Source organism: Spea bombifrons, chromosome 10 (assembly GCF_027358695.1).
Source record: "Spea bombifrons isolate aSpeBom1 chromosome 10, aSpeBom1.2.pri, whole genome shotgun sequence".
Classification (NCBI taxonomy): domain Eukaryota; kingdom Metazoa; phylum Chordata; class Amphibia; order Anura; family Pelobatidae; genus Spea; species Spea bombifrons.
The window spans coordinates 5706932-5776546 of NC_071096.1; the positions used below are offsets into that span (position 1 = coordinate 5706932).

General features: G+C 41.6%; 2 protein-coding genes and 1 long non-coding RNA gene across 4 annotated transcripts; all 3 read left to right on the forward strand.

Moving 5' to 3' along the window:
• Positions 1 to 15382: 15382 nt before the first annotated feature.
• LOC128467860 (uncharacterized) lies at positions 15383 to 19115 on the forward strand. 2 transcript variants are annotated; one of them, XR_008345764.1, is made up of 3 exons: positions 15383 to 16001; positions 16162 to 16249; positions 19066 to 19115. It is a non-coding gene; the product is annotated as an uncharacterized LOC128467860 (long non-coding RNA). The 2 variants fall into 2 exon arrangements; XR_008345765.1 differs by lacking the exon at positions 19066 to 19115 and adding an exon at positions 18301 to 18346.
• A 5-nt stretch (positions 19116 to 19120) lies between these two features.
• LOC128467859 (guanylyl cyclase-activating protein 2-like) lies at positions 19121 to 23942 on the forward strand. The gene is made up of 4 exons (XM_053449592.1): positions 19121 to 20664; positions 21291 to 21440; positions 22256 to 22364; positions 23233 to 23942. The coding sequence occupies exons 1-4, from the start codon at positions 20470 to 20472 to the stop codon at positions 23358 to 23360; spliced, it is 582 nt and encodes a 193-aa protein (XP_053305567.1). The 5' UTR covers positions 19121 to 20469; the 3' UTR covers positions 23361 to 23942.
• A 431-nt stretch (positions 23943 to 24373) lies between these two features.
• LOC128467858 (golgin subfamily B member 1-like) lies at positions 24374 to 60094 on the forward strand. The gene is made up of 29 exons (XM_053449591.1): positions 24374 to 24495; positions 28001 to 28060; positions 28560 to 28706; positions 31738 to 31884; positions 32748 to 32870; positions 33099 to 33263; positions 33622 to 33798; positions 34083 to 34205; positions 34369 to 34482; positions 34720 to 35029; positions 36016 to 36125; positions 36383 to 36500; positions 36876 to 36967; positions 39094 to 39244; positions 41484 to 41593; positions 41902 to 41986; positions 42668 to 42798; positions 43709 to 43818; positions 44047 to 44215; positions 44427 to 44531; positions 44854 to 54834; positions 55362 to 55498; positions 56547 to 56694; positions 57043 to 57195; positions 57431 to 57583; positions 57748 to 57836; positions 58162 to 58296; positions 58487 to 58598; positions 59016 to 60094. The coding sequence occupies exons 2-29, from the start codon at positions 28016 to 28018 to the stop codon at positions 59172 to 59174; spliced, it is 13599 nt and encodes a 4532-aa protein (XP_053305566.1). The 5' UTR covers positions 24374 to 24495; positions 28001 to 28015; the 3' UTR covers positions 59175 to 60094.
• Positions 60095 to 69615: the final 9521 nt, after the last annotated feature.

The following is a 69615-nucleotide window of genomic DNA, read 5'->3' on the forward strand; positions in this document are numbered from 1 at the left end:
TCCCAAAAAACATCCTAGTAAAAAGGAATAGTATTGGAGGCCTGTTTTGGAAGCTACATGGTACCCCAGATATGGCTGAAAATATGAAAAAACTTAGACCGCGGACCTTAAGTTTTTGCCAAAAGATGAAAAATTTTAAAAACACTCAAAACCTTTAGGAAATCATTCAATCTGAACCCCAAACATAATTCCTGTTAAAAGAAATGGTATTGGAGGCCTGCTTTGGAAGCTACATGGTACCCCAGATATGGCTGAAATTATGAAAAAACTTAGACCGCGGACCTTGAGTTTTTGCCAAAAAATGAAAAATTTTCAAAACACTCAAAACCTTTAGGAAATCATTCAATATGAACCCCAAACATAATTCCTGTTAAAAGAAATGGTATTGGAGGCCTGCTTTGGAAGCTACATGGTACCCCAGATATGGCTGAAAATATGAAAAAACTTAGACCGCAGACCTTAAGTTTTTGCCAAAAAATGAAAAATTTTAAAAACACTCAAAACCTTTAGGAAATCATTCAATCTGAACCCCAAACATAATTCCTGTTAAAAGAAATGGTATTGGAGGCCTGCTTTGGACGCTACATGGTACCCCAGATATGGCTGAAAATATGAAAAAACTTAGACCGCGGACCTTAAGTTTTTGCCAAAAAATGAAAAATTTTAAAAACACTCCAAACTGTTAGGAAATCATTCCTTTAGCATCCCAAATAACATCCTAGTTAAAAGAAATGGTACTGGAGGCCTGCTTTGGAAGCTACATGGTACCCCAGATATGGCTGAAAATATGAAAAAACTTAGACCGCGGACCTTAAGTTTTTGCCAAAAAATGAAAAATTTTAAAAACACTCCAAACTGTTAGGAAATCATTCCTTTAGCATCCCAAATAACATCCTAGTTAAAAGAAATGGTATTGGAGGCCTGCTTTGGAAACTACATGGTGGCCCAAATATGGCTGAAAATATGAAAAAACTTAGACCGCGGACCTTAAGTTTTTGCCAAAAAATGAAAAATTTTAAAACCACTCAAAATCTTTAGGAAATCATTCCTTTAGCATCCCAAATAACATCCTAGTTAAAAGAAATGGTATTGAGGCCTGTTTTGGAAGCTACATGGTACCCCAGATATGGCTGAAAATATGAAAAAACTTAGACCGCGGACCTTAAGTTTTTGCCAAAAAATGAAAAATTTTAAAACCACTCAAAACCTTTAGGAAATCATTCAATCTGAACCCCAAACATAATTCCTGTTAAAAGAAATGGTATTGGAGGCCTGCTTTGGAAGCTACATGGTACCCCAGATATGGCTGAAAATATGAAAAAACTTAGACCGCGGACCTTAAGTTTTTGCCAAAAAAATGAAAAATTTTAAAAACACTCAAAACCTTTAGGAAATCATTCAATATGAACCCCAAACATAATTCCTGTTAAAAGAAATGGTATTGGAGGCCTGCTTTGGAAGCTACATGGTACCCGAGATATGGCTGAAAATATGAAAAAACTTAGACCGCGGACCTTAAGTTTTTGCCAAAAAATGAAAAATTTTAAAAACACTCAAAACCTTTAGAAAATCATTCCTTTAGCATCCCAAAAAACATCCTAGTAAAAAGGAATGGTATTGTAGGCCTGTTTTGGAAGCTACATGGTACCCCAGATATGGCTGAAAATATGAAAAAACTTAGACCGCGGACCTTAAGTTTTTGCCAAAAAATGAAAAATTTTAAAAACACTCAAAACCTTTAGGAAATCATTCAATCTGAACCCCAAACATAATTCCAGTTAAAAGAAATGGTATTGGAGGCCTGCTTTGGAAGCTACATAGTACCCCAGATATGGCTGAAATATGAAAAAACTTAGACCGCGGACCTTAAGTTTTTGCCAAAAAATGAAAAATTTTAAAACCACTCAAAACCTTTAGGAAATCATTCAATCTGAACCCCAAACATAATTCCTGTTAAAAGAAATGGTATTGGAGGCCTGCTTTGGAAGCTACATGGTACCCCAGATATGGCTGAAAATATGAAAAAACTTAGACCACGGACCTTAAGTTTTTGCCAAAAAATGAAAAATTTTAAAACCACTCAAAACCTTTAGGAAATCATTCCTTTAGCATCCCAAATAACATCCTAGTTAAAAGAAATGGTATTGGAGGCCTGCTTTGGAAACTACATGGTACCCCAGATATGTCTGAAAATATGAAAAAACTTAGACCGCGGACCTTAAGTTTTTGCCAAAAAATGAAAAATTTTAAAAACACTCCAAACCGTTAGGAAATCATTCCTTTAGCATCCCAAATAACATCCTAGTTAAAAGAAATGGTATTGGAGGCCTGCTTTGGAAACTACATGGTGGCCCAAATATGGCTGAAAATATGAAAAAACTTAGACCGCGGACCTTAAGTTTTTGCCAAAAAATGAAAAATTTTAAAAACACTCAAAACCTTTAGGAAATCATTCCTTTAGCATCCCAAATAACATCCTAGTTAAAAGAAATGGTATTGGAGGCCTGCTTTGGAAACTACATGGTACCCCAGATATGGCTGAAAATATGAAAAAACTTAGACCGCGGACCTTAAGTTTTTGCAAAAAAATGAAAAATTTTAAAACCACTCAAAATCTTTAGGAAATCATTCCTTTAGCATCCCAAGTAACATCCTAGTTAAAAGAAATGGTATTGGAGGCCTATTTTGGAAGCTACATGGTACCCCAGATATGGCTGAAAATATGAAAAAACTTAGACCGCGGACCTTAAGTTTTTGCCAAAAAAATGAAAAATTTTAAAAACACTCAAAACCTTTAGGAAATCATTCCTTTAGCATCCCAAATAACATCCTAGTTAAAAGAAATGGTATTGGAGGCCTGCTTTGGAAACTACATGGTACCCCAGATATGGCTGAAAATATGAAAAAACTTAGACCGCGGACCTTAAGTTTTTGCCAAAAAATGAAAAATTTTAAAACCACTCAAAATCTTTAGGAAATCATTCCTTTAGCATCCCAAATAACATCCTAGTTAAAAGAAATGGTATTGGAGGCCTGTTTTGGAAGCTACATGGTACCCCAGATATGGCTGAAAATATGAAAAAACTTAGACCGCGGACCTTAAGTTTTTGCCAAAAAATGAAAAATTTTAAAACCACTCAAAACCTTTAGGAAATCATTCAATCTGAACCCCAAACATAATTCCTGTTAAAAGAAATGGTATTGGAGGTCTGCTTTGGAAGCTACATGGTACCCCAGATATGGCTGAAAATATGAAAAAACTTAGACCGCGGACCTTAAGTTTTTGCCAAAAAATGAAAAATTTTAAAACCACTCAAAATCTTTAGGAAATCATTCCTTTAGCATCCCAAATAACATCCTAGTTAAAAGAAATGGTATTGGAGGCCTGTTTTGGAAGCTACATGGTACCCCAGATATGGCTGAAAATATGAAAAAACTTAGACCGCGGACCTTAAGTTTTTGCCAAAAAATGAAAAATTTTAAAACCACGCAAAACCTTTAGGAAATCATTCAATCTGAACCCCAAACATAATTCCTGTTAAAAGAAATGGTATTGGAGGCCTGCTTTGGAAGCTACATGGTACCCCAGATATGGCTGAAAATATGAAAAAACTTAGACCGCGGACCTTAAGTTTTTGCCAAAAAATGAAAAATTTTAAAAACACTCAAAACCTTTAGGAAATCATTCAATCTGAACCCCAAACATAATTCCTGTTAAAAGAAATGGTATTGGAGGCCTGCTTTGGAAGCTACATGGTACCCCAGATATGGCTGAAATATGAAAAAACTTAGACCGCGGACCTTAAGTTTTTGCCAAAAAATGAAAAATTTTAAAACCACTCAAAATCTTTAGGAAATCATTCCTTTAGCATCCCAAATAACATCCTAGTTAAAAGAAATGGTATTGGAGGCCTGTTTTGGAAGCTACATGGTACCCCAGATATGGCTGAAAATATGAAAAAACTTAGACCGCGGACCTTAAGTTTTTGCCAAAAAATGAAAAATTTTAAAACCACTCAAAATCTTTAGGAAATCATTCCTTTAGCATCCCAAATAACATCCTAGTTAAAAGAAATGGTATTGAGGCCTGCTTTGGAAGCTACATGGTACCCCAGATATGGCTGAAAATATGAAAAAACTTAGACCGCGGACCTTAAGTTTTTGCCAAAAAATGAAAAATTTTAAAAACACTCAAAACCTTTAGGAAATCATTCAATCTGAACCCCAAACATAATTCCTGTTAAAAGAAATGGTATTGGAGGCCTGCTTTGGAAGCTACATGGTACCCCAGATATGGCTGAAATATGAAAAAACTTAGACCGCGCACCTTAAGTTTTTGCCAAAAAATGAAAAATTTTAAAACCACTCAAAACCTTTAGGAAATCATTCAATCTGAACCCCAAACATAATTCCTGTTAAAAGAAATGGTATTGGAGGCCTGCTTTGGAAGCTACATGGTACCCCAGATATGGCTGAAAATATGAAAAAACTTAGACCGTGGACCTTAAGTTTTTGCCAAAAAATGAAAAATTTTAAAAACACTCAAAACCTTTAGGAAATCATTCCTTTAGCATCCTAAATAACATCCTAGTAAAAAGGAATGGTATTGGAGGCCTGTTTTGGAAGCTACATGGTACCCCAGATATGGCTGAAAATATGAAAAAACTTAGACCGCGGACCTTAAGTTTTTGCCAAAAAATGAAAAATTTTAAAAACACTCAAAACCTTTAGGAAATCATTCAATCTGAACCCCAAACATAATTCCTGTTAAAAGAAATGGTATTGGAGGCCTGCTTTGGAAGCTACATGGTACCCCAGATATGGCTGAAATATGAAAAAACTTAGACCGCGGACCTTAAGTTTTTGCCAAAAAATGAAAAATTTTAAAAACACTCCAAACTGTTAGGAAATCATTCCTTTAGCATCCCAAATAACATCCTAGTTAAAAGAAATGGTATTGGAGGCCTGCTTTGGAAACTACATGGTGGCCCAAATATGGCTGAAAATATGAAAAAACTTAGACCGCGGACCTTAAGTTTTTGCCAAAAAATGAAAAATTTTAAAACCACTCAAAATCTTTAGGAAATCATTCCTTTAGCATCCCAAATAACATCCTAGTTAAAAGAAATGGTATTGAGGCCTGTTTTGGAAGCTACATGGTACCCCAGATATGGCTGAAAATATGAAAAAACTTAGACCGCGGACCTTAAGTTTTTGCCAAAAAATGAAAAATTTTAAAACCACTCAAAACCTTTAGGAAATCATTCAATCTGAACCCCAAACATAATTCCTGTTAAAAGAAATGGTATTGGAGGCCTGCTTTGGAAGCTACATGGTACCCCAGATATGGCTGAAAATATGAAAAAACTTAGACCGCGGACCTTAAGTTTTTGCCAAAAAAATGAAAAATTTTAAAAACACTCAAAACCTTTAGGAAATCATTCAATATGAACCCCAAACATAATTCCTGTTAAAAGAAATGGTATTGGAGGCCTGCTTTGGAAGCTACATGGTACCCGAGATATGGCTGAAAATATGAAAAAACTTAGACCGCGGACCTTAAGTTTTTGCCAAAAAATGAAAAATTTTAAAAACACTCAAAACCTTTAGAAAATCATTCCTTTAGCATCCCAAAAAACATCCTAGTAAAAAGGAATGGTATTGTAGGCCTGTTTTGGAAGCTACATGGTACCCCAGATATGGCTGAAAATATGAAAAAACTTAGACCGCGGACCTTAAGTTTTTGCCAAAAAATGAAAAATTTTAAAACCACTCAAAACCTTTAGGAAATCATTCAATCTGAACCCCAAACATAATTCCTGTTAAAAGAAATGGTATTGGAGGCCTGCTTTGGAAGCTACATGGTACCCCAGATATGGCTGAAAATATGAAAAAACTTAGACCGCGGACCTTAAGTTTTTGCCAAAAAATGAAAAATTTTAAAACCACTCAAAACCTTTAGGAAATCATTCCTTTAGCATCCCAAATAACATCCTAGTTAAAAGAAATGGTATTGGAGGCCTGCTTTGGAAACTACATGGTACCCCAGATATGTCTGAAAATATGAAAAAACTTAGACCGCGGACCTTAAGTTTTTGCCAAAAAATGAAAAATTTTAAAAACACTCCAAACCGTTAGGAAATCATTCCTTTAGCATCCCAAATAACATCCTAGTTAAAAGAAATGGTATTGGAGGCCTGCTTTGGAAACTACATGGTGGCCCAAATATGGCTGAAAATATGAAAAAACTTAGACCGCGGACCTTAAGTTTTTGCCAAAAAATGAAAAATTTTAAAAACACTCAAAACCTTTAGGAAATCATTCAATCTGAACCCCAAACATAATTCCTGTTAAAAGAAATGGTATTGGAGGCCTGCTTTGGAAGCTACATGGTACCCCAGATATGGCTGAAATATGAAAAAACTTAGACCGCGCACCTTAAGTTTTTGCCAAAAAATGAAAAATTTTAAAACCACTCAAAACCTTTAGGAAATCATTCAATCTGAACCCCAAACATAATTCCTGTTAAAAGAAATGGTATTGGAGGCCTGCTTTGGAAGCTACATGGTACCCCAGATATGGCTGAAAATATGAAAAAACTTAGACCGCGGACCTTAAGTTTTTGCCAAAAAATGAAAAATTTTAAAACCACTCAAAATCTTTAGGAAATCATTCCTTTAGCATCCCAAATAACATCCTAGTTAAAAGAAATGGTATTGAGGCCTGTTTTGGAAGCTACATGGTACCCCAGATATGGCTGAAAATATGAAAAAACTTAGACCGCGGACCTTAAGTTTTTGCCAAAAAATGAAAAATTTTAAAACCACTCAAAATCTTTAGGAAATCATTCCTTTAGCATCCCAAATAACATCCTAGTTAAAAGAAATGGTATTGAGGCCTGCTTTGGAAGCTACATGGTACCCCAGATATGGCTGAAATATGAAAAAACTTAGACCGCGCACCTTAAGTTTTTGCCAAAAAATGAAAAATTTTAAAACCACTCAAAACCTTTAGGAAATCATTCAATCTGAACCCCAAACATAATTCCTGTTAAAAGAAATGGTATTGGAGGCCTGCTTTGGAAGCTACATGGTACCCCAGATATGGCTGAAAATATGAAAAAACTTAGACCGCGGACCTTAAGTTTTTGCCAAAAAATGAAAAATTTTAAAAACACTCAAAACCTTTAGGAAATCATTCCTTTAGCATCCTAAATAACATCCTAGTAAAAAGGAATGGTATTGGAGGCCTGTTTTGGAAGCTACATGGTACCCCAGATATGGCTGAAAATATGAAAAAACTTAGACCGCGGACCTTAAGTTTTTGCCAAAAAATGAAAAATTTTAAAAACACTCAAAACCTTTAGGAAATCATTCAATCTGAACCCCAAACATAATTCCTGTTAAAAGAAATGGTATTGGAGGCCTGCTTTGGAAGCTACATGGTACCCCAGATATGGCTGAAAATATGAAAAAACTTAGACCGCGGACCTTAAGTTTTTGCCAAAAAATGAAAAATTTTAAAACCACTCAAAACCTTTAGGAAATCATTCAATCTGAACCCCAAACATAATTCCTGTTAAAAGAAATGGTATTGGAGGCCTGCTTTGGAAGCTACATGGTACCCCAGATATGGCTGAAAATATGAAAAAACTTAGACCGCGGACCTTAAGTTTTTGTCAAAAAAATGAAAAATTTTAAAAACACTCAAAACCTTTATGAAATCATTCAATCTGAACCCCAAACATAATTCCTGTTAAAAGTAATGGTATTGAAGGCCTGCTTTGGAAGCTACATGGTACCCCAGATATGGCTGAAAATATGAAAAAACTTAGACCGCGGACCTTAAGTTTTTGCCAAAAAATGAAAAATTTTAAAAACACTCAAAACCTTTAGGAAATCATTCCTTTAGCATCCCAAAAAACATCCTAGTAAAAAGGAATGGTATTGGAGGCCTGTTTTGGAAACTACATGGTGCAACAGATATGGCTAAAAATATGAAAAAACTTAGACCACGCACCTTAAGTTTTTGCCAAAAAATGAAAAATTTTAAAACCACTCAAAACCTTTAGGAAATCATTCCTTTAGCATCCCAAATAACATCCTAGTTAAAAGAAATGGTATTAGAGGCCTGCTTTGGAAGCTACATGGTACCCCAGATATGGCTGAAAATATGAAAAAACTTAGACCGCGGACCTTAAGTTTTTGCCAAAAAATGAAAAATTTTAAAACCACTCAAAACCTTTAGGAAATCATTCAATCTGAACCCCAAACATAATTCCTGTTAAAAGAAATGGTATTGGAGGCCTGCTTTGGAAGCTACATGGTACCCCAGATATGGCTGAAAATATGAAAAAACTTAGACCGTGGACCTTAAGTTTTTGCCAAAAAATGAAAAATTTTAAAAACACTCAAAACCTTTAGGAAATCATTCCTTTAGCATCCCAAATAACATCCTAGTTAAAAGAAATGGTATTGGAGGCCTGCTTTGGAAACTACATGGTACCCCAGATATGGCTGAAAATATGAAAAAACTTAGACCGCGGACCTTAAGTTTTTGCAAAAAAATGAAAAATTTTAAAACCACTCAAAATCTTTAGGAAATCATTCCTTTAGCATCCCAAGTAACATCCTAGTTAAAAGAAATGGTATTGGAGGCCTATTTTGGAAGCTACATGGTACCCCAGATATGGCTGAAAATATGAAAAAACTTAGACCGCGGACCTTAAGTTTTTGCCAAAAAAATGAAAAATTTTAAAAACACTCAAAACCTTTAGGAAATCATTCCTTTAGCATCCCAAATAACATCCTAGTTAAAAGAAATGGTATTGGAGGCCTGCTTTGGAAACTACATGGTACCCCAGATATGGCTGAAAATATGAAAAAACTTAGACCGCGGACCTTAAGTTTTTGCCAAAAAATGAAAAATTTTAAAACCACTCAAAATCTTTAGGAAATCATTCCTTTAGCATCCCAAATAACATCCTAGTTAAAAGAAATTGTATTAGAGGCCTGCTTTGGAAGCTACATGGTACCCCAGATATGGCTGAAAATATGAAAAAACTTAGACCGCGGACCTTAAGTTTTTGCCAAAAAATGAAAAATTTTAAAACCACTCAAAACCTTTAGGAAATCATTCAATCTGAACCCCAAACATAATTCCTGTTAAAAGAAATGGTATTGGAGGTCTGCTTTGGAAGCTACATGGTACCCCAGATATGGCTGAAAATATGAAAAAACTTAGACCGCGGACCTTAAGTTTTTGCCAAAAAATGAAAAATTTTAAAACCACTCAAAATCTTTAGGAAATCATTCCTTTAGCATCCCAAATAACATCCTAGTTAAAAGAAATGGTATTGGAGGCCTGTTTTGGAAGCTACATGGTACCCCAGATATGGCTGAAAATATGAAAAAACTTAGACCGCGGACCTTAAGTTTTTGCCAAAAAATGAAAAATTTTAAAACCACGCAAAACCTTTAGGAAATCATTCAATCTGAACCCCAAACATAATTCCTGTTAAAAGAAATGGTATTGGAGGCCTGCTTTGGAAGCTACATGGTACCCCAGATATGGCTGAAAATATGAAAAAACTTAGACCGCGGACCTTAAGTTTTTGCCAAAAAATGAAAAATTTTAAAAACACTCAAAACCTTTAGGAAATCATTCAATCTGAACCCCAAACATAATTCCTGTTAAAAGAAATGGTATTGGAGGCCTGCTTTGGAAGCTACATGGTACCCCAGATATGGCTGAAATATGAAAAAACTTAGACCGCGGACCTTAAGTTTTTGCCAAAAAATGAAAAATTTTAAAACCACTCAAAATCTTTAGGAAATCATTCCTTTAGCATCCCAAATAACATCCTAGTTAAAAGAAATGGTATTGGAGGCCTGTTTTGGAAGCTACATGGTACCCCAGATATGGCTGAAAATATGAAAAAACTTAGACCGCGGACCTTAAGTTTTTGCCAAAAAATGAAAAATTTTAAAACCACTCAAAACCTTTAGGAAATAATTCAATCTGAACCCCAAACATAATTCCTGTTAAAAGAAATGGTATTGGAGGCCTGCTTTGGAAGCTACATGGTACCCCAGATATGGCTGAAAATATGAAAAAACTTAGACTGCGGACCTTAAGTTTTTGCCAAAAAATGAAAAATTTTAAAAACACTCAAAACCTTTAGGAAATCATTCCTTTAGCATCCCAAATAACATCCTAGTTAAAAGAAATGGTATTGGAGGCCTGCTTTGGAAACTACATGGTACCCCAGATATGGCTGAAAATATGAAAAAACTTAGACCGCGGACCTTAAGTTTTTGCCAAAAAATGAAAAATTTTAAAACCACTCAAAACCTTTAGGAAATAATTCAATCTGAACCCCAAACATAATTCCTGTTAAAAGAAATGGTATTGGAGGCCTGCTTTGGAAGCTACATGGTACCCCAGATATGGCTGAAAATATGAAAAAACTTAGACTGCGGACCTTAAGTTTTTGCCAAAAAATGAAAAATTTTAAAAACACTCAAAACCTTTAGGAAATCATTCAATCTGAACCCCAAACATAATTCCTGTTAAAAGAAATGGTATTGGAGGCCTGCTTTGGAAGCTACATGGTACCCCAGATATGGCTGAAATATGAAAAAACTTAGACCGCGGACCTTAAGTTTTTGCCAAAAAATGAAAAATTTTAAAAACACTCAAAACCTTTAGGAAATCATTCCTTTAGCATCCCAAAAAACATCCTAGTAAAAAGGAATGGTATTGGAGGCCTGCTTTGGAAGCTACATGGTACCCCAGATATGGCTGAAAATATGAAAAAACTTAGACCGCGGACCTTAAGTTTTTGCCAAAAAATGAAAAATTTTAAAAACACTCAAAACCTTTAGGAAATCATTCAATCTGAACCCCAAACATAATTCCTGTTAAAAGAAATGGTATTGGAGGCCTGCTTTGGAAGCTACATGGTACCCCAGATATGGCTGAAATATGAAAAAACTTAGACCGCGGACCTTAAGTTTTTGCCAAAAAATGAAAAATTTTAAAAACACTCAAAACCTTTAGGAAATCATTCCTTTAGCATCCCAAATAACATCCTAGTTAAAAGGAATTGTATTGGAGGCCTGCTTTGGAAGCTACATGGTACCCCACATATGGCTGAAAATATGAAAAAACTTAGACCGCGGACCTTAAGTTTTTGCCAAAAAATGAAAAATTTTCAAAACACTCAAAACCTTTAGGAAATCATTCAATCTGAACCCCAAACATAATTCCTGTTAAAAGAAATGGTATTGGAGGCCTGTTTTGGAAGCTCCATGGTACCCCAGATATGGCTGAAAATATGAAAAAACTTAGACCGCGGACCTTAAGTTTTTGCCAAAAAATGAAAAATTTTCAAAACACTCAAAACCTTTATCAAATAATTCCTTTAGCATCCCAAATAACATCCTAGTAAAAAGGAATGGTATTGGAGGCCTGCTTTGGAAGCTACATGGAACCCCAGGTATGGCTGAAAATATGAAAAAACTTAGACCGCAGACCTTAAGTTTTTGCCAAAAAATGAAAAATTGTCAAAACACTCAAAACCTTTAGGAAATCATTCCTTTAGCATCCCAAATAACATCCTAGTAAAAAGGAGTGGTATTGGAAGTACGATGTGGGCGATACCTGGGAGAACCGATTTAGCAGAAAACCTGAAAAAATTTAGACCGCAGACCTTAAGTTTTTTCCAAAAAATGAAATTTTTTAAAACACACAATACCTGGGAGTGCTATCATTTTTTTAATGGCTATAATAATTACAAAGGCACGGACTGCATCACATTTTTTAACCCAAATGAGACTCTGAATCAATCAAAGAAGGCCTTATAGACAGTCTCATTTGGGTTAAAATGTGCTGCAGTCCCACTGATTCACCCACCAAACTTGGGATACTTTGACGCAGTGGCGGGGGAAGTGATATACGGCCATATAGTGTGACGGAATCCCCAATATTTATGCCTTTTTATGTTTTTTGAATGGTATTCGCTGAATTCTTACTTTGTTTTGTGTAATTCTAGGCATAGCCGGGCATTATTTCAACCAAGGGGCATAATGTAGACCCATGTGGGGCACACGGGGACCCCTGCATTGGCATTTCTACTTCTTTCTGTAACCAGACATGCTGATCATACCAATGCCTTATCTTTGGCCAAAGTTGGCACATTTATTCGCTCCAAAACATGGCTGCGTGTCGGAAGCGCTGATTTCACGCATGCGCAAGGAGTACATGTTGCTGATGGGACGCGGCCTGTACTTTTTTGTCATTGCACCCCACAATTCAGAAATGAATGTTAAGGGCTTTGTAGATAGGAGATGCTTGAAGCCCAATTCCACATGGATGGAGCCGGTATTGAGGTTTGCAGGTGAACGTGAAGGTATAGCACGGCCCTATACCGTAGCAAAGACAGAGCACAGGGAGGGGATAGCGGCGGCCGACACCTTCCATGCTTTATATGGCCGTATCAAGGAATATTTACTCAGGTTTGGCATTTTGAGATTAAAATTGAAAGTAAGTAGATTATTCCTGTTTGTTTTTTCCTTAATGAATGGATACAATGTACCAACAAGCAAAATGTTTCTAACAAAACAAATTAGCCAAAGTTCGTTACAATTTAGGACATGGTGGCTGATAAACGCAATACAGAATTCTCTCTGGCACTGTTGGGGGTTAATGTTTCGGTTCAGGCTATTGAGAGAATGAGCCTTTTAAACTTAAACTTGGATTAGCGAGTGATGGGAGTGATAAAGGGCCATTGGAACACAGGAGTGATGGGAGTGATAAAGGGCCATTGGAACACAGGAGTGATGGGAGTGATAAAGGGCCATTGGAACACAGGAGTGATGGGAGTGATAAAGGGCCATTGGAACACAGGAGAGATGGGAGTGATAAAGGGCCATTGGAACACAGGAGTGATGGGAGTGATAAAGGGCCATTGGAACACAGGAGTGATGGGAGTGATAAAGGGCCATTGGAACACAGGAGTGATGGGAGTGATAAAGGGCCATTGGAACACAGGAGAGATGGGAGTGATAAAGGGCCATTAGAACACAGGAGTGATGGGAGTGATAAAGGGCCATTAGAACACAGGAGTGATGGGAGTGATAAAGGGCCATTAGAACACAGGAGTGATGGGAGTGATAACGGGCCATTGGAACACAGGAGTGATGGGAGTGATAAAGGGCCATTGGAACACAGGAGTGATGGGAGTGATAAAGGGCCATTGGAACACAGGAGTGATGGGAGTGATAAAGGGCCATTGGAACACAGGAGTGATGGGAGTGAAAGGGCCTCTGTATGCCTATGAAGATATTCTATTCAAAATCAGCCATTTCCAGCTACAATAGTGATTTACAACATTAACCCCGTCTGCGCTGGATTTCTGATCCATTTCATGTTATTTTAATGGACAAAATGTGCTTTTCTTTAAGAAACACGGACTCCAAACCTTTGAATGAGAGTGTATTTACACATTTATCACATTTATCACCTAATACAAACAAATGTATTTCTTATCTGACCAATTTGTTGTAAAGGGTGGATTGTCTGGCTTTCACTCCTCTGTAGACATTATCCAATGTATATATTATCCTTGTCTTGACCTCTGACTTTTAAGTAAATATGCAGTTAAGATCAATCTGTAGTTCCCTCTTTAGGGAAGAAATAAGAGACGGTCCCCCATTTCCATTTTTAATGTAGATGTAAGTTAAAACATTATACATATATATATATATATATATATATATATATATATATATATATATACTGCATAACTAAAAGATAATATATATATATTTACTGTATAAATTAAAGATATTATATATATATTTACTCTATAAATTATATATATACCGGTATATATATATATATATATATATATATATATATATATATATATATATATAATTTTTATGGTGTACAAAATACATCATGAGAAAGAGTTTTATTAAGTAAATAAGACAACTCAGTCTGCTGACTTAAAGTTAAATTTTAACTTGAGGGGTAACTGTACATTAAGCTCACAGGGCAGAAGTACACCGGGGTATGGTTTCGAGACATCACATGCAAACTGAAATGTACACGTGGAAGTTAATTAGTAATTTATCTAGGTGGAGGAATGCGGCACTCCTCGGACTCTCTGACTCATGGGAATCTATGGAGCAAAGGACTTCATTTGAGAATCGGGACTTCATTAGCATTGCCGTAAAGAATCAGCTCAGTGTGGTGTTTCAGCAGGGCAGGGATTTTAAACATCACATGACTTTTAAAGGTGGCGGCCTTCAGATCTGTAGATAAAGGACATTTATTGGAACAGAATTATATAAAATCCACATTTTTCATTTCTAAGTTACACTACAAGCATTATATACTGTGCTTCAAGCATTACGGTATTTCTCCGGGGAACTTTCCCTTTCACCAATAGACAGCAGATTCAGGACTTCCACTCAATCCTTATTTATACACTTTGTCACATTTTTATTTATTAGACCATTCTTACCAACATGCCACCTAGAGAACTGGGATCATCTACCGGTCTGATTCACATGACTGATCTTCCAACTGCCCTCAAGATTGTTACGCCTGAGAGGAGACTAAATATTTAAGTTGGTGCATAAAATCAGGCTAATTGTAGGTCAGACGGGAGGTCACTATCAGCCCTGAGAACTGCCCCATGTTCAGCTGGGTGTGTGTGACTCCTTTAGATGTGTGGCACCAGGGGACGGCTGCTACCTTCAGACCCATGGTGTGACCTGCTGCTCTACTGCCGTGGGGTCCTGTAATGTCACCTTACATGACCCCACTTAGCCTGGCATCTGCAGGTGGGCCATGAGCTCCTCCTGTTTCTAGAATTAGGCCCATCCTGCCCCTGGGGTGCAGGGGCAAACAGATTAGTTGGTGATCTAAATTGTGGTAACCCGATGACTCCTTTAACTGTGAACAATGGAACTGAGCCATCAGGTCATCCTACCCTCAGTAGCTGATTGACCCACATCCATTGTTGCGCAAACAATAAATAAGGATAATAAATGGACTCTTTCTCCATAAAGGCTTTCTTCGTGTTTTTCCGGTATGTCTCGTTGCCCTCTGCTAGGTGTTGTTGAAAGCCACGGAACTCTTACATTGACACCTATGCTGTATACATTTTATACTAGAAACTCCTCCGTGGGGCAACTTGACTGGTCCGTGTCTCAAAGCTTTTTACCTCCCTCCACATCTATCCTAGTGAGATACTAGGACTTATACTGTATATCCACCTTACACATTGTATCGTGATCATTTATTGTATCATTTATCTTGTTACTTTTTGCAGTTAAACAGTCTCTACAGAGAAATAATGGTCTCTTGGTCAAGGTCATTTCTGTTGTATTGCGTCACCAAAGTGCGCGGCGTACTCGGACCCAGGGTTGTAACTTCCCCTATCTGATTATTTCATCCATAACCTGTTATTCCTTCATGATTCCTTCTAATGATTTACTAAACCAGATGACGCTTCACAAACCATTTGTCCAAGTGTAACCCGTCCTTAGTGGGGGTCAAGGGCCAATCGCAACTTTCTTTCTCCAGATTAGTTTCTTGTATAACATTATCCCATAAAATCAGGCAAAGGAAGAAGTCGGTAGGGTAAAAAGTGACATTTGCCATCAGATGTACAGGTCTTCTGCTCTTGGGTCACCTAGCCTATATGGTAGGACCACCATTGGTTCAATTCTCCGGCACCTTGGACCCCCAGCCAGGTCACTATATCCAATGTCTACTATCTGAAAAGTGCAAGGATAGAAAACGTTTGGTTTATGAAACATGGGCTGGAGGAGACCACAGGAATGGATTTAGTCTTTCCAAGTGACCCTTTCTTTGATCTTTCTGACCAAACTGTAGGAAAATCTTACAATGTATAGTTAGTGCAGAAAGCTCTTAGAATGTTGCTCTAGAACCTTTCTCTGAATAGACTGCATGTCATCTGCTGGGTAAGTTCTAGATTCCTACTATAAATATAAATAATGGTTTTCTATTTCAACTTGTTGAACAATGTGTTCTTTGTTCTAAGACATATTAAGACAAGTAGAGCATTGTGGAAGCTCAAACAATTACCGCAACTCTTGGAACAATTATCTGCTCTTGTTATAGCGCAGGCACTGCCAGAAACCACCCGAAAATCACGCGTAAAGGCGACCGACTGTCACAAGGTACCCCAGGCTCCGTGTACCCTTTCACAGTGAGTACGCTTTGTGTTTTTAGGCAACTGCATATCAGCCGTTTGTATGATTCTCGTTCTGTCATCTGAGCCCCGATCTACTAGGCAAACACCCCGACTCATTCTCATACTGCCTGTGGGGAACAATAGAATGGCTCAGTCCTAATCACCAACTCACATTCCGGCTAATGAAAATCTATGGAGGATCTGACTTTATTGGCATAACCATAAAGCATCAGCTCAGTGTGGTGTCTGAGCAGAAAAGTCACACAAAATAAATACTGACAACAATGGCGGCCTCTGAGTCTGCAGATGAAGGGAGTTTATTGGAGTTATTATTACTGTATACAGCGCTGGGGGTTATATTACTGTATACAGTGCTGGGGGTTATTACTGTATACAGCACTGGGGGTTATATTACTGTATACAGTGCTGGGGGTTATATTACTGTATACAGCGCTGGGGGTTATATTACTGTATACAGCGCTGGGGGTTATATTACTGTATACAGTGCTGGGGGTTATTACTGTATACAGCACTGGGGGGTTATATTACTGTATACAGTGCTGGGGGGTTATATTACTGTATACAGCGCTGGGGGTTATATTACTGTATACAGTGCTGGGGGTTATATTACTGTATACAGTGCTGGGGGTTATTACTGTATACAGCACTGGGGGGGTTATTTGTATACAGCACTGGGGGGGTTATATTACTGTATACAGTGCTGGGGGGGTTACTGTATACAGCGCTGGGGGTTATATTACTGTATACAGTGCTGGGGATTATTACTGTATACAGCACTGAGGGGGTTATTTGTATACAGCACTGGGGGGGTTATACAGAATACAGCATTGAGGGGGTTATTATTATTACTGTATACAACACTGGGGGGTTATTGCTATATAAGGCGCTGGGGGGGTGTCACTGTATACAGAGCTAGTGGATTCTTACTGTAGAGAGTGAGGGGGTATATTACTGTATACAGTGCTGGGTGGTATATTACTGTATATATAGCGCCAAGGAGAAAAATATTGTTATCCATGGGGCTCCTTCTACCCCTGGCAAATCAGATCAGCTGGGGGTGAAGTCTGGGTAGCGTCACTGAGAGAGCTGCGCATGTACAGCATGCGTTCTCCAGTTCTCTAGACACTGGAGAATGAAATCGGGACAGAGGCAGAGATTAGTGGGATAGCGGAATGGAATGGCAAAATCAGGACTGGCCCGTGCAAATCGTGACCATTGGAAGGTATGGACTCCCCCTTTCCCACGATGTGTCGCTCATAGTCAGCAAGATAAAGTCCTGGCAATTAGTAGAGTAACAATTGATCAACGTCGATAAATAGATGAGCTATAAAGCTCCCGGTGATAACGTATATCATGAAAGTAATGTGTTTCTGGAGACCTGGGCTACGAATAATCCTTAGATTAGGCGCAGCCACCGCGCATTACCCTGATTAGATGTTCGGGGGCCGGGGATTAACGTTGGTCTTGGACAAGCTGCTGAAGATCATTTTCTTTGCCTCATCAGGTCCAGGGATAAAATAACTCAATCTATGTTTATCACGCATGATACGCCAAAGCCCGGGGCAGAAACTAGAAATTGCAGAACTCGCAGTTTTGCCCACTGCGATAGTGTTTGCCCACCCTATAACCAGACTGGGGGGTCCGCATCCAACCTTGGAATTCAATTCCTCTGCTGTATCGTTGGCATCATCAGCTTGGGTGTCCTGCTCTCTTCTTTGTGCATCAAAGTGAACAATGTATCCAACGGTTTATTTAAACTCACGGGTGAGAAGTTTAATCCCACATTTTGGTTTAAAAAAACAACATTTTTTATGTGGTAGATAAGCGGAAGGGCCTCCCAGTAGAAGTGGGAATAAGAGCATTTAAACATGTACGGGACAGGTATATGTGGATCTAAGATGAGACCTAGGCCTATTAATGTTGTCTTTTGATACCAGCCTGTAATTAAATGAGGTTCTACATATTCAACCTAAAAAATATAATAAAATAATGAAGCAGAAATTGGATTTATGAGAATGTCGATGATTTTTTTTCTCATATGGCAGGTTTGGTACGTTGCCGGTGTAAATGTTTATTTTGAACCTACGCGGGTTCATTTCCAAGGCTACCAACTCAACGACTGCCGTGCGGCCGTGATAGCGAGACCCTGACCAAAGGGATGTCGGCACTGGACAATAAGGCCTTTTAGAGGAAGGAACATAGTGCAGTCGTTAAACATATGGTATGGCTGTAAGCAGTGAATTATTTAAATCTGTAAATCTCTGTATAATTATAGCAAATGCTACTTAGTGTCAGGCTGGGGCTAGAAAGGGCCTCAGGAACAGAGATAAGGAATGGGGTAGATGAAGCCCTGTTTTGCTGTAAAAATGCTACTCTAGTCCATCTAAGAAGAAAGGGCCGCTGCTTGTCCTCCACCATCTTCATTTCACTTGTCTGTCCTTGGGCAACTATCCTATATATTGCAGAGAAGAACTGAGCTATCGATAGTATCTTCATAACCCGGAACCCTGAATGTCATCACAGTCATGAACTTGTGAGCAGAAGAACAAGGGAACTTTATTTCGATGGAGACAAAAGTTTCCCTGTTCACCCATAAGACAACAGCCATGCGAGTTCCAAAGGTGCAGGGCAATTGGGCCAGAGAACATAATCACACTTGAGCTCCTTTTGGTTCTAGAACTTCAGTTCTACAGGAACCATTAATAGTGCAAGAACCCCATGCAAGAATTCCTTCTTTATGTGAGATATTAATGCAGTCTCTGGATAACAGGCATCAGTAAATTTGACTTTGTATTTTTCTGCTTCCTAAGTTTCTCATCAGGTTTCCAGAATTACCCAGAAGATCCTCGCCAAGAGTTCCTCACTAATCCAGCCGTTTTCTTCATGGACCCCTGTTTCTCTATCAATACCTCGACGTGTGGCTGGTCCAACACCTGAGAACGTACGGAGACGTGGGATGACGCTTATCTCAAACCGTATGGAGGGATGCCGAGATCCAAGCTCGATGACTGGAAGAAGTAGAGACCATCTGTCATTTTAATGTATCGTGATATCACGTTGTGTGAATACCTATTGTCCATATGGTGCCTCCTACAACTTGTGCCACAATCTTATTCGTTTCCACCGGACTCGCCAGCCTGGTTTTAATTTGATGGACCCTGCGTGATGAGTAGAAAAATAAAAAGAGAGTTTTGTATAAAACATCTGCCTCGCGATCTGTATTTTAGAATAAAGTCTGTTTGTGGTTAAAAGTGTTGTTATTTGGTAACAAACCGCATGAATGATGGACAGTTGGACACCCAGTGCATTAAAGTAGCAATCACATGGCTCCAGCGTGCATTCTGATTCAGGAACAAGATAACTTCTTCTCTCTACTTCATTTATTTTTGTGCAGTAGCCTCGTGATTAGCAGAAAACATTCAAAATGAAGCAAATGTTATCACAGAACTTGAGAAACTAAGCCAAAGATACCATCAAGTTCTACCCATCTACTGATCCTTCCTGCTTTTGATCCAAAAAACACCCAATTAAGCTATTTTTTGGATTCTGCCAATTCCTTCTTGACAGCCGAAGGGGATCAGAGTTCTCCTTGGATCAAGAAGCTCTAAGATATTAATGTTTATTCTATCATTTATAGCCCGGTATGTTCTGCTTTTACCCTTTTTGAAGGCATCTGTTGTATCGGATACAACCACCTGCCTTGGCAGTGAATTCCGTACCTTTATTGCCCTCACTTTTAAAGATCCCCCTTTTCTTGGTCGTCTATGAAATCTTCATTCTTCCCGTCTCAGAGGATGACCTCTGAAGGTCACTGGAAACAACTTACAGCCCTTACAAAGCTGCTTCGTTCACTAAATATGGTCAAACCTCTGTAAAGTTTAATTTCATTTGTTTACTCCGGGGGAAAATAAATTGTCTGTTTTCATGAATTCATCCTGAAACTTTTGCTAAAAGCATTGATGGTTTCATGTTGGGATCAGAAAAGAAAAAAAAAAGGGATTACTGGGAGATAATTAAATGACCCTACTAATGAGCTCATCAGATTTCAGCGTATTTGGTTTGTATATATAGACGGGTTCTAGTGTTTTGCGGAGACAGTATTTATTTCCAGCTCTCCAACTTTCGCCCTCGGTGGTGTGATGGACGCTAGATCTCTACGGAACTCGGAATGCGTGAGCCCCACAATTAGGACAATCCAGACAAAATTCTAAAAAATGGGGCAGAATCAAAGTTCTGGTGCCGAGGAGATCGATGTGGCAGACTTACAAGATTTGTATAAGAAGTTTGTGATCGAATGTCCTAGCGGAGCTTTGTATCAACACGAATTTAGAAGATTTTTTGGAATTTCCGAGAACCACGAAGCTTCACAATTTGTTGAAAGAATGTTCAGTTCTTTTGATAGAAATGGGGTAAGACAATGCTTTACTGTTTATCTTTTGTGTTGAAGACATGCTTGACGTGCTTGAGTGTTTTTAGGGCCTCCAGTCTCTTCTTGTATCTTCCCTGACCTTACGCTTGGTGTTCCATGAAGATAAAGAGGAAGACTTGAGCTTCCCGTTGTAGATATCTTTCTTTGCTCCATTTGGTGGCTTTGATAGCCATAACGGCCCAATGGTTTTGGAGTAAAGTGCCCACAGCAAGGGCTAAGCAGAGATACATCCATGTATCCAATGGTAGATATGTATTCTTCTGTTCTTTGGCACCCTTGGTCCAGCATGTGGGATGGAGAGCCACGGGGTACTTGGGTACTTTAAAGGCTTAATTTCCCTCTACAAGAACCTAAATTCACATATAGATCTATTCAAGGTCAATATAAGGAAGGAACTTTATCTACGGGAATGATAGGAACGTTCTAAGGGAGATTTGTTTTTTTTTTTACATACTGGACAGTTAAGACGTAGAATTGTGGGGTTTTTTTTTTCTAAAAAGTTACAAAAAAGAGATACAATTATCCCTCTAACACGGGGTGTGTTCTTTATTATGGATTCCTAATAAGTTCATTTGAACCTGACTAGTCTCAACTTTGCTCTTACAGGACAACGCAATTGATTTTCTCGAATACGTGGCAGCTCTGAATCTCGTACTACGTGGGAAACTGGAGCACAAGTTACGATGGTCGTTTAAAATATACGACAGGGACGGAAACGGTTCTGTAGATAAAAGGGAATTGAGAGAAATCGTACAGGTACTGGCACCCCGTGGTGTAAAACCTATACGACGCTCCTTTCACTGACAATGTATAATAGAATGTTATGTAACTACCATTAGCTAATCAGGTCGGTCAGCGACCAAAATAGCCTCTATACACGCCAAGTAGATACGAGCGGCTTAGCCTCTAAATCTCGGTTTATTTGTATTTCATTAGTAAAAGATCAGGAAATAATGAAATATCCCTTTACTATTAGTAAACAGCTTTGTGGACCCACCGTCGGTCAAAAAAGACCCTGCGCCGTAGTATCTTCTTAAAGTATTAAAAAGGGAAGACTCTGGGAGTTATTTTGGGTAAGATGTTAAGCTGTTGGGAAAGGAGAAATCTGGTCAGTAGAAGAGCATAGGGACCCTATAAAATACTTATAGGCGTTTTTAACCAAGTACACCCCAATTGGCTGGTCTGGAACCCAATAGCAAACAAAGCTGTCCAAGAGCATCCAATCCAAAGGGAGCGAGAAAAGCCGTAGTGGGGCTTTATAGCTCCAGGTGACAAGGAGAGCCCCTGTTGCTGGGGTAATGAAGGAGGAGTCTCACCCCTGTCCCAGCAGTGTGATCTGGATCTGTGGGCATGGCCACCCGGCATGCATGTGGTGTGTGTGCACATCACGCCTCCCGCCACTCAGACGGTTCCCGTTGGCTCACGCGCCGGCACGGAGCGAATGGCTCCGCCCCACGCTGCCAGCACGTGACTGGACGCGGAGGAGGCGTCCGTGAAAATTCAACAACTTAAACATGCAAAAAATGTATAAAACCAAATGTTTATAGATAATTAGTTGTTTTCTTCTTTAGTCAATTTATAGTGTGAAGAAAGACTGGAAAAGGGATCCAGAAACAGAATTAATGAGCCCTGACGACGTTTGCGAGAGGATTTTTCAGCTTGTTGATGAAAACGGAGACGGTAAAATCAGGACTTGCATTCACTGGATGCCCCTAAAATGATTCTAGGGCAGTTCAAATTTTAGACCCCTCTGTATTCTTAATTTCTCTGGTTTCGCATTTATTACACCTCGTCCCATGTGAAGATTGTATGAAGACTGTCAGTTTATTACTTTTAGTGCACATAATTTAGACAACTTGCCCCAAAAATCTAACTGTAACCTGCGCCAACTACCCATCTATGTAAAAAACCCATCCCATTAATGCCCCCAACACCCACTGTACCCCAATCACTTCTACATGCCCCCTAAAATTTCAGGTGTCCAACTGGGACACCTGTTTTAGGGGGTGTGGCAAGAGGTAGGGAGGGGCCAGGCCAGAGGTGTGGCCACCTGCTCATCTCACCTGAAGAGCCACCACGTGGTGCTTAGCAATAGAGTGTCGTGAGCTTAAAGCGGAGGTCTGTGGGTCAACAACCCAGTCGTCTGTTGATTTTGCAGCTCCTCAACCGGCCGAGGATCCCCTATGCCAAGAAAAGCAGGGCAGTTGCACAGCTACCTCGGATAGGAGGAGAGTGGAACGTTGCCTAAAAATCAGGACAGTCCCTCAAAAACAGGGACTGTTGGGAGGCAAGCTTCGATCACGCCTTTGCCATCAACCCCTGGCAACCACATTGTAAAGCCTGAACCCAATTTAATAAAACGGGGGCTGCCCGCACCATCCTCCGCCGCATCCTATCGCACACGCATTCACACTACCACCGGCCCGTGTAGATAAGCATGTCCAGCCATCACACACTGACAGCCTCCCGCGGGTGTTCTTCAGTACAGCTTCTTTTTTTGTCGTACGCATGGATTCAGCGGCTAATTCGAGTGGTCTCTCCTTCCCAGGCCAGCTTTCACTCGAAGAGTTTATAGAAGGAGCGAAGAAGGATGAATGGGTCTTGAAGATGCTGCAGCTCAACACAAGTCCGTATAACTGGGTTATGGAGCAACGGAGGAAAAGTGCTTTATTTTAAAAATGATCGTATTTGCCTTGTTTGTTACTTTTGGGAACTCCCAGGGTTTGCCCCTAAGCCTTAGGGGTTTTGCCCCAATCTCAGGGTGAAGGGGCAGATTCTCAGGGTTACACAGTCTGACTGCAGGTAGAATATTCCTATTCTACCTGCTGGGATCATACATTAGACTCCCAATTGGTTCTTTTGCCCCAGTATGTTACGATTGATATCCCTGCTTGAATACAGGCGACTCTATTAAGTGTATCTTTAAATAATGACAAGTCAAGGTTTCCATGACGACCGGTATTAGAGCCATTTGGTTAACACATTTGATTAGTCACTACATAGAATCTTTATAACGGGCTAGTAAAGGGTTAATACTTGGAGAGTCTCCGGGTCGGCTTATTTAGAAAGTTCCCAGGAATGGATATGACGCAAATAATTTCATTTCCCGTCACTCTAATGTGACTTTTCTAGCCCGGTATGATCCAGATCTTACCCAACACCTATCAAATAGCACCATCTGCTGGACATTATAATGAATGCATCTGTGGGGCATCTTTTCCACTGAAACCAATCAATAAATATTATTACTCAAAAAAATGGAATAATGTGATCATTTTTTTTTAAAAGAAATTCAGTTCTTAATACATTTTTAGCTTGCCTGGCATAGAACTTTGTATGCCACTCAGGGGCAGCCAACACACAAGATCTTTAGTTGCTGCATTAATGGATCTCTGAAGACGCTCGCACTGCTGTGGCGAAGTACACAATAATGTTCTGTATTTTTTGTAATAGTTATGACACGCAATCTATATACAAGGGGCAGTTAATAAAGACACAATCATTTTATTTAAGTTAATATACAGACACAATTGTTTCATTGTGTGATTTATATTCTTACCAGTACATCCTTACCAGTAACGACGCGGTCGCCATCTTTAAGACTGGCAAAGTCTGATGGGCAGTCACGTGCTCTGAGATAGGGGCTTGGATGCCCGTGGTACCGCCCCCTCGACGTGCACCGTCAGCTGTGGTAGTAATCCTCTCCAAAGATGGCGGCCTAAGCGAAGCTGTGGGGTAAAGGGGGCAACTGAGTGTGAAGGGTAGCAAAGCGACGGGACATGAGGCTTTCCTAATGCCCCACGGGGCTGAGGTGAGGAGCTGCTCTAAAAGTGGGAGGGGCTTGGCTTATTTTAAAGGTGGGGAGCAGGTGCCTCAGGCTCAGTGGGGGGATGGAATCTGCCCCTGGGGCTAGGGGGTCACCCCAATTACAGACGGGGGAGTCCCCTTCCACATTATTGCCCAGCTCCCCTGGCATGCCAGTTTGGGGGGGTTGTTTAGGAAGTATTGCACCTCACCCCCTGACCTGGGCCCAGGCTAAGTACTGCCTGGAAGTGACTGTTGGGGTATTTCATTTTACCCCAACTGGAATAAATGCCGTTGTCTGGGCCACCTCATTGTGACCCTTGTAAGCAACGCTCTGCAATTTAACAGAAATTCTGTATTATTATTTATTTATTTTTTTTACTTCTTCCTAACTGGCGCCTCGTAGTGTTTTTGTATGCTACACGTTGTGGTCTCGCTCCTTCACCTATTTATCAGGTGTTTGTACCGGTGGCAGGACGCCCCTGATCCTAAAAAGCAGCGACCCAAGCCCAGGCGGGGGGCACCAAATCCTGCCTTTAACCTGGGGCACCTATGGGAGAGCCTATTGAGTTGGTGCCGCTGTTCGTCGGTCGCTGGGTTCGTCTCATGATGTCAAAATGCGGCAGATGTGTGCGTTCGTTCATCGCTCCCTGAAAACATATATAGATTACTGCCCTTTAAAGGGGGCTACCTAGGGACCCCTGATGAAAGCATCCCCCTCTCATGAGGGGCAGAAACGTACGTCAATATATATATATTGTTTTTTATAGCGCCATCGTATTCTGTAGCATTGTAAAATGGGCAGACAGGACATAACAAGTAGTATATAACAACAATTTGACTTACAGAAACAACAGGGAGGAGGACCCTGGACAGAGGAGCTTACAATCAATATTAAATACAAGTTGTGCTGCCATCTGTATTATTGCTTTGTTTCCATGTAATTAATTTGTTTACAGAGAGGTCCCTGCGTCTCATCGCCGCCCGCCCCGTGTCGTCTGATAAGCCTGGCTGTCTCTTCTTCCTCCATCCTTGTGTGTGACAGCTGCGGGGTAATCCCCCACCTTCTTCCAGCTGTCACTTTGAGAGACTGCTCTCTGAGGTTTCCAGTAAGCCATTGTTAATGTCATGTGACCCCAGTAACCCCCCAAAAAAGTTTAAGTTTAAGGCTAAAAATATGACATGGGAGTTTTATCTAATGCCGTCCAGGAGGATAGAGCGCCACGAAATAATTATTTGTGCCTGTGGTTTATGCAGCGGTTATGTGACAGTGGCTCCGAGGTGGACAGCAGGCGTCGGGGAGGAAAAAAAAAAAACGGCATAATCTATGCCGTGGATGTACGATGGACCTGACTCGTTTAAAACGAATAAAATATAAGTGAGAGCCCAGAACTAAAAAAGAGACTCCTTTCTAAATAGCGACGCTGAAGTGTGAGTGGCGGGCTTCCTCTATAAAGGGTGCGCTGGTATTATACAGGGAGCGGTTGCTGGGTGATCCGCCGCAGTCGGTAACCAGTTTGACTGGTTGTTGCTACTTCGAAAAGGTTTACAATTTGATAACGAGAGAGTCTTCTGAGTACTTTCCATAAAGTCTGTCCATAGACTGAGCTTTCTTTGGAGCCGTCGTTACGGCGTTCGGTTTAATACAAAGCCCGGCACTGGTGGGATGATGGAAAAATAATTTAAAGAGGAGATATGATGTCATTCTTTTTTTTTTTTTAGCCAACATATAGAGTGATGGTATTTTTTAACCAAGCATCGGCCAAAGTTTACCCTAATGTAATGAAGCGTCCGGCAACGATACTGATTTGACCTGCAAAATGCGGAGGTGAAACTTTATTGGCCGTCCAAAGCCCCCGTTCACTCGTGAATTTTAGGTTGACCCTAAAGGTCCATGTCTATTGGTTAATACTTTTATTTAGGTTATTACATTCACTCTGTCTTGCACATCTGATCTTTTTTGGGAGCGTGTGTACGTGTCCCGACGGGTGCCCCGGCCATTCCGGTAGGGGAGGGGGCAGTTTGCCCCCCCCCCCGGGCTCCTGTCATTTGAACATTCTGGGTCACTAGCAAATTGTACATGTTCAGCATAAAAGTATCTCCGTTAAAAATGATTTTATGCAGCATTTACACCATGTCTGGATCCTTTCCATGCTCCTATGTGTTTAGGTACCCCCTTCTAATGGCTTTGTGTTGTAGCCCACATGGCTTGGTCCCCCCATAGCCTATGTGCGGCTTTTTGCTCACCTTGGCCCCCGAGCTCACAGTTAAGCTTTGTTTTATAATTATAACACACGCGTACACCTTTACTCTTTGCTTCATCAGATTTACTGGTAGTAAAGCTTCGGCCACAAATTTATGAAAGTGAAAAAAAAATTATGTTGCCGGTGTTACTAACGGTGCTCGTCAGCTCTTCGCCTGATCAAATTTAAGGGCTTTATTTACTTAAATGGGTTGCTGGGTTGTCCCTTCCCAGATTATAGTGAAGATGATGAGTTGAAAACTTCCAATTCCCACTTTGATCCTTTTCTGTACTTTTTCTGTACTTGTATTTATTATATTATTTATAATTATTTTTATTCATTTATACTATTTATTATATTATATTTGTAATATTTTTTTATATATGTAGAAGTATTATATTTGTAATATTTTATGTTGAATATGTATTATATTATTTATTTATATTTTACTATTTATACTATTTATATTTGTAATATTTATTATATTATTTCTAATATTTAATATTATATTTGCAATATCTGTTATTAATTTGTAATTTAATATTATTTATTTGTATTATAATATTGAATATGTATTATATATATTTATACTATTTATACTATTATTTATTTGTAATATTTAATATTATATTTATTTGTAATATTTAATATTATTTATTTGTAATATGTATTATATTATACATGTCACGTGCGGCTGGGATTATATTTTGGCTTTTAGAAGATAACTGTAGATTAGTGGTGAGACGATGTAAACACTGCCTTGTTCTGCGATTGAGAGAGGTTGGGATAGTATTTATTTTCCAAGCGCCTGTAATCGTATGCTGTGGCCATTCGGAGAAGGCAGGTATTATGTTGCCTTTCAGGTTTTGGCCACGTTAGACAAGATGGATCATGACTGAGCATCGGAGAGGTGTGCGTTTACAGAGGAAAAGTGACGTGTCTCAGTCTGAATGATTCATACACGGAGGGGGGTACAGGTTTTTTTCCCCCTTCAATCAGAGATAGTGAAATGTTACCCTATGGCCAAGGAGCGTTTGGCTGCCTGGGGGTTTTGTGAGTTGTGGTCTGTATCTACCCAGCTTTCTGTAACACTTGGACTGTTTGGAAGTTACTGTGAATGGAATGCGATATTCTGCAGCAAAGTGTTGCTTAATCGAAAATATGATACTTCAAAAAATTTTCTTAAGCAGATCATTTGGAATTTTTTTTGTTTTTGCTGATAAAAGTGTGCTTTGTTACTGATGTAACTGTTTCTGTTCTTCTATTCAGAGCCCGGTGTAAATCATGTGGAAATGGTATTCAACAGACGAGTCTCTACCTCCTGGAGGCGTAAGTATAATGTATATTTTTTTTTTCGTTTTTTTTTTGCTTATTCTACATTCCGAGGAAATGTAATGTCCCGTTAAAAAAGTCTTTGAGGCTTGTTGCGATGAAGGATATTCCTGTATACAGGGACTATCAGTGTTAAAACAGAAATCCTACCCCAGTTGTTACCCCTCCAGAAATTCTTCACTGCAGAGGCTGATCTTCCTACTTTCTCCGTAATGAAGGTTTCTTAAAGTGACAGAACACCAATTGTGATTCAGGACAAAAAATAAAAGCCGGTGGCGCTGATCTGCCCAACGTAGAGATGAACCGGACAAGTGCTGCCAACTGATTAATAAAGTAGAAATATCTCTGCAGGCAAAGAAAATTATATTTATTGTAAATATTTTCCCCTTTTCTATTGCGTTTTGTGTTATTGGTGGCGTGTAGCTTGTAAATTTTCGCTGATATATTTGTGACAGGGTTGACACTTAGTTGACGCCATCTTTTTTTCCGTCCGCAGGCGCCCGACGCTCAGGAGGGAGCTGGCACCATGTCGGTGGCAGATCTGACGGAGCAGCTTTCGCAGACGGAGCAGCTGGTGATTCAGCTGAAGGAACTGATCAGAGAGAAGGATAATGAGCTCCGCAAGAAAGATCAACAGCTTAAGGTCTGCGTGCCGAGGCCCGGGACTTAGTTCTGGGTTGTCTGTGCTCTGTCGCTCCTAAATTCTCAAGACAAATCCGTTTAGAAGCAGCAGCGTGGAGGCGCACGGCTTCCCTTACAGCGGGCTGGCTGCGCTATTTGCGAAATTTCCCACTTGATTCCTTGACTTGAAATTAACATTTATATTTTTAGACTCAAAGCGGCCAGTCTCTTAGTCTGACATTAATTCTGATTATTCACTTATTAAATAAATATTTATTCTTTACTTCCTTATTTTGGCATAGTTGGCACATTTAAAAAAAAAATGGTGGGTTAAACCATAAGGCCGTTTCAAACAGACTCATCAACCAACAAAAAAAGAGTCATTTGTGAATCATTAAAAGTGGGATCGTTTTTTTTTTTTGTTTTTTTTTATGGTTTTAACTTGTTTTTCTTCTGTTTAGACTATAGTTCCCACGGTGAACTCTTCTTAATACTCTTCTCATGATATACACTACTGTTCAAAAGTTTGCAGTCATTTAGAAGTGTCCTTGGTTTTTGAAAGAAAAGCACATTTTGTCCATTAAAATAACATGAAATGGATCAGAAATCCAGCGCAGATGGGGTTAATGTTGTAAATGACTATTGTAGCTGGAAATGGCAGATTTTTAATGGTATCTCTTCATAGGCTACAGAGACCCTTTATCACTCCAATCACTCCTGTGCTCCAATGGCCCTTTATCACTCCAATCACTCCTGTGCTCCAATGGCCCTTTATCAATCCCATCATTCCTGGGTTCCAATGGCCCTTTATCACTCCCATCACTCCTGGGTTCCAATGGCCCTTTATCACTCCCATCACTCCTGGGTTCCAATGGCCCTTTATCACTCCCATCACTCCTGTGCTTCAATGGCCCTTTATCACTCCCATCACTCCTGTGTTCCAATTAGGGCTGAAACAACTAATCGATAAAATCGATAATAATCGATTATGAAAATCGTTGTCAACGAATTTCATCATCGATTAATCGGATCGATTTTTATCGATTATAAAAAGAGGTTTTTTTCAGAGCAAATGCTCTGAAAAACTCCTCTCTTTATATAATCCGACCTCAAACAGAGATCGGATTATAACACCGGAATCCAGATCCCCCGCAACGCTGCAGGGGACCTGGATTCCCCTCACTGTCGGCCGGTCTCTCACTTCCGTCTCTCTCCCCCCTCCCATAGACCCCTCTGACTCCTCCCCCCTCCCATACGTCACTCTGCCTCTCTACCCGGCACCGTTACTGAAGGCACTTTCCCTGCAGCTTCATAGAAGCCTCAGTGTAAGTGAAGGTGAGTGACGGAGTCTGTCTGTGAGATGCAAACCCCCACCGGCTGACAGAGAATCATCCTCTCTGATAGCCGGTGAGGGTCTGCATCGCACAGACAGACTCCGTTACTGCACTTCACTTACACTGAGGCTTCTATGAAGCTGCAATGAAAGTGCCTTCAGTAACGGAGCCGGGTAGAGAGGCAGAGCGGTGTATGGGAGGGGGGAGGAGTCAGAGGGGTGTATGGGAGCCACCCTCCAATACACCACTCTGGCTCCTCCCCCTCTCATACGCCACTCTGCCTCTCTACCCGGCTCCCTGGTGTCTTGTCAGAAACGGAGGTTCACAGGAGGCAGAGTGGAGTATGGGAGGGGGGAGGAGGCAAAGTGATGTATGGGAGGGGGAGGAGCCAACGTGATGTATGGGAGGAGGCAGAGTGGAGTATGGGAGGAGCCAGAGTGATGTATGGGGGGGAGGAGGCAGAGTGGTATATGGGAGGGGGAGGAGGCAAAGTGATGTATGGGAGGGGAGGAGCCAGAGTGGTGTATGGGCGGGGGAGGAGCCAGAGTGGCGTATGGGAGGGGGAGGAGCCAGAGTGGTGTATGGGAGGGGAGGAGCCAGAGTGGTGTATGGGAGGGGGAGGAGCCAGAGTGGTGTATGGGTGAGTTATAGTGGTGTATGGGGGGTATTATGAATTTTTAGGGCATATAGGGGGTATAAGGCATATGGATATTAGGCATATCAGGGGGCATAAACATATCTGGGGGGTAAAAGGTATATCAGGGGGCTCAGTGGCATATAGGGGGTATAAGACATCGATATTAGGCATATCAGGGGGGCATAAAACAAATCTGGGGGTAAAAGGTATATCAGGGGGCTCAGTTGCATATCACTGGCATATAAGGAGTATAAGGCATATCAGGGGCACAGTGGCATATCAGGGGGGCACAGTGGAATCTGGCATATAAGAGGTATAAGGCATATATGGGGGCAGAGTGGCAAGCTGGGGGTCAGATGTGCATAACTGGGGGCAGTTTGGTAAATAAAAAAATTTAAACAAGGCTTTTTTCTCAGTTTTTATTAAATATGAAAAATAGTTAACATATGAATTAATATTTACTAATAACTTTGTATTAAAACCTAGTTTGAGAAGCACTGTGTTTGGGTTCTTGTAGCTTTTATTATTATGTCAGTAAAATAAGAAGGTGAATAGAGAGGCCATTGCAATAAAGAGATGAAAGTGTAAATTGTACGTTTTTTATTGCAATTTTTCTTCAATTTAAAATAATGTATTTTTTTATCCGATTAATCGATTAATCGAAAAAATAATCGGCCAACTAATCGATTATTAAAATAATCGTTAGTTGCAGCCCTAGTTCCAATGGCCCTTTATCACTCCCATCACTCCTGTGTTCCAATGACCCTTTATCACTCCCATCACTCCTGTGTTCCAATGGCCCTTTGTCACTCCCATCACTCCTGTGTTCCAATGGCCCTTTATCACTCCCATCACTCCTGTTTTCCAATGGCAGGTTGTGTTCGCTGATCTAAGTTTAAAAGGCTAATTGATCGTTAAAAAACCCTTTTGTTCCTTTAAAGGTAATAAACGTTTATTGGCGTTAACTGCCAGCAAGTGCTTTCTGTGTTTGCTTAGGTTGGATTATGTTTGATTTACTACATTCCACAATCTGTTAAACATTTGCAAAGTTCTCTAAGTAGCGCTTTTATTTTTTTGTACAGGAAGAAAAGGAGTCCTGTGAATCCAAGGTTTCCAAAGCAAAGCTGCAAAACAAGGCCAAGATCGCGTCGCTGACATCCCAGCTGGAAGAGCTGAAGAAGCAGTTTGGGTCTCCCAATAAGCAGGACAAGCGATCCGAGCACAGAAAGGTGGCTGCGACCGAAGCCCTTTCTAGTATTGCTTGCTGTTAAAACCATACGTTTTGGTGATGTCTGATGTCAAAATGTATGTGTTTTAACCCCTTAATGACATCTACGGGCTCACAATGCATTGTTTTTAATGGGTTTACGGATAACCCGTTGTCCTTAAGGGGTTAAATCCTTTTTTCTCTAATATTTTTCAAATATATATTTCACTGAATTGCAGTGAGCTTATCATGTTTCTATATCGCAATGCGTCTCCCGAGCCCCAAATATTATTTGTTGATTTTGTAGCACCACCTCATTCAGTTCCGCTGTATTATGTTCTTCTGGGTGCCTCTAAAGTATAGCTACCTGTAAAATAACCCCAAATCTTTGTCTGCTTTTCATCGGCAGACATGTTATATTAATCTTTATTGTTTAATTAGTGGTTTCGGGTCAGTGGTATCACCCCGTGCTTGTCTGCAGGACTCGCTGGTGATCCGGGTCTTCTGCTTTAATGCACCAAATGATCTTGGGTTAAGGTTCCCATATCGGTACATGGAGCCCATTTGGTCATTGGACTGTCTGTAATAAAATTAAAGAGACTTCTGGGAAAGATATGGTGAGATCCTGATACCCTGCTCTGGCTGTGAGAGTTGAGCCTGGAAGTTGGTGCGCTTTGTCTTTGATGGAGCAAACCTGCCTATAACATATATTATTAAGTTAAAGTCGTGTGTAGTTACCCGGCCTGCATTCAAACAAGGGAGCCATCTGTAAATCCTACTGATCATACTAATATTCCCTGCTGTCGTAATGTATGCTATTTAGTGAATGCAATTCTCAAACCTCTCTTTACCATTTGATATTCATTTTATACGGTTTGATTCAAGGGTTCTGGAGATGGAGACCATGAAAGTGCTTCGGCGAATCGAGGGAAAATTCTCGTATTAAAGAAGCGCGTGGAAGAATTGGAGTCTCAGCTGTCACAAAAAAATGAAGATCTCAAGAAAAAGGTAAATTTGACGTACACCAGTCACATTCGATTACCGACAGGAGAGATAGAGCTAAACCATTGCTTCATATCATTAAATACAGTTTAATGGAAAACATTGCAAATGGAGAATCCTTTTTATGAAGCCGTTTACCCCGTACCTGTGTTCTATTTGTTTAGAGGGTACGTTGCCACTTGTGTACCCTTTTTTTTTTTGCTTGTGTTTGAAATTTTGTTGACCGTTCCTTAGGAGGCAGAGCTGGAGTCGCAGCGCCTGCGCGGTTCGGAGATCGACGACATGCTTGCTGAGAAAGAAAAGAAGCTGGCTGAGAAGGAGGCGTACATTGTCGAGCTTCAAGTTTCAGCTGGAAAACACATCCACAATGAAGTGTCGGAGTCGGAAGAGAACGCAAAGGTAGGTGCAGTGTTCAGTTTTATCACAGGTGCTTTAATAGGAAACATTTTTATAATAACTTGTTGTGTGTAGAAACCCTTTGAATACACACACACGCACACACACATACACACACACATTTGGGTTTGAGGCACTTTTTCAAGATGATTCAGTAGAAACGTTCCAGATGTGTACGCCAGCTGTGTTGGTGGTTTGGAAGTCACGTGTTCTGGTTGTTTTAAGTGACAATATGAACTGATGTCCTAACGTTGGTCCAATGGACTTAGTCTTTTCTTAGAGACGTCACATCCCAAAAAGTTCATGCCTTTTTTGACGCTGAAGCTTTGTTTTTCCCATTTGTTTGTTTTTATTTGCCCAGAACCAGAAAGATTCTTCAAACCAGGAACTTCAGACTCTGATCCTCAACCTGACCAGGAAGGTGGGTGAAAGCGAGGAGAGGTGTAGCCTTCTCCAGGAGCAGGCAGAGACCTTAAAGAGCCTCCTGAGCAAAGAGAAGAATGACTACCAAGAAAAAGAGGCAATGTACACAGAAAATGTGAGTGAGCTGAACTGGGAAGTACTGTGTGGGTGATTCAGGAAGCAGACACTGGGCTTAAAATGTTTACATGACTCCAGACGGTCTTTAGAGAATCTGTCGTCAGGAGTGTTATGCTTGGTTTTATATAGAAGAACCAATTAGCGTTTGTTTTTTTTATATGAAGTTAAGACACACCAGGGCTTCTTTAACGGGCGCCTATGCAGGCACTTTAGCTCAAACTTCTTGATCCTCCACAGAAAGGACCAGTGTCGTGAATTCTCCCACTTCTCCTTTTTCTTCAGATACGGGTATATCAAAACATGATCATGGAAAAGGAAAAAGAGTTGAAAGAATTATCCCAAAAACACGAGCAGGAGCTGTTTAAGTTGGCCGCGAAATCTGACGCTAGTGCTGATCTCCATCAGGTATTAACAATGAATATTAACGAGCAACGTGCAACATCTCCCATCTCTACACCCTCCATAAAGCCGGAAATCCAATAGGGCGTTCTGTTCCATTAGTAATCAGTTTCTGCAAATTGCTGGGGCAGGGAATGTCTACAGTCAGTCAATATTTTTGTTCTTCCAGCTGCTCAAAGCACTGAAGCAGAAACTACACGAGGAGGAAGAGGTTTTATTGGGAAAGAACCAGGTGATTGATGTGCTGCAGAAAGAGTTGGATAACAAGGACCAGCGGTTCATGGTAAGAATTTTTCCCCTACGGCATAAAAAGGATGAGCAAAAATGGAGATAAACCATTCACGTCGTAAGGGTACATTTTATTCTATATGTGTCTATGTTTAGGAGGGTTACTGATTTCTGGGTGGAAACTGATACTTGTACAAGAATTATAAACACAAGTCATTGGAAAGCTATGATCTGGAGACATTCATTTATGTTCACTTTTCCTGTTCCAGTGAAATTTGTCTTTGTTTTCCAGGAACTGAATGAGAAATGTAAGCGCCTTCAGTCAGAGAAAGACAACCTGCAATCAAAGCTGGATGCCGAGAAGCACGTAATGAGAGCCCAGCTCAGGGACATGATGGATAAGCATGAAACCGAGCTGCGTTGTTTGAATGAGAAGCACCGCTCGGCGATGCAAGAAATCCAAGAGAAACATGAAGTTGAAATCCAGGAGAAATGCCAAACCGTGCTGAGGCTGCAGGAACAACTGCAGGATTTGGGGAGCGCCGAGGGTAACCCCAAAGGATCCACGGACGATTCCAGCCCTGCAGTTGCTAAATGGCAAGGTAAATAAAATGTCACTTGGTAAACTTTTCATGGGTTTTCCTGCATTAGGATCTGTTCTAAATGGGTTGGAGATTCACATCAGAGCTAGGTTGGTGTTTTGCATCCCAGTTTCCAAATGCCTCCCATCTATACCAAACACTGCCTTTGCCCCCTTCTGCCTTACACGACGTTACTCCTTCCGTCTGAGTAGCAGGCAGGGTTTTTTAAAATAAAATATTTTTAGAATTAGTAGTTTCTTGGATTGAACAACAGAGGGAGCTCAGCGAACGTAACAATAAGCATTCTCTCTCTTTTGTTGAAACTAAGAGACTCTGGGACAAAAACGGGCAAATGCATAGCGTCTACGAGACTTGTGCACATGGACCAAAAACAAGTCGGACAATTTTTTAGTTTATTGAATTTTGTTGCTCGCAATTTCTTCCACTCGCGCTCATTGTCTCTCTAGCTTCTCCGCCAACCGCTTCCGTGTCCCCATCTCCTTTCCCAAAGCTTCTTGTCTTGCCTCTTCTTCTTTTTTCTGCCTTATTCTGCTGTATTCATTGTTGGTCTGCTTCTCCCCACTATCTGCTGCTTTATCCACTTCCACAAAGGGACGGAGCCTCCATGCAACCCTCTCCCCGGATTGGAGGAATGAGGAGAGGTACACTATGGCCCCGCCCCTTTGTGGAAGCGCTCCAAAAGGCCAATTAACGGTAGAAGCGGGCCAAGAACGAGGTTAACGGGAGAAGCGGGCCAATAAAGTGAAAAAAGACAGAAAAGTAAAAAAAAAAAAAAAAAAAAAACAACGGAATGCAAACAAAACTTCAGAGCTCTCTGCTTTGTTTTTGTTTGCTTTGTTGGGGATTCCACATTTTTAGACATTCGTACGAATTAACAAACGTACGAGTTGGCAAATTTCTGTTAAAATTCTTATGGATCCGAACAAAAAGCTGATAAAAATAAGTTACGAGACTGATCATCCTGTGTTTTCTTTTCTTTTCTTCAGCGGAAGTGAAATTGAAGACAGAAGAGGCAAGTAAATCAGAAGCAAAATTCCTTAAAATGAAGGCATGGTCAAAGTCCAGAATCAGGCAGTTGGAGGAAGAACTAAAAACTGTACAAGTACCCTTTACATCCAACCTGTCTTATAGTCCCGCTCTTCTTCTGCCTTCCTCTTCATTGTTAAGTTAGTGGAAATCTGTACATCCCCTGCTAATACCAAATACCCTTAGAAAACCTGTTAAACCTTTTCTGAATCTCACCTGGTCTCGGCGCCTTTCTGTATCTGTATACTATAATCACGATCTGCTTATTCTTAAACTGCAGGCAGATTTCTTCAGCTCTTTAATTCTCTAATCATTTATTCTTTGTAGTCGGAAGCCAAGAGCCGTGATCTCGACCTGCTGACCAGTCGAATTTCTGAGCTAGAACATGACAAGCGAGAGATGGAGTCCAGATTAGAGTCGCTAACAGAGCTGCAGACGGTAAATGGTGAGTACCCGGCGCTACGGATCTTCTAGAACTGGTTCCAAATGGGGTTATTGAGTAAAAGGCAACTGGCTTTTCCTAGCCTGGCGACACTTTGTGTGTTTAGTCTTTGCTGAGCATCTCCCGTAAATATCGGATTCTAATTTAGTTGGCTGCTCGTTTCTTCCAAGTTTATCATTTCAAGATAGTTGCTTAATTCATGGAATCTTAGCAAGTTTGCAAGTCGTTAGCCTACTCGGCAGTCATCATGTTTTGGTTGTAATTTGGGCAACTTTGGACAACCTCTGATTTCTTTATTTATTTTGCACTGGTGGTTGAGGGCTCGCAGTACGGTATGGCTGCTATGTAACTTATCCTTTATAATTCTATGTTCTGTAGAGCATCTTCTGGCCAAACTGGTGATCTACGAAGAACAACAGAGGAAACTTCAAGCAGATCTTGAACAGGTTGCCAAGAGGGCAGACTCACAGGTGACCTCATTTTATATTGCAAATAAAATTATAGGCGTAGATGAATGTGCCTTAATTATGCATTAATGGCCCCAGGAAGCCACAGGCGGCATCAAACATAAAAACATGACAATTCAAACAGAGCGTAACGGAGGACAAAAACTGATTGTATTTACTAACTGAATCCATGTGCTTATGTTCTTTTGGATTTCAGTTACTAAATAATATTTACAGTAAACAGGTATAGGAAGCTCTGTCATTTGTGGTTTTCAACATGGTTCTCTTTTTATTTTTTTTTGTATTTTTGTTAATTTTGTATGTTCAACTTTATGGGAGAATTCTAAAAGTCATGCGTGGGATTCCCACTGACTTGTTGGCTTGTGTTTTGTGTGGAAAATCATTTTATTACTGGGTCAGAAATCACGAGTGTTTAAAAAATATATATATATATATATATATATACCGTATTTATCGGCGTATAACACGCACTTTTTTAACTAAAACTTGAAGCTGAAACCCTACCTGTGTGTTATACGCCGATAAATCCTAGAGCCAGTGGCGGAACTACCGGGGTCGCAGGGGTCCCAACTGCGACCGGGCCCTGGAGTTCTGCCAGCCAGGGGGGCCCAAAGGGTGCCGAGCGGTTGCTGAAGACGACCGCTCGGCAACTCTCGGGCCCCCCTGACTGACAGAAATCCAGGACTCCTCTGCTGGCGGCGGCCGCCACCGCCGCCGCCTGCCTCAGCGCTTCAACTCCTGTGTTGGAAGGGTGAGGCGTTTGTCTAGGGTGCCGGCGCTTCACGCTGGGCGCCGGCATATGACGTCAGACGCCGGCGCTCAGCAGTGAAGCGCCGGCACCCGAGACAAACGACTCACGCTTCCAACACAGGAGTTGAAGGTAAGTGACCGGGGGGGGGTTAGGGAGAGAGAGGGGAGATCCTGAGAAGGGGGGTTAGGGAGGGAGAGGGGAGATCCTGAGAAGGGGGGTTAGGGAATGAGAGGAGATCCTGAGAAGGGGGGTTAGGGAGGGAGAGGGGAGATCCTGAGAAGGGGGGTTAGGGAGTGTGTGTCTGAGTGTGTTTGTGTGTGTCTTAGTGTGTGTGTATGTCTTAGTGTGTGTGTGTGTGTCAGTGTGTGTGTCTGAGTGGGAGTGTCTGAGTGTGAGTGTGTCTTACTGTGTGTGTGTCTGAATTTGTGTGTGTCTTACTGTGTGTGTGTCTTACTGTGTGTGTGTCTTACTGTGTGTGTCTGAGTGTGAGTGTGTCTTACTGTGAGTGTGTCTTACTGTGTGTGTGTCTGAGTGTGTGTGTGTCTTACTGTGTGTGTCTTAGCGTGTCTTACTGTGTGTGTCTTAGCGTGTGTCTTACTGTGTGTGTCTTAGCGTGTGTCTTACTGTGTGTGTCTTAGCGTGTGAGTGTGAGTGTGTCTTACTGTGTGTGTGTCTGAGTGTGTGTGTGTCTTACTGTGTGTGAGTGTGTGTGGTTTCCCAGATAGCAGTGATTCTGATGAAGTTTTTTTTGTTCAGTTTTTTTGTTCAAAGAGGTGCTTTTTCTTTCATATTTGCCTTATAAGTGGTATAAATGTTATAATAAATGTTATAATGTAATAAATATTATTCCAACATTAAGTTCATAGCTTCCAAGTTAAAATTATTTTTTCTTACTCAAATTTCCTTGTTAAAATGGGGGTGCGTGTTATACACCAGTGCGTGTTATACCCCGATAAATACGATATATATATATATATATATATATTAAAAAAAAATACATTTAAAAAAAATTATAAAATAAATAAAAAATGCCCATAACTTAATTTTTATGGGGTTCAGTAAAAGGTAGGCTGAGATTGTTTCCTAAAGCCTCAAAATTGCTGAATCAATTAAAACATTTTAACTCTGCATGCTGTGGTTACCTTACTGAACAAACTATATTCGTTTTTCCCTGAACCACATTATCCAAAGATATCCCTTTTTTTTCTTTTTGCTCCTGTCAATGCCGCAAGGCATTGTCATCCTATAAATATGCCGTTGTACTGGAGTATATATAGATCTACCTTTTTTCTTTGAAATACGTTGGTTTGCTAGAGAGCTGGGACTGTACATTACTATGCACGACTATTACTTACCGATTGGTGTGTTGTACTTTCAGACCAGCGAGTCTGGCAGCGTGGACGAGCTACAGACCCAGCTTCTGGAGTGGAATGAAATGAACGCTGGAACCGAACAGACTCCGGATCACGACCAAGAGGAGAAATCGGTTCTAGCCATGAGAATGGCTCAGATCGAAGAGGAAAGAGAAGGTGAATCCCCATACTTTCTTTCCGAGAGCAACTTACCTTGTCAGGTTTACTTGTGTCTGACGGCAGCGCGTCTAGTGTACGGCTTTGCATTTTGATTTTATTTGCTATGGAAAATGGCAAAGAGTAATTCACGAGTAATACCACAAATATTTTATCTCAAAAATATGTATTTAATCTTCCATTTCCAAGTTTGCCACCCCTTTAAACCCACGCCATTCTGCTCCATATCCGTAATTAAATTTGTCCTGTAGCTTCCTTAAGTCCCCTTTAGTGTTGCAAACAATTTCAGGGTCTCGAGGCATCTACCCGGGCTAACGTCTCCACAGTAAATGCCTCCTGGGTGGTATCGGGCTTTTAATTCTGCGGCTACGTCTTGATTTCTGGTGGTAGCGAATGTCTTTCTGGGGCACTGGCTATAATTAGGCTTCTTGAGATCGAGGTGCTGGTTCTGCTGGCGTAAATTTTGACCTATATCGAGCGTACGTAGCCACCCTGTATCCCTGCAGCTGATTGGCTGTGCTCAGGCTGGCTGGGAATCACGGGAGTTGTTGTCGTACATCAGCTGGAGACTTCATAGGATTGTTTTCTCAAAGGTTCCATATTGTTGTTTTTTTTTTGTGGCCGAGCATGACTTTTTGTCTCTATTTTTCCACAACTTCATCCGCTGAGTGCTCAGCATTCCTACCCTCCACCCTTCTACCCTTCACTGGGATTTGTTCAGCCACCGAGAACATAGTTTCCCATCAGTTTTGTGCATGCAGGTTCTTTTTGCTACACCAGCCGGTGGTGTACGGCTGATGGCTTCCCCCAGAGCGTTATCTAGCGGTGGAAACAGACAGCCGTATATCGCTTGCTGCCTCTGCATCTTCTTGTTTTCTTCACCGTAACCAGCTCTGTTCTGTTCTAGTGATGATTTTGCTTGAATCTCCTCTTTACTCACCAAACCCATGTCTGTTTTCCGTTGCTCGGGAATGTCTGTTTACGCGTCCGCAGCGAGGCATAGCTGGCAATCATATCGCATTGGCATGTACGAATTTCCATTTCCAATTGACTGCGATCCCACCGTGTCCTGTGATGTTTAATAGACTCCATTAAGCTTATTAGGGGGCCAATAAGGCTCATAAATGGCTTGTAAAGTATTTTTTTTAGTTAAAGCACAAGTGAGACCTGTTTGGGATTGGGGGTTCAGTAGCTGGTGAAGCCCCTAAACCATTTTAGGTATGAGACCCGAGCTTTGGTCCAGTGAGCTCTATCCGTGTCCTCCTGCGATCGGCACAGAAGGGCTCTGGACTTCCTAGGGCAGTAGAGGTGCGGAGAATATAGGCATTTTAACATATATACCCACCATATATACCCCCTTGGAAACTGTAATGGACATCCAAAATACATGCTGTTTTTTTTAAACGCAAGATGCAGAGAGATCTGTTCACAGCAGATTTCAGTGTAAGCGACTTAAGGTTGTATTTATGGGGTTCTAAGTATGGTGCAGTCACCATAGTAACGTACTAGAGGTAACTAGCATTTTGCACCGTAACCTTTATCGTTAGACACGGCCAGGCCTTGTAACCCACGTTCAGAAAGAACAGATATTCTCATACCGAACTCCACAAACCCGTCTCCCTTCTGCTTTTGTCCATCGTCTGCTTTGCATGATACGATTTGCTCGCTCAATCAACGTAACGTTTTTGTTGTCCGATCACAAAACAGATGGGAATATATCGGGTACGACTGAAATTAAACCGAGAAGATTCATTCAGCACTTTACTATTTTGTAATCTTTATGTGGTTCTCCCACAAAATTCCGATTGTCTATACATAATTCTATGGTTTGATGCCGGTTTGCTGTGTTCCGGAACCTTGTGATGTCCTCGAAATAACATAATTTGCACCAAACTAAACGCTGCCTTTCCCAAAATCCCTTTCTTTACTTTTTTTTTGGTAAAAAACCCCATTCTGTGTTTTCCCTGATCAGAATTCTAACTTTGCACGTCTCTAACGTTCCGTGGCTTGGATCTCTCTGAGTTCTTTGACCTCTGCTTACCCAACCCAGCAGCGGTTCGGTCAGACGTGCACCTCTTTGGTTTCTTGCCTAGTTTTGCATGTACCTTTTGGGGACTTGTTGCGGTTTTAACGTTTTGGGGGCAGTAGAGCTTTTTTTGTCTTTTTTGTGTTAAACTGCTTTCCTGTGGCACAAAACTGATTGAGGATGACTGGTTCTTTCCTGGCTGCTCCGATCCAGCCATGGACTCAGGGCAGCAGGAGCTGGAGGAGGAACTGAGCACTGCCAGGGGCATGGGCAAACTACGGCAAGCCAGAAGGAAAAGCAGCAAAGGATCCGCAAAGCCTCAGGTCAGTGTACCTTCCCTGCGTTTCATTACTAGACCTGTCCGACTAGGTTTAAAATACCACCCTGGATGTTGAAATTTAAGGGTATCTGATCTCAACACAGGGTTGGAATTAACCAGGGATAAATTAACCATCCTTGGGCTGGAAAATGAGTAGATTTTTGTACAGCGCCATGGAATTTGGCGCTATATAAAACAATAAAATCATAATAATAATAGATTATTCTTAGTCGAGGTCCCGGTTTCCATCAGAACGTTTCCCCAAGGACTGATGTACGTTGTGGGTGCGATCCGTTTCTTTTTTACCCTTAGGATGAACTCGATTACGGCATCAAACGGTTCGAGGACCAAAACTCGACTTTGGACAGCGTCGACTCCGAGGGGGAGAACATGGGAGGTTGGTGGCCTGAGTACAGTTCTCCTAATTCAGGTTTGACCCCCACTAGACAGTTTATTAACCCCCCAAGTCTGGCCTCGGACAGTCAAGGGGGCGAGCATGCACTGCATCACATTTTTTTTTAATTTTTTTTTGTCATTTTTTATTTTTTTAGACTAACATGTCTATGGCGTGTTGGTTCCTAATCGCTTATTTTGTGGTTACTTTTTGTGGCTCATCTCTTTATTTTTCATTTGGAGGCATGTGCAAGCTGGATGAACTGCCTAGTTTGGTTCACGGTTATGACGGTTATTGTTGCAGCGTTCCTTGTGGGTCTGGTAATGTGCGTCTTCACTGTTTTTAAAAGTTCGTAATGATGCATAGTGCGGTGGAATGAACAGGAGCAGCATGTATTTGGCATCATATATCACTCCGTACTGTACTATGTGCGTGGTCCAAATCACTGTAAAACCCCATCTATTATATATGCATGTATATGTATGTATGTGTGTGTATATAATATATATATATATTATAAATAATATAAATACACTATTTAAAGCGCTTAAATTATTTTTATTTCCTGGGCTGTTCCGGCAAAAAATACTTTAAACCTCTTGTGTTTATCTTACAATGTGGATAAGAACTATTTAAATTCCGTGCGGTATTTTAGATCTGTGTATTCCTACGTGTTCTTTGCAGGTCTGCGGACTGTCGTCGAGGAGCTGGAATTGGAGAGGAACCAGCTGCAGGAGCAAATCATGGCTCTGGAGGAACGCTGTCAGGAGCTGGAGGACAGGCTGCAGCTTCAAGTCCGGATCGAGTCCCTCCAGGTATGCGATCGCCAACCCTGTACAATCTACTCGAAACACAGAATTGGTGCTGCTTTTAACTCTTACGGGCAAAGCTGGGCATGTAACATATTAACCCGGCTGAAAACCAAAGCACTATTTACTGCCGAGCCCCTTTTAGTAAAACGTCATGCCTGCGAAAGTCAATTATTCGTGACCGTTTTCTCTGTACAACTGAATATAACGGAAATAGGTTGAGAATTTGCTGTTCCTTGGTTCTTTGGGAGTTGTAACAAAGCATTTTAACACAGGTAACATTTGATGTAGATGAAGACACTCAGCCCTTTATCCAGGTGTGTCCGGCCCTTCCCGGAGTGTGAGCGTGTGTTTGTGCGTTGTGAAGGGGGATTAACACTCGGCTGTGTTTGCTATCCCGTATGGTCCTAACAGTGTGCACTGCTTCTGGCTGCTGCCGACCTTAAAACATGGCTTTGTGTTTGTTTGGGGTGCATCTTAACATCGAGATGAAGGTGCCACGCGAAGTCGGTTACTTTTCTAACTATCGCCTTCAAAGAAAGCCCTGTCCTGTTTGGGAATTTTACGGCATCTGAGATTCTAGATTCTATTAAAAATGTATAAAGAAGAACAGAAGAAAGACTGTTCAGATGCAAAAAAGAGTTAAAAAAATAAATAAATAAAGGAGTAGCGTTAGATGTAATATATGTTGGTAACCAGCTTGTCTAGCAGCCATGAACAGTATCCTCTGTGCAATCGAGCACCAGGAACATATATCCACACAGTGTTTTGGGGATTCTCACTGGGTGATGGTTTTACACTCGGGGTGAGGGCAGAGGGCTGTGTTTTGTTTCCATTACGTACTCAGAGTTGCGTCCATTACGTGCTCAGAGTTTATTTGGAAAATATGATCCCTACCTCTCTCGTCTTATTATAGAATGAAAATGAACGTTTGCTGTCACAAATCGCGCAGTTCCGCCAACAGCAGAGCCGAGAGTCTGAAAAGCACCATCACCTCGTATCAACCTTGAACGAGGAAATTAAAGGGTATGATTTTTAAGTTTTATTAAATTAAAATTAAATTATATATTATATTTTATTGGTGGGAGAGTATTTTGTATGGGTTGGGTGTAAAATATTTAAAATTGCTTCATTAACCCTGTGAAGTTCCAAGTTTTTTTGTGTCTTCTGTCTGAATCAGCGTAATTGTGCCCTGGTTCGATGCATGGTGTACGGTGTCTCTCTGGCATCTAACTCTGCGCCGACTGCTCTTAGTTTAACAGACAGGAACGCGTTTCTTGAAAACGCGATGCTGGAAAAAGAGCAGATCCTGCAAGAAGCATCCGGAAAGTTGGAGCGTCTGGGGGTCATACAGAAAACTCTGCAGGAGAAGGAGCTTCACAACAAGGAGCTTTGTGAGAAGCTGGAGGACAGCGAGCACCAGGTAACCCAAAATGATGCTGGCCTTAAAGCAAGTGGACGGAGGATCTTTGATAGAATGATGGTTGGCCTGACAGTGGTGGGACGTGACGGTAGATAGAAATGCGGGGCGTTTGTGAAAAATCTGGCTTCCCCACCAAGCAGTCAGTATAATAATATAATTTACACTAAGTAACCTATGCATTTTTCACATTGTGATTTATTTGCTTTCCTAGCTTGAAGATGCCAAAAAGAAACAAATGTCTTCAGAAACAGAAAATTCAGCTCTGAAACTGTCCAATAGTGAACTTCTGGAGATGGTGTCTGCTTTTAAAGACAAGGTAAACTTATATAGATATAGATATATATTATTTTAAGGTAAACTTAGATATAGATATATTATTTTTTTTTATTCACCAGGCTTTATTTAGTGTTACATGTAAATTAAATTGTATCAAATTCTGGTATTTCTTATGAAGACCTCAGGGAGATTGTGTTATCCTCTTTGCATTAGGGTGGCCATCTGCTTTGTTCTCAGATACTGCATTGAACTTGGCGATAGAAACCAAAAAGAACTTTGACTCCTACAGGAGAAATAATCATTTATAACCCGCTACGTTTTATCTGTGAATTAGTTTTTAATGCCTTTATTTACATTTGCAGGTATCAAAGCAAGACTCGTCATTGCAAAAGATGCAGGTGGACCTCGATCAGACCAATGAAGAACTTGATCGACTAAATACGAGTCACCTTGAGGAGCGATCGCAGCTCATTCACGATCTGCAAAGGTGCGAGCGGGAGATGGACCTCCTGAAGGACGTGTTACAGGAAAAGGACAAGGAGCTGACCGCCCTCGCCGCCAATCTTTCAGAATACACGGAGCAAGTGGCTCTTTTAAAAGAGCAGCTTCGCTTTAAAGAGGACCAGATGAGAGAGATGAGCGACCACCTCGTAAAAGCCGAGAGGGAGCTCCATCTCTTGAGAGAAACTCAGAGTTTGGACTCGCAAGAAACAAACTCTAAGATCTCTTCCCTCTCCGAGCAACTCAGCGAAATGGACGTGGAATTAAATAGAGCGCAGAGTCTGAACGAAAGTAAAAGTAAAGAGGCGGAAGAGCTGATTAGACGAATCAATGAGACTGGCGTGATAATTAAAAACCTCCGTTCGGAGATTCAGACACAAGCCGTTACACACAATAATCACGTCACGGAGTGTTCAGCACAAATTACATCACTTAAGGAACAACTTAATGTATCTGTTGCGAAACTCGACGAGACGGAAATGAAGCACAGAAAGGAAATCGAAAGCTTAAAGCTTCAATTAGAGAAAGATAACTCGGAAAGAGAAGCGATTGCAGGGTTGCTGGAAGAAAAGAGCAACAAAGAGAAGAGTTTTGAAAACGAGCTGAAGCTGGCAAAAGAACAACACAACAGATTAGTCTGTGAAATATCGAAAAAGGACGAAGAGATCGAACGGCTATCGAGTGAACTCGGTGAACAAAAGGAGCTCTGTGATAAACTCAACCGGGATTTACAGAGCAAAGAGGAACGTTGGTCGTCTTTAGAGCAGACGTCTGCAAGCGTTCTAAGGGACAACCAGGATAAGCTGGAAACCCTTCAGGGAAAGATAAAAGAACTACAGAACCAACTGGCTGAAAAATCTGATGTGATTAATAAGCTTCAGATAGAAAGCGATGAGTTGCGTGCGCAAAATAAAACTCTAGAGAAGGACCTGGAGGAAAGAGACCAAGCCCTCACCGTCCAGATAGACCTAGCCGAGGAAACGAAGACAAAGGTGCAGAACGCCGAGGAGGAGCATCGCCTTTTGTCTGGTGAGCGGGAACGTCTGCTGGAGGTTTTGAGTCACAAAGAATCTGAAATATCGTCTTTGAACCAAGCTTTACTTGATCTTCAAAGTAAAATGACGAACGCCGAGAATATACTAACAGAAGAGAAGACGAATGTGTCCAACCTTAGGAGCGAGAGAGAGGAATTACTGTCAAAAATCGAGAATATGTCTGCCGAGTGGGCAGATAAAGACAGTATCGTCGCCGCGCAATTAGACGGCAAAGGTGCAGAGTGCCTTAGTTTAAAGGAACAGCTAGCTAAAGAGCGAGAGGTATCCTCGACTTTACAGGCCCAGGTGCGTTCGCTGGAAGACGAATTAACAGCAGCTCAGGAGAGCTGTCACGAGAAAGACAATGAGCTTCAAGCCAGGCTTTTGGAATTGAATGCAATACGTGAGAATCTAACCCAAAACCAAGAGAAATGCAAGTCGTTGGAAAGGCAAGTGGATGAATTAACCGAAGAAATAGAACGCAGAAAGTTAGACTTACAAGAAAAGGGTCTGGCCATAAACGCGCTGCGCGGACAGCTAGAGGAGTCAAACGTGAGCTTTGAGAAGCTAAGAAACGAAGAACATCAGCTAAGAGAGGAAAACGCAAGAGTCACGAAGCACATTGAAGAGTTAAACGACGAACGTCAGCGGCTGCAGCAGGAGGTTCTAAAAACAACGCAGGAAAACGCTACTTTGAGCAAAAGTGTAGACAATGGTATTAAAGAGAGAGAAAGATTAAGTGGAGAAAAGGAGGAGGTTCTGTTGTCTTTATCTAATTACAAATCGCAGTGCGAGAGCCTCCAATCGCAAGCTCTTCAGACAGAATCAGAAATAGGCTCATTAAAACAGCAGTTAGAAACTTTAAAGGCAGAAAATGAAAATCTAGCTTCCGATATCACGTTGGCAAACACCACGTTGGCCAGCAAGTCCCAAGAAATCAGTGTTCTAAGCTCGCATCTATCTCAGCAAGGTCACACGATTATGTCTTTGAACGATCAGATTGATACTCTAAGTGCAGAAAAGCAAACGCTATTGCTTAGCGTTGAGCAGAAAGATAATCTCCTGTCTCAGAAAGAAGAGCTGATTAAAGAAACGGAGAAGAGACTGGAAGGCGAAGGGCATTACCTACAAACGATCTCGGCCTTGCAGAACGAGCTGCACAGTTCTGCTTCTGCCGGCGCTCTTTTGCAGCAAAAAATCCAAGACCAGGAGCTAGAACTGCAAAGGTTAGTCCACGAAGTAAAGTTATACAAGGATAAAAGCGAGGAAGCAGAGTTGCTTAGGACTCAGTTATCAGAACACGTCGAAGTCATATCCGACCTCCACCGCCAGCTTCAGAGTCTCAGGGAGACTACAGATACATTAAACACGACCCTAACAAAGAAAGACGAGTCTCTGAAAGAGAAGGTAGACGGTTACGTAAATCTCCAGGCTGAGTTTTCCGAGTTAAAGGACTCGTTAGAAGTGCAGAAAAGGCAGCTGGAAAGCTTGGTGGTGGAAAACGAGCAGTACAAGGCTCACGCGTCGGAAAAAGATTTAACGCTCAAGGATCTGGTTTTGGGGAACGAAGACCTGAAACTAAAATTACGGGGAAAAGAGGAGCAGTGCGTGGCCTTCGCGCAGCAGATAACGTATCTGGAAGAGATTAATAGAACGCAAACAAGCGAGTTAAATCGTGTAAATGGTTTGCTAGAAGAAACCAAAGCTTCCCTTGCTAAGAAAGACGAGCTGATCGATTCCCAGCGTGCAGAGAAGACGGCGCTGCAAGATTCAGTGCAAGAACTTTCCGATAAAATAAAAGCTCTTGAGCAGTTGACCACAGACAAAGAAAACACGGTTCAGAATTTGCAAGATAAGTACGCATCTCTTTACGAACACAAACGTGCGCTTGAGGAGTCCCTCGTCAAGAAGGAAGAAGATATTGTGAAACTTCTGAAGTCTGAGGATGAAAAGGCACTATGCCTTCAAGTGGCGGAACGTAACGTTCAAGCGCTTACTAACGAAGTTGATCTTTTACGAGAGCAACTAGATAGAGGTGCGTCTGACTTCAAAAATGTATCTGATATTCTCAAGGAGAAGGAGGATTCTATGTCTCAGGTTCAACAGTCGGTAAAAAGTTTGAAAACGGAGCTGGAGTCGCTGAATGCAGAACACCAGAGGTCTGCGATGCGACTGCGGGAGTTAACACAAGAGACGGAACAAAAGGAATTGTTAATCCGAGATCTTCGGGAGACGTGCGGCTCTCAAAACCAACAAATTGAAAGCCTCAAGTACGATCTGGAGACTTTAAATTCCAGATTTTTACAAGATCAGCATGACACGGCACTTCAAAAAGAACAGCTCCAGCTGCAGCTCCAGTCCGCCACGCAAGACCGATTACGTTTCGAGGCACAATTACAGGCATTACAAGAAGAAAACGCTCTCGCCTTGGGTAGTCTGCAGAAACAGTTAACGGAAAAGGCAGAATTCATTGAAGAGCTGAAAGAGAAGACGCTCCGTAACGTGGAGGAGTCTGAGACTCAAAACAACCACCTGAAGAAAGAAAATGCCGATCTTCACAAGCAGGTTAGTGGACAAGCTGAAGAAATCTGTGCTTTGAACGTAAATATTAACAACTTAGAACAGAATCTCACTGCCCTGCAGCAGCAGGTACAAAGTGTCAGTGAGCAAAATGTCTGTCTTGGCAAACACAACAGCGGTTTAGAAAATGATATCCAAATCAAGGAAAACACGCTGCAGGTTTTGCGTAACGATTTGCGTTTTGTAGAGGAACAGTTGAGCGTGTTGTGCGAGGAGAACGTCTCAGAATATTCTCCGTCCGACTACCAGTCTGATTGCCAAAGCAAGTTAGAGAAACTTTCGTCAATGTTTTGCGTGGCTTCAAGCTACAAGTCGGGTGTCTCCGAATTAAAGCTAATGCTTGACACCAAAGACAAAGAAATAGCAGAGAAAGCACAATCCGTTGTGTCCCTCGAGAAAGAGAGAGAGGATTTGAAAAGAGATGTTCAAAAGTTAAAAGGAGAGTTGTCCGAAAGAGAATCCCCGGCAGAAGAATTAGTAGCTCTTAAGGAATCCAGCGATCGGCAACAATGTATCTTGCAAGAAAAGGAAGCTCGCTTACGAGAGCTGAATGCGTACATTAATGAGCTCCAGAAAGAGCTAGATTTGTCAAAGAACGAGCAAGAGAAAAGTCGCCTGTCTTTAGACGAGGAACTCCGTAGAGTCCATGAGCTAGTCGAAGACGCCAAGAAAAATGATCTGCTTGTGCAAAGTCTGACTATCCAGCTAAATCACCAGAAAGAGTTAATCTCTGCCTTAAGTGATCAAATGAAAGAGAAAGATGCTTCTCTTACGCAGGTCATGGAGTCCATGTCTAATCAAATGGTTAGGTTTACGGAAGAGAAGAATAGCCTGAGCTTAGAACTTCAGAACTTGCGATCAGCCAAAAGTTCCTGTGTATCGGAAATCCAGAACCTTTCGGAAAAGCTGGAGGCGTGCACGGCCGAGCTGCAACAGTCTCAAAAAGCGCTGGCCGACAAGGAGACTTTACTAAGCGATTTAGCGAATGAGAAAGACCTCCAGTTGAAGAAATTTAGCAAAGAAAAGGAAAATTTAAAAAGAAAGCTGCAGGCTGCGCTAGTTATCCGAAAAGATTTAATGCTTAAGATCGAGCAACTGGAAAATGGTAGACGGGATGAACTTTGCGACGAACAACTTAAATCTTCGGAGTTACAGAGAACAGTCGAGGAATTAAATTGCAAACTGGAAAGTATCCAGAACCAGAATGAAGAGCTCCAGTCTCAAGTCCTGCTGCTAAAACAAGAGATAACAGAGAAAGAAGTGAATAGAAGCGAGTTGGACCGTCTCATTGCTGGGAAAGACGCACGGCTAGAGGAGCTCCAGAATGAAGTGTTTGCCCTGGAGCGTGCCGTCTCGGAAAAAGATAACACGTGCGAAGAACATTCAAGAGTCATTCGCGAGAAAGAGCTATACGTTACTCAGATAAGAGACTCGCTGACCGAAAGGGTTAAAATCCTAGAGGAGGAGAATGCACGTCTACTCGAAGACCTGAAATCCCATCTTGAAAAGATACATCACAAAGTCGATGACCCTGCTGAAGCTGCGTCCGTCAACAATGTGAATTCTAGTGCTTGTCACCAAAACACCCTTTCAAACCACGAAACTGCCGTTGTAAACGATAATGTTCACACGTCGTTCGTCTGCAACGAAGAAAGTATGGAAGCCACAAAGGAAGATAAACAGACCGCGGAGCTGGAAGTCCTTAACAGTAGCCTTCAGGGATTTGAAAGCCTGAAGGTGGACCATGCGGATTTGCTTAATGCTTATGAAACCAAATGCAAAGAGTATGAGCAAGCTACAGCCCACATGCAGCATTTACAGCACCAGAGACAGGTTCTAGAAGAACGACTAATAGAGATGAAAACCCAGCTCGGGGACAGAGAGCTTAAACTGGAAGAACAGCAGCGAAAGATCCAAGACCTTTCCCAAGACTTAAAGAAAGCCGAGCGGGATGAACTAGTAGTCTCTGAATTGAGGTCTAGCATACGAGATAAGGACGAAGAAATTGTAAGACTGACCACCCAGCATGAACGTTTGTTAAGCCAAAGCCAAATATTGCAGGATGAAAAGCAGCAGCTGTTAAATGATAATCAATCAATGACGGCAGAAATGAATCTGTTACGGAAAAATATTGACGCGTACATGACTGAGGTTAAGAGACTAGAACTAGCTATTCAGCAAGTAAAGACCGAGAAAGATGAATACTTTGAGACCTGTAACTCAAACCAGGTAGAGATTGAGAAACTGAAGCATGATCTTGAAACATCGAGTGTTGCGTTATTGGAAAAAGAGAGAGAAATCACAGCTTTGAAGGATTCGCTTCAGACGCACAGAACAACCTCTGAAGAACTTGGAACACTACAGACTAAACTCAATGAGTCTTATGAGGAAACGCACAAACTCCAGATGTCTTTTGATCAAATCAGAGGAGAACTCGAAGATAATTTGAAAAAACTCGAAAAGGCGAACGCTGAAATCATGCATCTAAGGACGATTGTAGCGAACTCCCGGAAGGAAGAAGAGAAGGTCGCACAAAGAGCCGGCTCGCAACTATTACAGCGGGACGGGGAAGATGTCGGGCATGTGTTACCCGATGCCCCAAATGGAAATCTCCAGGCTGGAGACGATCTTCTTGGAACCGCATGCACCGATTGCTCTAGAAAACAACACAGGATTGAGGAGCTTGAAAACAAATTCCTGCAAAACACAGAAGAAAAGGAACGATTAGAGCAGAGGGTTACAAAAGAATGCGGCGCTAAGGAGCAAATCCAGCGGAAGCTACAGGCAGCGCTGATATCCCGTAAAGATTTGCTGAAAGAAAACAAATCTCAAAAAGAGACGATAGACTCCTTAAGTTTGGAAAGAGATGAACTGAAACGTTTAGTCGCCGACGTCCATGAAAACAAAAGCTCGGAAATCTCTGAACTGTCTTTGAAAAATAAAGAGCTGGTCTCCGAGAACGAGAGGCTTATGTCGGTCAATGAAAACCTCTCGGCAGCTTGCGAAAGCCTGAAGTCTACAATGGAAACCATTGTCCAAGATAAAGAAGCCTTTTCCTTCCAGCTCAATTCTTTGAAGGATTCCCAGACGGTCGAGTTGTCCGGGTGGAAGGCCAAGCATAGCGAATTGAATAAGGAGTACGAGTCCCTTCTCCAGGCGTATGAAAATATCAGCGACGAGATTGGTAAAATGAGACAAGTTATCGAAGTAAGTAAGAGGGAAAAACATGAAATGCTTCATGAGTGCCACGAAATCCAGGCAGAAAGTCACAAGTTGCAGAAAGAAATCCAGGAGGCCCGTGATGAGAACGACGAGCTGATGGCCAAACTGGAGTCCAGAGAACAAGAAATACAAAGCTTGCAAGCGGAGTTTAATAGACAGGCTGACTCTCTGAGGTCTGGAGTGGAGCTGGAACATAAACTCGAAGAGCTATCCTTCCAGAATCATCGGCTAACAGAGGATAACAAAAAACTCCGAGAAGATTACGAAAGCGTGAAGATGCTAGCAGAAAACAACGAGCAGGAAAAACAGAACCTTTTTGTCAGTAAGACCGCTCTAGATGACTTGCAGGTGGATTTCGACACATACAAAGCAGACGTAGAAATTAGAACTTCAGAACTGCTCTCAGAGAAAGAGACCCTGTCCAACAAGGTGACGGAATTAAGCAGAGAACTTTCGGAGAGCGAGCAAAGTTTGGCCGAAGCTCACGCCGAGAGGTGCGATGTACAAGAGAAACTGAGCAATGCCGAGCTCTCGCTAAGACAGGAAAAGAGCAGAATACTGCAGTTGGAGAGTGACCTAAACGACCTTCACTTAGAGAAGTTAAACCTGAATGAAAAGGTAAAGATCTTAGAAGACGACAAGGCCCTTCTACAAGAAGAGATGGAAAATGTCCAGGAACAGTTTTACAAGTTGAAAAACGAAAGGGAGAATTTAGAGGCAGAGTTGCTGAAAGCTGGAAACAACAACGACCGCCTGTCTGAGAAATTCAAGTCTCTTCAGGTTCAGACAAGTCTCCTCAGTCAACAGGTCGAGTCTCTAAGGGCGGAAAAAAGCAGCATAGAAAGAGCCAAGGAGGAACATCAGCTCCAGCTCCTGCGGGAGCTCGAAGGAAGAGTGAAATGCGCTCAGGATGATAATCGAGGGACGAAAAGCAAATCGAAGGAGTTACTGGAACTTCTCAAGGAGAAGCAACAAGAGATAAACCAGCTGCAGAGAGATTCTATAATATTCCAGGAGCTGATATTGGACCTAGAAGGAACGGTGAAGGATTCTAATGGTCAACTTGAAAATCTTAGGAAAGAACTTGGCCGCGCCAGTAAGAACTTGGCTACTGTGAGCAAAGATGGCCAGCACTTGAAGCAGGAGCTGTCAGAGAAGGAACGCTTGTTGCAAAGTGCAAAGAAGCAAATTTTATACCTTACTACACAGCTTAGACATTTTATGCCTGAGCTCGAAGCGAGCAATGGAGAGTCGGTGGCCAACAATCAGGTCGGGGAGGTGGCTCTATTAAGTGGTGAAGCTTCACTCGACGTGAAAGAAAAACTCAAATTAAGTAGGGAGAATGGTGATAAGGACTCAAACGACTTGCCTGACAAGGAAGAAAGTAATGGTGAGGTCAGAAGCCGGCTTCACGGCTCCGTTCCTCTGCTTAAAGAGGACGTTACGCAGGACCGGATGCAGAATATGTCAATAAAAGAAGGCAAAGATCTGCAACAGGTCCTTTCGGAAAAGGAAAGACTAAAGACAGATTTAGAAAAGCAGGTGACTATTTCTAAACATATGAAGCAAATAATAGACAACAAAGATGCTGAAATTTCTGCCTTACTTTCCTCTAAAGACGGGCAAATATCCGGTTACTTATCTCAAGTACAAAGTCAGTACCGGAAACAAATCGAGGATTACGAGCATCGCCTCAGCTCTTTGCAGGCGGAGAAGGAAAGATCTGATAAAGAATGTCAGAGGTTGAAAACAGAATTAAAGATCCTCCAAGAACAATCCGAAAGAGCTCTGAATGACAAGCATTCGATTTCTAACGAAGTCGAGGCCTTTAAAAAATCCATGTCTTCGCTCCAAAGCGACAGAGACCTGCTGTGCTCGGAATTAAAGGATCTGCATTCCCAACACGAGACGCTTCTCAACCAGAAAGACGAGATCATTATTTCTGCCACCAGCGAAAACAATGCACTTCAACAAGAAGTCAGGGAACTTCTTAATCAAATCGATGACCTCAATGCAGAAAATGCAATGCTAGGGGCGCAGCTGATTAGATACAGGGAGGACTTGAATCAGGTCCTGTCCCTAAAGGACCACCAGTTAAAGGAACTCTTGAGACAAAAGTTAGACCATATCAAAAATCTAGAACAAGAAAAATGTGATCTCCAGAAACAATGCAGAGATATGCAGAATGCCAATTCCTCCCTAAAACAGGCCGCCGAGGCTTTAGAATCAGAGAATCAAAAATTAACCTCGAAAGCGAAGGATCAGGAAACTCTCATCGCCGCCATAAACAAAGACAAGATCTTCTTCGACTCTAGAAAGCATGCGCAGCGAGGAATCGGGAAGCCGGACGAGGAGAACGAGAGGAGGATGCCTTCAGAGCTGCAGAACGGTTCTAATGACCAGAGGCCTGGCCGCATGGACAACCAAGAAGAAACGTCCGATAAGTCTTACTGGGACATTTATAAAGAAAACAAGGAACTTAAATCTCAGAACGACTCGTTCGGGAAGGCGATGGCCGCGCTGCAGGACAACAGAGACTCTTTGATCGAGGATTTCAAAGTGCTGCAGTGGAGATACGCTGAGGAGCTCAAAGCCGAGAAGATACGAGGAGACGATCTTGAAAGGCAGCTGGATGACTTCAGAAGCCACCTTTACAACACTCTGAAAAAGAACTCTCTCCTCGACGAGGCTCTCCTCTCCGGGGAAAAATGTACCCTGGAGCGGCTGGGCGCTGAAATAGAAACTGTGTGTTCCAGAGTGATCAGCAGAGGCTTGGAGGTCACCAGGATCTCCTCGGAGTGTACAAGCTATAAACAGCAGATTGACGCCTTTTCCAAAGCCTTGGCCAGTCTCCAGCACGACAGAGAGAGACTACTCCATCAGCTTCAAGCAGGAGCCTCGCTTCGGGAAGTCAAACAAGGCCCGGCAGCTTTCGTGGCGCCCGCCAGCCCCGAAGAGACGGAATACTTCACTATGGATAAGCCTCAGACTGATAAAATAGCGCAGGTAAGCTTCACCTGTTCACCGTCGTGTTTGTCCAAGATAGAACGTTGATATCCTTGCATGCCAAACATCATTTCCCTGCATTTGTTCCTATTGTTCTGTTTGATTTGTGTATATGTATTGTATCATCAAATAGTGCTTTTATTTTATTTTGTGACTATTTTCTGTGTATCATGGTGGGGGGGGTGGGCTATGTACTATTGTAGTTAGAATGTGAGTTCTATGCTTTATCTCATAAAGCTTCTGGACTTTTTTAAGGGACGCACGACAGTTTAAAAGGTGTACTTTGGTGCCTAATAATACACCCCCTGGGAACATGGGCACTCCTGCACGAATTCCATTTCGGACTTTTGGTAGCGAACACAGCAGGGGTGGTAATGGAGGGGTAACTTTCATTGATGCCAAGAAACACATTTGATCGTTACACGTAACCCATGTGTTTTTAATGGTCCTGTTGCCGTCAGGTGGCTGGAGTAATACACAATCTGAAAATGGTGTGAATTTATTTTAATTACCTGTTAACCTTTTAGGTAACGGACGCCATCAGAAACTCATCGGCTGAATTCTCGCGGCCGAAGGTGGAGGAGCTGGAGAGGATGCTACGAGAAGCCAAGGAAAAGGCAGAGAGAGAGATCACATCTTATCAGTATGAGCTGGCGGAACTCAGGTGAGGGATCGGATTGCTTGTCACCAAAAAAAAACAAACAAACGTGACAACTATCCAGAAATCATGAAAACCTAGGTAGAAGTTGTCATTTTTAATGCACGTGTGCTGGTTGTATTCTAGGATTTGCACTCACGTTGCTGTCTCTTCTGTCAGGAATATGAGGTGTCCCAGCATGCACTTGGTCTTTTCCCGATTCAGGCTCATTGAGTATATTTACAATGCCAAATCACTACTGAGCCCAAAGTAAAGATTTAATGAGAATCTACTAGAGCAGGGGCGTCCTACCTGCGGCCCTCCAGCTGCTGCAGGACTACATCTCCCATAATGCTCTTTCAGCTAAGGGGCTGGCTGAGGAGGATGGGAGATGTAGTCCTGCAGCAGCTGGAGGGCCGCAGGTTGGACGCCCCTGTACTAGAGCCTCGTGATAAACCTGGTTATTGGGCTCAGTAGAGTGAAACCTCATTACCCGAGTGAAATCTGTTCTTATACCGGAGTAAATGTCCCCCCTAGACTTATACGAGCTGACTATCAAAATGTAACCTATACTACTGCCTTAATATATAACAACTAGCCTGTCATTGAATGTATGTGAATGTCTCCCCTCTCTCCTCCTTCCCCTCCTCTTTCTTTTTTCTCCTCTCTCCCCTCTGCTTCTTATCTATTATTCTTTTTCCTTTTTCTTCTCTTCTTTCTCTTATCCCCTCCTCTTCTTTATTCTTCATCACCTCTTCTCTCTTACTTCTCTCCCATCTCTCTTTTTGTTCTTTGCTGTCTTCCTCTTCTCATCTCCCTCTCTCTCCTTCCTCTTCTCGTCTCCCTCTCTCTCTCCTTCCTCTTCTCTTTTCTCTCTATCCTTCTCTTCTCGCCTCTCTCTCCCTTCTCCTTCACCTCTGTTTCTTTTTCCTCTTTTCTCTCTCTCCTTTTCCACCTCTGTCTTCTGGTCGATTTTGCATTGAAGTAATTATGCTAACGTCATGTAATTATAGAAATTTACACGTTTTGATATTTAAACTAAATCTATATCTGTTCTTATGATTCATGTTTATAGATCTGAGAAGAACATCCTTGCCAAAGAAGCACAAGTTCTCCGGCATGAGCTTAATGCCAGACTCGCAGACAAAGACCATCAGATTGCAGAGTTACGCAAAGCCCTGGATCGGTCTGCCACCGGCGGCGATGTGTTATATGGTGCAAAGGTGAGAGAACTGCTGAGCGCCTTAAACTAATTTTAAAAAAAAAAAAAAGTATCTTTCTGTATTTTGTTAGGAATGTATTTTAAAGTTTGGGATTTAAGCACCATGGTTCATTATTAAAAACAATCAAGGGGTGCACTTGTGATTTAGCAGCACTTATCCTCTACTATCTGTTGTTTTCAGTGCTTAGTACATCTCCCCAGCGTTTCTTTATATATTTATATATAATATAATATATATTACCTTGAGGCTTACTCTTCCAGCTGCTGGGCATTAAACGCAAATTAATAATGAATACCTAATTGTTAATAATTACCAGAAACGGTGTAATGGGCTCAGTGTGTGTTGCAGAACGTGGAGAGAATTGCATTATTGGGAAGTCCTAATGCTAAAGAAAGAGTTGGTGAGCAAGCAGATGACAAAGCTCAGCCGAAGCATGATGTCCAGCGGTACCTTCAGGAGATCAAGCAGAAAGACCTCATCATACAGCAAGTTAACGCCAAGGTGAGCTACTGGATGTTAAATGCTGGCACGGTCCCGTTACAGAATACCGCTCACACTCTTCATTCGCCTAAATCGTGTCATGGACATCCACAAAACAACGAAGACATTTTATTTTACACAATAAAAAAGATGCAATAACAAAAACATTGTGTATCACAAAGCAGCTGGTGGGCTAGTAAATTATCCCCCAGGCGGGTAAAGCCCCCCCTGATAATGTCGTACGGTCTCTTTTCAGGCTATGGAGGCGATAGAAATGAATGCGTTGTTGTCGGCTCAGCTGAACACCGTATCCCAGGGCCTGGAGGAGGCGCAGAAAAGATACAGCGACCTGCAGAACCAACACTACAGACTTCAGACGGACCTTCGGACCGTGCAGGGGGCAAACCGGGTGAGAGCACGAGAACGTTTGGTGTTTGCTTATGTATATGTTTGCATACCCTTATAGAAAGGAGCGAGGACATCTGCTTCTCACTCCAACTCAACACCAGATATTCATCCAGGTCTCCATGCTTCTTATGTGTGGATTTCTAACCCCCGACGCATTACTTACAGAATGACCTCCGTGCAGAAGTTGTCTCCCGGGAAAAGGCAAGCGTTCTCGTGGAAGTAGACGGTTCCGAGCTGATGGACCTGAGAAAGAGGTTTGCTAACATTGTGACTTTTCTGTCCCTAAGGAATTAGTTGTGTCTACTGGAATATTATAACTTCTTGCTGGGAGCGTTGTTAACGGTACTGCTCTATATACTATGTTGGCTCCCTACATGGAACGGTCACCTCTGGGCAGATCTCTGTTTATCACGCTCTGTCTAGGAGGGGTTTTATGTGAGACGGGGCATTCTTTGGGGATGTTTCATCTGTTTAAGAGACCACAAGCTGTCTTCCAGTAATGTTGTAAGAGGGTAAGCCTGAAAACCCCATATTTTGGCCGGTTCAGGTTTACGGTAATTGTTTTTGTGTGTAATGTAGACTTGCAGAGATGGAGTTCCACTACGGGACAACCCAACGAGAGCTGGCCCAGCTCACCGACAGGTTAATGGAAGAGAAGTCCAGGCGGGAGGCTGCTGAAGATGCCTTGAACCTGGCAGAGCAACAGAGCAAAAGGTCAGGCATGGCAGAAGAATCGAATACATATCAGTTACTGCTTTTATATATATATATTACTTACACACCTCTCCATAGGGCCATCTTCTACTACTTTGTCTCTGAATTTTGTCAGCTCCTGCTTGTTTTATCCGAACTCGTACCTAGTGGTTGCATCGCTGAAATATTCACAATTTGTGTGTTGTTTTAGACTTGAGACAAATTCTTCATCCAGAGACTACGAGTTCTCCCTCCAGATGGAGTCTGAAGACGAGCGAGAAGCTTTAATAATTGATCCGACTCAGAATGTTATGGTGCGCAAGGTTTGTACGAAGCTGCGATGCGAGCTACCTTCTTCGGGTTATAACGGAAATATCAGGGGTTCTCAGATAGTAGCGCAAGCTCGTCTTTGGTGTAAAAACCGGCAAGCGTCACCTTCACAAGAAAAAAGGAGGAAGAAATAATTTCTTAAATAAAATGTGGACTTTTGTATGTTTTTTTAAAATTCTTATTGATATATTTTAATTTTTAAAGATTGCAGATGGAACGTAGTGGGTAGGTGGTTCTTGGTGTTGATTTATTTGTGTTTCACGGAGTATTCTGAGACCTACTAATGTTGCGTTAATTTTTTTTTTTAAGCTTATGTTTGAGTGCGTTATTTTTATAGGTTGCCATTTTTTTTCATTCATTTCATGAGCGCTGTAATGTGATTTTTTTTTTTCTTTCTTTCCCCCTTTTAGATGAAAGGAGGCGTCCTCTCGCTGCGGAGGTGGCTGCGTGGCAGAAGTCTCTACTGCTCCAAGCTGCTGACGTCCCGATCGAAATCTCGCTACCTGTTTCTGACGTATCTTCTGGTGCTGCACGCTCTAGTCCTCATGTGCCTGATGGGAGTCTTATAGCCGGGAATCTCAACGATACTACAGAGGCCTCTCCGGCTGCTTAAGGGTTAATGGCGGCAAGAAACCTTCTGTTAACCCTTGGCATCCAATGACACTAACAATTTATTTTTGTAAACCACGTGTATTAAGTTACGGAGCACGGGAGCGAGACGTCTGGTGTATCACTACTGAGTTATAAAGGTATACAGGGTCTCGGAGCGTAGGAGCAAGTCATTCTCTATTTAAACGTGTATATTTAAAATAATTCTCGTAGGGTCTGAAAATATTCAGTCCTATGAACTGTAAATACTGGATCCTGTATTTAACACTCCTTCTTACCCACAGTACATTGCTGCTTTTATACCTTTGCACTGGGTATGGTTGTATGTATATAGAAATCTCACTGCTGTATGTAAGCCTTTTAGGTCTTCAGAGGCCGTGAAACGCGTTGCCTGGCCTCCTGGGCTGTCAAGAGTTAATATAAAGCAGGGGCAGCGGCCAAAGGGCACATCGTCTTCTCTGGACTACAATCCCCATGGCGTTTGGCCATCCAGAGGCTTTATGGGAGCCGTAGTCCGCAGTAGACAAAGTGCTCAGCGGTTCCTTGTCTCTGACCCAAAGCTGTTCTGTATAGCACGGTTGTTCTGTATTAGATGACTTTATATAATATTATATTTGCTAAACAATTCCTGGTTTGGACTGTATAGAAAATGCTGCTTTCAGAGGTTTTATTGATGATTTATTACTTGAATCAGAGTCGATTCTTTTCTATACTGATGTAATTTGACCGGATAAAACGGTCTGTATTTAATCGGCGTTTAGACTCTTCCCGGCTTCTCGGTTGGTGTGTGGCAAAGGAAGCTTAAAAGTGCAATAAACATATTATAGATTTGTTGGGTTTCCACCTTAAAAATAAAACGTTAAACAGGCTACTGATAAAATGTGTCTGTGTCTTTATTCTTGCAATGCAGATAAATGGCCTCGTGAAGCTGTGTTTTGTGCTTTGTATGCTCTGCTCCGGTCGATGTCATTGCCATTAGGTCTCCTCTTAAAGGTTCAGTTCCGCCTTGAGTGCCTTTATAAAGTATCGCCAGATAAGTAAAAAGAACCAAAGAAAAACCATGTCACTTAAAAGCTGCATTAAAAGGTTTGAGATGCTGGAGTTGCTTAGAAACCTTAGATTCCTGTCATTCTCCCAAAGCCTCTCCTCAGTGTTTTATATCACGGCCATCTGACCCACCGCAACGATTCCCAGTCCCCATTAAGCTAATAGACCTTCAATTAAATGCCCCTTCTGGCTCCCAGAGCAGTGCAGAGGGAACAAATTTAGAATCCCTGGTGAAAAGTTTTCAACAAGAAACTAGGAAATATGCTCCTATTGTTTTAAAACAGGAGTATGCTTATTTTACACGGACACAAGAGTAGTACGTAACAATTGAAGTATCTAGGAAAGTGTAGAAAAATGTATAGGTGGAACGGCACCTTTAAAAACCTCCACAAGTTTACATTGCGTGTGAATGAACAGCGTGCCTGGACCCTCTGAACGCAGGACTTTAACATCTCTAACTCCGGCGGTGGGTTCATTCCTCGGCTCCGCACTCTGCGGAGGGTCTCTGGACAGACCCCGCACAGACATGCGCGATTGTAACGGAAGTCCCTGCGCCTCTGCTCTCCCCCTCCAGACTCAAATTACAGGTCCAATAATCCAGATTTAGGATCATTCTCCTTACATTTTGTTAGACTGACCCCCGTTAATAAAATGTCATTTTTGTTAAATTGAAAATTATTAAAAGTGCCTTAACGATAAAAATAAAATAAATCCATGCCTTAGGAATAATTGCTCAGATACGGTTCTGTTCTTACTGTGCTGCGCAAGTGTAGCGTTGTGGGGTTGGTACACGTGGAGAACAGATGGCGTAGGGTTATATGTCTGGCAGTGAAAGTGTTAACGGGACGGGACTCTATATATCATAGTCCCATAATCATTCTCTCCGCTACCGAGCATGTTGTTGTTAAAGGGGTTTTTTTAGGTGAAAAGCGGGCCTTTGCTACCGGGCAAGAGGGCGACCAGAATAACGTTTAGAGAAAGCGCTGGCGTGAAGCACCGGGGGGGGGGGGGTTGGGGGGTCGCGCGTTTCTTTGTCTCGCGTCCGCGTCCCGGGAAGGTGCCTTTCAGTGCGAAAACGGCACATTGTTGTGATTTCCAATGGATTGAGCCCTGAGGGACGTGACAGATGCAGAACGGATCTGTCACATGAAAGAAGTCATACGAGGATTCCCCAAACCTCTGACTTCCTTTAACTCTTTTTGTAGCAGATTTCAGCATTTATTACCCAGGCCGTGAAGGAACGGGTCGCAAGAGGCGCCGGATCAGCCGTTTAAAAACATAGACCCCTTTGAATGTTACACGCTTGCTGTGAGGTCGTGACATTCATGCACCAAACTTGCGCTGTTAATGAATGAATGTGTGTGTAATATATATATATATATATATATATATACACTTAAGTCATCTGTATTCAAGCAGGGATTTCACATGTGATATAGCAATGAGAAAAGTACCAATCGGAATGTTCATATATCTTTAAATCAGAGGAGAATATGAGGGTCTGCCCCGAGGTGTCCCCAGGTGTATCTGTGTATGCAGTTCATCCAGTTGATATGTGATAATATAATATTTAAAATATCTTAATCGCTGGATTTACAAAAAACTCCTCATCCTGCATTAAAATCCCACATATTGGGTTTTAATCATGTTTTTTATTTTTGGGATTGGGACAAAGTATGAAATGCTGCGTTTACCCGGGAATGGCCGGGCATTGTGAACAATACGTTGTTACAGCTTTCCTTTAACGTTTATATCCATCGCCCGATGTCCCGTGTCCTGCTCCGCACCCCGGCCATGTCTGCACGTGCCGCTATCCGCCGTCTGTAACAAACTCGATGTATTCAGCTGAAAAAGCCCTTTGTGATTATATAACGAGCCGCCGAGCAGATGTATGGCTCGGGGAGGAAAAAAAATTCAGCTTCCAAATCATTTCCGTGTATATGTAAAGAGAGAGAGAATGGTACACGCCAGGCGACATCTACCCCGAACCCTCACAGTGAGCATCGGTGGAAGAAGGAACGTCGATAGAAGGACAGCGTTAACACTCGTGTGACTTACCGTCGGGTTTTGTGTTCTGATACATATGTGGGAATTAGTAGTAGATATTAAAGGTGCTGTCCCACTTGGACAGAATATTACGCTCTCTAGTTCGCTCCACAAATAAACCTTATCTGATCTATCCATTTTTTTGCATTTTTTGAGGCTTGGTTTCGTGTCGCGTGACAATAACGTGTTCCCCGTGTTCAGAATTAACAGCAACATGAGCGACTAAGAGAAGACGAGCCTGTATTTTTAGGCTGATTGTTTCCTGGTCTTAAAGAGTTTTTAAAGAACTGGTACCGGGGCTGTACCAATGGCCAAGCTTAGAGGGCTTGACCATGGCCAACGTTGTCAAGCCCTGAAGCTTGCATCAAGAATGCTTGGCCATGACTTGTGGATTTGGTGGCCAAAGGCCATAACGATGGAATCTATACCAAGCTTATCTCTCGTTTGTTGCATGAAAAAATGTAGTTGACTACAATAATGCAAGTCCACTAATGAGTGGAGAGGAGCGCTGGTGGGACCTGGCCGGCCGATGGTCATCTCTACAAAATGGCCGATCCAAGTCACTTTATTTTAGTAGCTCTGCGAATAGACCGTATCCATTAACACCCATACACTCCGAGTAAAGTAAAGTTCTCGGGGGTAAGGGTATAATCTCCCTCTGAACAGTGGGATTGTTCTCGGACAAGCTGTATGTAATATAGATTGCATTTCCACTTCTAGTCGATGCTGAACAAATCAAGCGTTTGTTCCTAAGTGCCCATCGTGTAGAGCGCTAACGTCTTGCTTTTGGCCGGCGCCGGCTGTCCGGGGAGCTCCGCGGGTTACAGGAGGGAGTCGCTGGGCTGCTGATCGCTCGGATAACGCGTACGCTTTTAAGTGCTACATATTGAACTCACGGAGCTACGAGAGGCAGCTGAAAAGTTGGAATCGATGACTCCCGTATCGTACAATCCCATAAGCGGCGGGGTGTCGGTGCTGGAGGCATTCAGCGGGCTGCGTCCAAACAGGGACATATCGTATGTTACATTTTGCCATCGCTTTTCTGCTTCTGTTCCATGGGGAGGGAGCAGACGAAGAAAGAACATTCAACTATAAAAGAAACAAAAATGTGTCAAACGGAGGATAGTCGGCTATGAACAAGTAACTCAACCATACTTTTCACAAACATTACAGATAAAGAAGCCTCGATCCTCGATTAAATCAAGGAATATAAGAAACTATGGCCTTCTAACACCTCCAGATCTTTAACCTTTAAGGCCATTTAAGGGGCGATAGAAACAAAAACCTGTTCTTTTTTTATATTTTTCCATATTTCACCCATTTAAACAGGTGCACCGAAGGCTGAAACCTCTGGTGTTGGCTGAGGTTTAAAGGTCAAATATTTTTTCCTCCCCATGGCTAATCGTAATGCATCCCAAGCCCTGAGATAATTCCTGTTGATGTTCTCCCTCAAACAGAGAAGGCTTGAAGGGAAACGTAGAATGGGAAATAAACATGGGATCGGCATACGGCTCCTGAATCTAAGACGAGGCCAACGACTGATTAAGGTTTGAGTCTTTACAGCAGGAGAAACGGGTGACTAGATGGGGGCCGAATGGGGCCGATCTGTTGGATAATTCAATGTTTCTATGCTTCATTCTTAAGACAAAAGGACAACGTATCGAGATGGAGTTACTGTGTTTGTTCCTGCTGAGTGATACTTAGTAGCAAAACTATGCTGCCGCCGCCGCCATGCGCTGCTGTGGGGTTGGATGTTGCTGAAGATGTTTAATGTTCCTTCGTAACAATCCAAGATGACGAGAGAGCTCCATGTGCTGCCGCTGAGGGTCCTGACAGCCTGATCTCATGTTTTATTCCATCTGTTTATCAGATACATTGTTCCATCTCTATTCTCAGCATCTCCTCTCTGACACAGGCTCCCCTCCAGCTCCCAGCATCTCCAGCACATCTCCATCAAACCCAAACCCCTGAAATAATCAGTGATTAAAGGAAAACGGGCTTCCCTCATTATCCTTCCCTCCTGTTCCCCCCCCGTCCGCCCACTGAGAAGATCCAATGCAGATCTCAGATGCATCGTGTCATTTTTCACTCCATGCCATCATGTCCTTCGTAGGATTCTTTTTCTTAAAACGTAGTGGAGATGGAATTATTGCCGCCTCGCGAGCTGAGATTGGCAACTTCCAGGCTTCTGCGTGTTGAGTGCTACAGCTCTCGACACCCTCAGCCAGCCTTGATGTGGAACATTGAGAGTTATCTTTCACTTGAATGGGGGGGGACGCGTGGGATAGACATAAGATAGATGGAGAAGATAGTGAAGATCAAACAGCTTGGAGAAGGTAGATGATCGGTTAATGGGAGCCGGACGGTATATTGAGGGGAGGTTTTTGGGTCATCAGGGAGCTTTCCACCTCTGGGAGGTTCTGACGTATGGGAACCTTTCACAGATAAGATAATGTAACCTGGAGAATTAAACATCTTCTATGATTCTAAACCAGCGAAAGTTCCAGCGAGACGTTCCTTCTGGTGATGTTACTTGCAGAAGGTGCCTTGCTGTGTTTTATAAAGTTATACTCCTGAAAATGTGTGAATTTATGTGCTCAGAATTCTGTTTATCAGTTGCTGAGATGGTAAGCGTTCCGGCTCTGGATCCCGAGCCGATGTGTGATATGGTGCCGGACTCAACCCCTGAGCGCCGGCTCCGTCCAGCAAAGAGAACGGCGCCGATTTAAGGTCATGGCAAAGGCAGGCGTTCCGGCTCCGGGTGCAGCGAGGCGCACAGATGTTGGGATTAAATTTTAATCAAAATCTGTGTACAGCTGCGGTTAGTTGGCGGAGTCCTTTTGACATTCTCCTGTAAACTTTTGATTTTTCAGGAAGTCCTCACTTACTCCAAGGGCAATGTCCGCTTTAACCATATAATTTCCAGGACATTATATATATATATATATTTATTTTTCCTTTACTTTCTAATCTATAGCAGCAACTAAGGTGTTGGAAAAAAAACCTGAGTGCGGCTCTGAGATGTGTTTTAGGCCGAACATAATGGACTTCAATTACTGCGCAACTAGGTGACACCCTATACCATTATACTATATTATATTATATATTATATTATCCTCATAACGCCCTATACCATTATACTATCATTATATTATATATTATCCTCATGACGCCCTATACCATTATACTATCATTATATTATACATTATATTATCCTCATAACACCCTATACCATTATACTATCATTATATCATATATTATATTATCCTCATAACGCCCTATACAATTATACTATCATTATATTATATATTATATTATCCTCATAACGCCCTATACCATTATACTATCATTATATTATAAGTTATATTATCCTCATAACACCCTATACCATTATACTATCATTATATTATATAGTATATTACTCTCATAACGCCCTATACCATTATACTATCAGTATATTATACATTATATTATCCTCATAACGCCCTATACCATTATACTATCATTATATTATATATTATATTATCCTCATAACGCCCTATACCATTATACTATCATTATATTATATATTATATTACTCTCATAACGCCCTATACCATTATACTATATTATATTATACATTGTATTATCCTCATAACACCCTATACCATTATACTATCATTATATTATATATTATATTATCCTCATAACGCCCTATACCATTATACTATCATTATATTATATATTATATTATCCTCATAATACCCTATACTATTATACTATCATTATATTATATATTATATTATCCTCATAACACCCTATACCATTATACTATCATTATATTATATATTATATATTATATTATCCTTATAACACCCTATACCATTATACTATCATTATATTATATATTATATTATCCTTATAACGCCCTATACTATTATACTATCATTATATTATATATTATATTATCCTCATAACGCCCTATACCATTATACTATCATTATATTATATATTATATTATCCTCATAACACCCTATACTATTATACTATCATTATATTATATATTACTCTCATAACGCCCTATACCATTATACTATATTATATTATACATTATATTATCCTCATAACGCCCTATACCATTATACTATATTATATTATATATTATATTATCCTCATAACGCCCTATACCATTATACTATCATTATATTATATATTATATTATCCTTATAACACCCTATACCATTATACTATCATTATATTATATATTATATTATCCTCATAACGCCCTATACCATTATACTATCATTATATTATATATTATATATTATATTATCCTTATAACACCCTATACCATTATACTATCATTATATTATATATTATATATTATATTATCCTTATAACACCCTATACCATTATACTATCATTATATTATACATTATATTATCCTTATAACACGCACAGCATGTTGTTTGGTTGGTTTACCCGTGTCTCGGCAGATGTTGGGCGGTGGATCGTTACTACCTCCAGAAACCCTGCCTGTCTCTTTAAAGATGTTTCATGGCTAGAAGTTTGTTTTAATGTCACGGACTTAGTATGTAAATGATGTTGCGTGTCCCCCGATGTGTGGGAGGATGAGGGCCACGTGGAGGGCTGTGACATTTCCGCGGAGCACAAGGCGCTGCTAATTTGTAGGAGATAAAGCTCCCTACCGGCTCTCCTCTCCTCTTTCTTCTCCTGCCTGCTTCAATGATCAGTGGTGTTACCCATAGAAATAACATATTCCTTCCATCTAATAGGACCCCCGGGGATACGATGACCCCCGTGATCCTTCTTCTTTCATCTTCTGCTAATGCACTCCGTGACAGGCGGGCGGAGAGGGGTGTTTGCGGTGGAGACGGACGGATAATATTCATTCTAATACGTTCTGTTATTCCGCTACGGATCTGACGATCTCCCCGTTGCTTAATTCTGTTTGACGCAACATATAAGTCTACACAGATTGTGCAAGAGAAATCACACTCAGTAGTGAACGTTTGTGACCTGGTCAGAAGGAGTAGTCTTTACAGAGATTATATAGCCAATGAATAACATATTTGGGGATCATGTTTTGGTCACGGCTGGATACGTTCAGGTAGGGATCCAAAGGAACCAACTTTCCAGTTTCTCAGACCATAGACCACCCCAGGGACAGCTTTGGCCAACTCAATGGTCGGACTCTTTAATGAATCCGCTTGATACATTGTTTTTAGAATGCCTGTAAGGAACCCACTTGTTAGGGTAGTTTTCCACCTACCAAAGACTTGTTACATTAGCCTAGAAATCGACTGATGACCCCAAAAAAAGTCCTTCATGGAGAAGCTACATCAACTCAACAGTTGACCCGACTATGACCCGAGGACATGTTCTTTGGGCATAAAATTCCAGGATCTGCTGGTGAGATAGAGATTTACTATCCGGTTACCTACAATAAAGTAGCCTTAACTCGAGTGAACTTCCCTTTTGAGTGTTGAAAAGTTCTAAGGTCCTAACCTTTAAGTTCTAAAGGACAATCGCTTATCGCTGAATGAATGAAGGCTTCTCATTCCGCGCGTTCCATTGTAACTTTATTCACCTGAACATTGAACAAGAACAATACAAGGAGTTTTCTCTCCGGCGGTGGCCCTTTCAGTCTTCTTTTGCATAATTAGTTATCACGTTTCCTAATGACTACAGATGTTGTGCTATATTTAACCATCGTGGACATCTCGGTCAGAGAGGAATATCTCAACCGAAGAGGATCATGTTCCACGTGGTGGGTTCGTTATATTGTTGATATAAATAGCAGGATTACTCTTTTGTGATTCAAGGAATTTCACTCTGAAAGAATATACAATAAAGAGAATATTTAACCTGTTCCTTGCTGTAAGAATTATGGGAGCTTCCAGTAATATGTAGGTTTAGTTACCGAGATGATGATTCTTGGATTCATCATTCAGCTCATTCACCATTGATCCAAAAACCAACTATTCTTGAGAAAATGAGCAGGAATGATCGTTTGGGGTAACTGTTATAACTCGGGGGGGGGGGACTTGCCAGATGAACACGTTGGATGCTTTGGTGTTTGTGACCCTCATGGGGCGCGCTCTGGAAAGTTCAAAGCTGAATTCCTACTTGACGTTCCGTGGGGCAAGAGGTTCCAACTTCCAGAAGATGGTGTGACACCAACGAGGGGCAGGAACTCCGACCCTGCCCAGGGCACCAAGAGTCAAGTGTTGCCCCAGTACAGCAGGAAGGGACTGGAGCCAACTGGTATATATAGAGAGAAAGGCAGAAAGACACTCATTACCTAATGTATCAGCGGCGTCTGTCAGTTATGGTTTTGTCAGACCCTTTACATGTAGGGACTGTAAGCAGCGCCTCGGACATTGTTGGCACCATATAAAGAATAGTTAGTAATAACCTTCCTTGTATGAATATATGTGTACATCTTCATATGTTAAACCCACATTAAGCTCAGAGCGCTGTACGTCTTGTGCATGTCTCTCCGTGTGTTAATAATAACCGTGCGCTTGCGTATCTCGCTAAGCATGTGCACTGAAGTGTGTGTGTATGAATGAAATGAGAAATATTTACATTAACACGCCATCCGCATCTCCCCACATTCGGAAGTCTGGTTTATTTATTAAGATTCCAGCTCTGTGACGGCATGCGCGCCTGGGTATTCTCTGATGGGAATATGCCCTACTTTAGGGTACGTTACCCCAGAGACTGATTTTCCATTTGCCCTCAATATTTTTAAATTTTATCTGATATCTGCTAGCTGTGATTGTGGCAAATAACCTCGGCAGGGTGGGGGTGACTCCTTCATAGCTCTGCCATTTGCCCCGTTATTGTATATTGCGGATGGTGGAGCCTTACTAGAGGGTCAGAAGAAAGTTTTACTTTACCGAGACGATGGTAGATAAGTGGAACAGCCTCCCAGCAGAAATGGTAGAGGCTAAACATGCATTGGATGGTTGGCCAACGCAGCTTATTGAGGGATTGGGTCGAGACGGGAATGCCAGGTTAATGTTAACGAATAATCATGTTGCTTCATTAAAGATAATTCGGTCTCGTTAGCCTCAGCGACTCGACTTAAAAGCCAACTCAGCTCAACGCGACCTTTAATGAATACGACCCAGAGAGCGAATACAACACGCAACGACACAATAGATGCTGTGATGCCATAAATTATCAGCGGTTTCGGCTTCATCGACATCGTAGCTGCCTGCCTGTATCTGAACCAGACTGCTAATAAAAAATAAATCACAACAAATAATATGATAGATGAAAGGCTGCGAAACGCGCGTG

Excerpts from the sequence above, each read along its gene's own strand:
- LOC128467858 (XM_053449591.1), top strand. The coding sequence starts at position 28,016 with ATGTGGAAATGGTATTCAACAGACGAGTCTCTACCTCCTGGAGGC. Across the intron at positions 34,206-34,368 it reads CTAGTGCTGATCTCCATCAG|CTGCTCAAAGCACTGAAGCA; the intron begins GTATTAACAATG and ends TTGTTCTTCCAG. Across the intron at positions 34,483-34,719 it reads ACAAGGACCAGCGGTTCATG|GAACTGAATGAGAAATGTAA; the intron begins GTAAGAATTTTT and ends TTTGTTTTCCAG.
- LOC128467859 (XM_053449592.1), top strand. The coding sequence starts at position 20,470 with ATGGGGCAGAATCAAAGTTCTGGTGCCGAGGAGATCGATGTGGCAGAC. Across the intron at positions 20,665-21,290 it reads GTTCTTTTGATAGAAATGGG|GACAACGCAATTGATTTTCT; the intron begins GTAAGACAATGC and ends TTGCTCTTACAG. Across the intron at positions 21,441-22,255 it reads AATTGAGAGAAATCGTACAG|TCAATTTATAGTGTGAAGAA; the intron begins GTACTGGCACCC and ends TTTCTTCTTTAG.